The following is a 70,589-nucleotide window of genomic DNA, read 5'->3' on the forward strand; positions in this document are numbered from 1 at the left end:
TGATGAAGCTTGCAGGGTTCAGTACCTCCAATAAGGTTAAGAACCACTGAGATAGAGTTCAAACTAAGTTCCAGGCAGGCATTGGTTGCATTCATTTCAATCATCTGTGGGTGGAGTTACTCCATTCAGTCATAGATTTTGCTCAGTTGTATAGACATCACCTAAGTATGGAACTTTGGTCACATGATAACAGGTGTTAACAACATTCAGCACCTTAAGATCTCTGCTGGTCTAAGACATCATGATGACATCCCAGCTGTGGGACCACTACATCAGTGAATCAACAAAGGACCCTGGACAACAGACTGAATGAACACCAAAATCAGGATCAGCTGTCTGTGAAAATCAGACCAAAACCACTCACAGCATCCACTGGGAAGGGCTTCAAACTTCTTCAACTGGAGTCAGTTGAGTCCGGAGACAGATCAAGGACACTTTACATTACAGCCTGTATAGTACAGCATCATTATTGTTGATAGTTAACCGTTGCACACCAAGTCCATATTTTTCAAATGCGTTTTTTTTAAATCCGTCATCTGATAAAAGCCGTTACACATGGGAACTCTTTGCAAAAATTTGCAATAGGAGAATAAATGATGAGGGTGCAATTGATAGTGATAAAGGGGCTAATAAATGAACAACATGAGCAACAATCTAGCTGCCTAGAACACAATCACTACTGTCTTATCTTTGGTACATCCATTGTTTTGTGGCCATCACCTGCCACAATCTCTGTCAATTCTGCATCTCTGCATTCTTTTCTTTGTTTGTCGTAAAGGGGTTTGTGCTGGGAGACGAATGAACGAAGGGAATGAGTTTATCAGATGCCATTTTGGATGACGACGTTTGCATTTCAAACCTGTTCTGAAAACAATAATGACAAACGAAAGTTGTTACATTTAGTTACGGGGTAACTGCAGGGTATTGGGGCTGTACTCTAAAGCACAAATAGTAGATAACAGGTATTAGGGTGCACAGGAATGCAGAGTACCAGGCAGATTAAATCACCTCCTCAGAGCAGAGCTAATATAGCAGCAATGTTTTCTAGTACTTAAGAGCAAGACCCCTGTGAATGTAAAATGGCATTTATCCCAATCTGACATGGCATTTACCTCAAACAAACCCTGAAGCAGAGTGTCATCACATCAGTCAGAAAGAACACCATAATAAACCTTTTAGAGCCAGTTCACAGTGTGCCCTTCTTTGGCCCAAATCTGGCACAGTTTAGACACAGTTTGCATCCTGACCTCTCATCCATTCAGATCATCAACAGTGATGTTTCTATGCCGAAGACTTCAGAGGCCATTTGCCTGCAGGCGGCTGCAGTAGGAGGTCCATCTGTCCATTGGAGCGCTTTCTAATTTATGTTAGTTGTTGTTGTCATCGTTGACCCCCCACACACACACACACACACACACACACACACACACACACACACACACACACACACACACACACACACACACACACACACACAGACACAGACACATAAAACTGACAGCAGAGGAGCTCTGGAACTAAAAGAGCAATCCATCATCTGTAAAGCTCCAGTTTGACACCACACACAGACTTTTGAGATGAGAGTGCAATTGTGAGCCTGAGGTGATTCTTGACAAATACATGGAAATGCAATATATACATATTCATAAATGCCTTCTCCAAACATTTTTTCCATGCCTTTCAATAAATATTTTCTCTACTTTATAGTGCAATTTGATGTTCTAAGGCTCTGCTTATAACACTTAAAGGACACATATTATGTTAATTTCCAGGTTCATGTATTTGGGGTTTGTACAACATGTTTATATGCTTTAATCCTCAAGAAAACTCTATATTTTCTCATACTGCCTGTCTGAATATACTTCCTGTCAGCTGATGTCATTCATTTTGACACACTTAGAATGGTCTCTATAATGTACAGTTGACCCCCAAGGTTACAAGGTTTTTTTATTTGACATTGTACAACAAGGTTGCGCAACAAAATTCAGATTGTAGTCCTGTTCTGCTACACAACAAAACACGGAAAAATATATCGTGGAGGTTGGAGGATGAATTAAAAGAGTGTCACAGCCAGAGGAAAGAAGCTGTTCTGAAGTCTGGTGGTTCATCAGCTGATACTTCTGTATCTCTCTCCAGATAGCAGCAGGTGAACAGGTTGTGTCTGGGTGGGTTTAGTCTTTTAATATCCTTTGAGCTCTTCTCAGGCTCCTCTTCTCACCAATATCACTGATGCTCAGTAGACCAGTGATGTTCCTGGTGGTTTCTATCATCTGCTGTAGAGCCCTCCTGTCCTGGACCATGAACATCCCATGTTAGTTTGTAATGTTTCCAGTCAGGATGCTTTCTATTGCTCCTCTGTAAAAGTTAACAAGAACTTGGCACAGGAATTTAGCCTTCTTAAGTTGCCTTCAGAAATACAGCTGTTTATGAGCTTTCTTCACCAGGATGGAGATGTGTGAGGACCATGTCAGCTTGTTTGTGATGCTGATTCTCAGGAACTTAAAGCTGTTAACTTGCTCCACCTCAGCTCCATTGATGTAGACAGGGGTGTCCTTTTTTCTCAAATCAACAATCAGCTCCTTGGTTTTACTGATGTTGAGCAGCAGGTTGTTCTCTGAGCTCCACTCTGAAGGTTGTTGATTTCCTCTCTATAGGAAGTCTCATTGTTGTTCGTAATCCGGCCAATGACAGTAGTGTCATCTGCAAACTCACAACAGAGTTCTCTTGATGTTTGGGGGAGCAGTCGTGGATGTACAGCGTGAACAGGAGGGGGCTGAGCACACAGCCCTGGGGGGCTCCGGTGTTCATCACTAGAGTGGAGGCTGCCAAATCCGAACTGCCTGGTCTGTTTGTTGGGAAGTCTAATAACCAGTTGCAGAGTGAGGCACTCAAGCCCAGAGTGCTAAGTTTGCCAATCAGTTTCATGGGAGAGATTAAGTTGAAGGCTGAGCTGAAATCAGCAAGATGAGTGAGGGCCGAGTGGAGAGCAGTGGAGACAGCATCCTCTGTGGATCTGTTGGCTCTGTATGCAAACTGGTGAGGGTCCAGGTTGGCTGGGATGTTGTTTTTGATGCTGGAGAACCAGTTTCTCAAAGCACTGCCACAGGGCGATAGTCATTTAGAAAAGACACTGCAGACTTTTCAGCAGGTCTTGAAGCAGGTGAAACACTCTCCTTAGACAGTGATGATTAAAATGCCAGTGATGACATCAGTTAGCTGGTTGGTACATTTTCTTAGTACACAACCAGGGATGTTATCAGGCCCAGCAGCTTTACTCATATTCACTCTCATCACATCCTCTGAGGATACTGACAGTGTCACACTCTTCAACTCAGCCACTCCTCAGCACCAGTCCAACTCCCTTCAGCTGTCCCTTATCAGTAATCAAGCACTCCCTCATCAGCACTTCTTAAACCCTTGTCTCTCACTCACTCACTGCCAGGTCATTGTTTGTTTTCTACCTACCCGCCCGTTTTGCTCGTCCTGTTCCCGGTTTCCCAGAAAAGGACAAAGTCCAACCCCTCTCCAGGAGCTTGGTTCCAGAGCCAACGCTGTGTGTGGAGGTGAGTCCAACTATTTCTAGCTGGTATCGCTCCACCTCCTGCACCAGCTCCGGCTCTTTCCCCGCTAGCGAGGTGACGTTCCACATCCCTAGAGCTAGTCTATGTCGCCGGCGATCGGCATGCCCGGGCCTCCCGCCCGACCCACCGCCCGGTCTGCATAGCACCCGACCCCGATGCGTGTCCCTGCGGGTGGTGGGTCCACAGGGTGGCTGCTCCATGGTGTTTATTCGGGCTGAGCCCGACCGGGCCCCATGGGCAAAGGCCCGGCCACCAGACGCTCGCCTACGAGCTCCCCTCCTGGGTCTGGCTCCGGGAGGGTGCCCCGGTTTCCCTGGTCCGGGCGAGGTGACTATAGTCCGTGGGCTGCTTATCATTAGGGTCGTTTTGAACCGCTCTTAGACGGATCGGTGCAGCTGCAGCAGTAAAGCAGGCGCTGCACCGGACCGTCTTGGTGAAGAGGGAGCTGAGCCGGAAGGCAAAGCTCTCAATTTACCACTCGGTCTACGTTCCTACCCTCACCTATGGTCACGAACTCTGGGTCGTGACCGAAAGGACAAGATCGCGGCTACAAGCGGCTGAAATGAGTTTCCGCCGTAGGGTGGCCGGGCTCAGCCTTAGAGATAGGGTAAGGAGCTCGGTCATCAGGAGGGAGCTTGGAGTCGAGCCGCTACTCCTTCGCGTCGAAAGGAGTCAGCTGAGGTGGTTCGGGCATCTAATTAGGATGCCTCCTGGACGCCTCCCACTGGAGGTTTTCCAGGCACGTCCAACTGGGAAGAGACCCCGGGGAAGACCCAGAACACGCTGGAGAGATTACATCTCCCAGCTGGCCTGGGAACGCCTCGGGATCCCCAGAATGAGCTGGAACATGTTGCCGGTGAGAGGGAGGTCTGGGTCGGCCTGCTTGACCTGCTGCCACCGCGACCCGACCCCGGATAAGCGGTGGAAAATGGATGGATGGATGGATCTTTGATAGATTCTATGGATTCAGGGTTTCCACTCTTTAGCTCAAAGGGGGAGGAGTTAAGACCCTGAATATTCCAACAATTTATATATAATTAACGCAATAAAAAGAAAACGAAGCAATCAAAATTAACCTGTACAGTGAGATAAATATGAAAACTCTTACAACTATTTATATATTCACAATGCGGAATAATTATTGATCTGAATTTCCCGGAGACATGTACCATTTTCACTAACATTACTAAGAACTGACTACTATTATAACAATATATTTCCATGTTGTTCTGTTACTCAAGTGTGAAGGTGTTCTGAGTTTGTATATCTTCTCTGGACAGAAGCCGGGTTCACAGGGTGTGCAGCACCTCTCTGACGTCTCCCAGCTCAGAGGTAGCAGGGAGAGGGAATGGGACAGCAGGCTGGACTACAACTGCAGCATAGGACTGTTTACTGTGGTGAAGGCTGAACTGTAGTGTCTCCTCATAGCATGAGCGTTGATCCTGAGGTGGTGATGGGGAGGAGGGGGTCTGGGATAGTCTCTAAAGGGGATGGAAAGTTTGCGTCTTTGAGGGTCTTTGCATATATCCCCATCCTTTCTTTGTGTAGATGGAGTCCATCACGGAGGTCCCAGGTTTCAACGGTTGGGTGGAGGGCCAGGTGGACATTGGATAAGGCATCGTCTTCTGATCTCCATATTAATGTCATGGATGACATGAGGGGTGTCTGTCCTAGGCACAGGGTGGAGAACACAATGCGGGTGTCTGGGAATTCCTTACTGGCCTACTCCGCCATCTTCCTCTCTGCCTCAGCAGTGTCCCTACGGAGGCTGTGCAGGTCATTTGTTCCTGTGTGGATCACCAGATACTGAGGCCTAATGAGGGTCTCCTTTTTTAACAGCTTAATTGCCTGGCCTGTGGTGCTGCAGCGTTTAGACAGCACTTTTTTTCTGTCAAGGAATTTCCCATCAGACTCATCGAGCAGGACCGCTAGTGGGGTTTGTTCTTCAGGCTGAGTGAAGGCAAGCTGTGATGGGTAGAGCTGGTTGTTGACAGCTGGTTGTGTGGATGTATCAGGAGGAGCCAAGGCATTGTTGGGCTGGGGCCGAGACAATGCAGGGGTCTGGGACACTGGCAGAGACAGTCTGTGTCTCTTTACTTGTCATTGTCCTTTCTACAGTATATTCTCAGCATCCTCCTTCACTTTGGCTCACTGAGCACAGATCACACTGTTCTCCTGTTTGAGTGCCTCTACACCTCCTCTGAGGAGGCCTCACTGTCTCTCTTGAGCTGCTGGAGCTCCTCTTTAAGCTGCTTCACAGTGCTGTCTGGGGGGCCAGACAGTCTGACCTGGGTCAGCTATTTGAATTCAGCAAAGTCCAGCTCCAACAGGGCCACACTCTGGTTGATGGAGCTGGAAGGTGTGCGGGGGGCAGAGATGGTCATGGTGGTGGGCTTCACTATCTTGCTGTCATCATCTTCACTGTTGGAGGGGAAATTGATTCTCTTGGTGTCCACCTCAGCTTCAAACAGGGGGAATGCCTCTTCGAATGACTCCAGGTTGGCTTCATTCCCTTGGACCATGACCTTTCCTTTGGTGTAGCATGTGATGGTAAGCAGAGGCTCATCCTTGTCAAGGTGTTTATCTTTACAGAATGTTATTCTGCCTCCTGAGCCGATGCCCTCACTGGATACATATGCATAAATGCTGCAGAGTATCTTTTCAGACGTAGATGGAATCAAAGGTTGTCCTTCTTTTTGCTGAGCATAGTCAGTGAAGAGGACCTGTTGGTCTACTCTACTTTTACATGTAGTAGGGTATCTATATCCCTGCTGTCATGTTCGTATCTGCCTGCTGGTCAGTTTTCATGGCTTTTGTTTGGAGGTAGTGTAGGCTAACTATGTTTACTTGAAGTCTTTGTCATTTACATTGCCAAGAATAAAAAAATAAATAAAAATAAATACAGTCTATGGATTTGACACAGAATGACCCAGCTTCGGGCACACAGGCAGCCTCCATGTTTGCATGACTTTGACATGGGAGCTTCAGGAGACATCACTTTACTCCCGTACTGTACTACTGTACTCTCACTTACTAGGCAGGCCTCCAGGAACTCACAGATACATAGTTACCCATCTAACTTCCGTTGCAGTCTTTACTAAAACCAGGGTACCTTTAGATAGAGTATTGGCTTGATAAGGAGTTTTTGTGGTGAACAATTGATACATTTGATTTAAGATCAACAGGCTCTTACCTGGACCCCCAGAAGGTTCTAGAGGGAACCATACACGGGGACTCAAAATGAAACTCATTTAGCTTGAAGCGTAACATTCAGTTTTGGTTACAGCTGTTCCAGAAAGCACTCCAGGTCTTCAATGGGGACAAGCAGAACAACCTAAACATGTTTGAACATTTGTCATTCCAACATACAGGTAACAGACATGGTAGAAGGGTTGCATTATAATTAGCTCTAGAAGAAAGAAGATTGCCAAGAATTCAGTAGAAAGCACATCAAATATGTGTATGCACTACCCAATGATACAGTAATGTGATGCTGCCACCTACTGGAGGCAGCTCATCAATGTGTGATGGGCAGTCTTCTTGATTTATCTACATGGCTACACTACAGTGGTGTTGTAAAGGCTGGATATGGAGATTAACATTAATCTGCCACAGGTGTCCAACATGTCCTTGAGCATGATAATGAACCCAAAAACTGCTCACGATTTCCAGGCCAGGACCTTGCATGGCAGCTCAACCACCAACACACATCAATGTGTGTGTGTGTTTGTTATTTGAGTTTTTCCACCCGTGCCCATCCGACAGCCTGAGTCTGCCACAGTCACCAGGACAGGAGGAACAAGCTCTTGTGAGTATTGTTGCTCTAGCTCTCTTGCGTTTTTAAACAGAGCATTCAAATCCCAGATTTTTGTTACACTTCATGTTTCTGTGAAACAAATATACAGAAACACCAGCTCACATAAAGGTACATTTTCGGTGTTCTGAAGTACTACCATGAGCCTTCCACTTAGCACTTATTGTATTCATACTAGTTTGCTGCACTTATTGTATTAGTTTGTTTCTTCACTGTACTTCTGGTTCATGCTCTTAGATGCTCGTTTAAAAAAAAGGAGACGCACTTATGACTTCTGGTGACTAGCAGTTCTCTTGATGTTGAATACACTTACTGTAAGTCGCTTTGGAGAAAAGCGTCTGCTAACTGACTGTAATGTAATGTAATGTGTTTGAGTGTAAACCTCAGGAAATACCATGATCACAGAAAATCTTAGTCAAGTTGAGTAATAATATTTTATTTTGGGTATGTAACATTTGGTCATTTGTGAATTATTTGTGTAAAATGGTTTAAATAAAAACCTCAAATACTGCACAGCCTTTAAAGAGACAGCTATTTTTTTAAACAAAACAATAATCATGTGTGAAAATGTAAATAAAAAAAAAAGGAAAAACCCACCAGAATCTCTCCTCAAGTAATCACAATGAAAAGGTATCTGGGCCTCGTCTAATCAAGGCCACCAAGCACACAGCCAAGCCATGTCTACAGAGTTGAACATCAGTCTCTTCATTACTACCTGGAGAGAAAGCACAAAGTTGGAACATAATAACATGGCTTGCATAGGGCTCTGCATGAATCGAATATTAAAGTCCTGTTCCTGGTCAATCCAAACAACCTGCATCCTCTGCCATATACACACACAGAGCAGTAGAGCTCCAAACCCCAACCAAAAAAGGAATGTGTGGCTTCCTCAATATTCTGCTGGTTAGGAAATAAAGTTGTCAATTGTGAGAAGTACCGTCCATAAGTTTCTTCAACCACTAAAACACTCGATCAAACTCAGTCTGACTGGTGGTGGCTGGGTTTCTGTTCTGATTGGGCTGCTGCTGTGGCATGTGGCCTCTCCGTCTGGGTGGGGCCAGATATTCAAACATGGAGGTGTTGTGGGTGGAGAGCATGTTCTTCAGGTCTGAGGGCATGGGGTCGGACCAGAAGAAGTCGTGGTTGAGTGCGTCGTCACTGTCTATGCGTTGTGCCGGGTCCAGGACCAGGAGTTTATCGATCAGATCCAGGGCGTACGGGTCTTTGACATAAGCTTTGAGACGATCCTTTACTTTCCTCTTTTGGCCTTTGGGCAGCTCCATTTTCTGGTAAAGCTCATACTTCTTATCCACGCCAGGCCACACCTGATGGAAAGCCAAAATGATTCATGATGCAGTTGACAGAGAAGACAAGCACGTCACCAAATAATGCAACTTCAGTCTAAACTGATCTTACCTCAGCAGTGATGGAACCACAGAGCTGGCTGATGAGAGTGAGTTGATGCTGCTCAGTGTTGCCTTGCATTATGGGACTTCTGGTCCACATTTCGGCCATAATGCAGCCTGCTCCCCACAGGTCGATGGGGGGGCCGTAGTCTCGCTCACCTATCAGAAAAAAAATAATTACAATATAGAAAAAAAGTGCTTTATTTATTTATTTCAATGAATTTGTGATGCACCTTGTAAACTCAGCATCAATGCGTGCTGGAATTCATTGCTGAATGCCTTTCTGATGTTTGATGACAATGATCGAGTTAGAATAAATGAATTGACACAGTAGCACTATGAATAGCTGCAGCCGTGTGATTGGGTGCTGCTGCAGGACCAACCAACACAAATCAGTGAATTGAACTGCATCCATCCATGGATAGCAATAAGATGAAGGAGAGAAATGAGCACATTTCTGCCTGTGTGTGTCGTTTGGAGTTATGGTGGTCTCTTACCCAGTAGCAGCTCTGGAGGTCTGTACCAGAGTGTGACCACGCGGTTGGTGTAGCGGTTCCCCTGGCTGTTTTTAGCCAGGCTGAAGGCTCGAGCTAAACCAAAGTCCGCCAGCTTCAGGACACCATCTCTGGTGATGAGCACGTTGGCTGCCTTCATATCTCTGTGAAGGATCTGATCCAAGAGACGGTAAAATAATGATGAAGACCACAAGGTATCGAAACAGTGAGAGTAATAAATGACAAATGAGGTGGTATTTCCTGGGTTTAAACCTTTTCTACTCTGAGCCTATTTTTAGGCCTTTGCTCGAAAATGGCATACCCATACTGACTGTAATTCTGTAACTACAAGGTCTATTTGAATCATTTTGATGTTATAATACAGATAACACTTGTGAGATTTGTTCAGATGTGTAAATATTGTGTATATGTTAAGAGCAAATGAAGATGGCACACAGCTCAAATTGAAAACTTTCAGGTTTGCCTGAAAGAAAAGCACTTTTATAGATATTATTTCTTTGAAATAATGTAGCTGAAAGCCTTAAAACTCTCCCAAATCATAGCACAACATGTCAGGCGTCCCTAAATTTGGCTTTGATAAAGTGAAGCAGGACAAAGTTAGAGAGGTTTTAGTACCGAGAGGTTAGGCAGGGTCAAGCAGAATTGTCACATGTTCCATTGTAATTTTATATATTATATAACTATATATTTAACTTGTTTTATCACTAATGGTGTTCATTACATCCAAATACAGCAGTTTGGCATCATTTTGAGAGCCAGAATCCTCTCAGACCCTGTTTCTGGCTCTCATCCATGGGATTTTCTCGTCTGAATTCCAGTTGCTGTGAGTCTATGGACGAAAGTACATTATAACGCCATCATGATGTGTTCAAACATCTGGACTTTTCTCACCAAAGCTACATTTTACAAGATTACATTTGAAGGAGATGTTTTCACAACAACATAAATAGATATTAGAGATGAATTATGAGCTGCTTAACTTCCTAACACTAGCTCTAAGAAGCTTATAATACATATTTAAAATGCCTAATAAGATCTTTTATCCAATGAAAATACAATCTTTTATTTCCTAACCATTTGAATTGTGTATCTCAATGCACTCAGTGGTGGGCCGTCAGGGCCTGCAAGGCCTTCTCTGCTGGCCTAAACAGAATCACAAAGTTATATCTATTTTATAATTTAATAATTTTTCTTAGATACACTACATGCATTATAATTTATAAAAATATTTTCCCCATTATCTTATTTTCTCATTGCACAGCTACTGTCTTCCTCAGTTGCTCTGCTTCCAGTGCAGCTTGGTTTAAGTAGAGCTTTTATCCAATCAGATCTCACCTCTGTGTCTCTAGGTAAGAAGAGAGGCCCGAGGCCTGCAGACTCACACGTGAATCCATGTGCAGTTTAAGTGAATGGGGACGATATTGTTGATCGTCATAGTGTTCAACCAATCAGATCTTTAGTTTGACACGTTGGGCGTATTCTTTGACTTGCCAGAGCCTGCTAGCCGGCCTATAGCTACGTCAGCATTAGTGCAGCTCAGTTTCCATGTGCAGCTCTGCAGTGAGGTGCAGTGTGTGCTGTGATTGGTCAGTGGGCGAGCACGTGACTAACGTGAAACAAAACTTAACAGCAGAGGCTTAGTCGGAGTAGTGAGAGTTCAAATTGAAAGATATGGAAGAAATGACGACATTTTTTGCATTTTGCTTGGTGTAGATTATTATCTTTTTTACCTAGGAGGAGAAACAGATCTGTGAGTTGGGATTTAACTGGGATGAAACTCTGTCAACAAAGAAAGGATGGAGTTTGGTAAGTCAACTGCATTTGTTTTTTACATCTAATATCTGAATGGCCCTTGAGTGTGTAGCAGAATGCGTGTTGTTGCTGTTGTTTTCCCGTTAAGCTAGTTAGCGTAGCCTCCCAGAACACTTGCGGAGCCCCAGCTGTTTTTTGTTGTGGTTTCTTTTGTTCCGGTTCAGAGGTCACACAGACCATTGTCTCCTACTCAGTGATTCTCAACTGGTGGGTCACAGACCTTTTCCTGACAAAAAAAAAAATAAAAATCTTGTGCATTTATTGTGGAAGATATTTTTTATGCAGCGCAATTATTCCAGCATTGTTCAGCGGTGCAGGAAAAACACCGACTAATGCATTGTGAATCACATCATGTGATGCAGCTCAGCCAATCAAATATGGGCATTCTGACAAGTTTCCTGACTCGAGTGAGACGTACACACACCGTGACACACGGGGCTGAGGCAAGGAAAGACTTAGCAGAGCAGGACGATAATTAGGTTCATTGTGAAAGTAAAATCATAAGATGGTTTCCAAAATAGAAGACTGGGTCGCTGCTTGTCATTAAGGGGTAATGGTGGGTCACGCAGCCAGACCATTTGTGAACCACTGTCCTACCTGAGCGCAGAAAACATTATAGTTCCCCCAATTTCGGCTTCTGCAATTTCCTAATGCACTAGCATTATTCAAACGTATTGTTCGGTTTGTAAGCCTCGTACCGAACGGTTTAATGCGAATACGTGTATAGTTACAACCCTAGAAACGAATAGCTGTGGTGCCATCATGAGGTTATTAGGTGGTATTTCAGCTGCAGGACAGCCCAGGTATAAAATGCACGGCCCGCCACTGAATGCACTATTAACACTATAGATGATTTAAACAAAGTAAAAGGAAATATTTGGTAGCAATCATTTTATTTCATTGAATCCTGTGAAATTCCCTCCGACAATAATCGGGGTATCTAAATTTCACAACTTGGCATCACTAATGTAAAATACAAATGAAACCTTTTGGTGACAGTAGCTTTTTCAGTCCACTAGAGGGTACCGAGTTGTTCCTGGGGCGGTCTGGGCTAAAGTCAGCAGTGTTGGACTCTGTAGACCAGGGGTATTCAATTAAAATTCCAAAAGGTCCAGATTGAGAAAATCTCCTCGTGCAAAGGTCCGGAACATTACAATAATATCTAACTTGCGTTATCTATTTAGCTGGGCAAGTTAATGCGTTATGATCGTGTTAACGCATTAATTAATTAACGCCGACAATTATTCTATCGTGCGTTAACGCAGTTTCTTTTTTTTAATTATTAAGCGGACATTTTTAACACCAGAACCGGCCGGTCGGCCGGCATCGAGCGGTGAACAGCTGTTTGTGTGGCATCTCTTCCGTCTCTTCCTGTTTCCTTCACCTACACTCTCCTGGGTCCTAAGTCTTCTTCTTTAAATTTGATTGGCGGATCGCAACCAACTTGAATAGGTGCATACCGCCACCGTACCGGAATGTGCAGTTTCAGGGCAAAAGTTTCATCACTGCTCTGCTAATAAAATAATATAAAATATACATATAAATAACTAAATAAATAAACCTAAACAACACCTACTAACAACTAAATCCTACGGTCTAATCACGTTTTTTTTTAAGAAATCGCAACAGTCTCCTGCAGCATGGGTCCTAAATCCCTCCATGTACAGCCTCTTGTCACCTGTCAGCAGGCAGCAAGCGGTGAACAGCTGTTTGTGTGGCGTCTCTTCCTGTTTCCTTCACCTACATTCCCCTGGGTCCTAAGTCCCTCCATGTACAGCTTCTTATCACCCTCTATGTACCAACGTACATTTATAACAAATACCACACATATTACGGTAATCAGCATTGCATACGTGTCTGACCAAAATACCAAAAAAGAAATGATTCATTTAAATAATTTTTTAGAGTTTTTAAAGTGTTTTTTTTGGAATATGTATAATAAGCATATCATTTAGTTATCGCTACTGAGAATTTAACAAACATAAAAAAAAGGAAAAAACATGACGAAGATAGGTTTCAGATTTCAAATTGCATCTCTTACACACATGAAGATAAAGTTGTGAACACCGGCTGAATATCTATAATCAGAATCATTATAACTGTATTATAACTGCTACTGTGTAAAGGGAATACTGCTGTTAAAAAGCACCTTATTTGTTTAACCCATGTGTTGTCTTAACTTTCTGTATACACCAAAAAGGACAAGTCCTAAGGGTCAAAAATGACCCGCCTTCACTAAATCCCTAAAATAAAACAGCTTGATTGCATTTTAAACTTCAAATCTATTTTGCATTAAGAAACAACCTGTCATTCATCACAAACTTTGTGAATATCTAAGTTTTTCCTCTTCACAGTGCAGAAAGACTGTTTAATCTGGAATCCACTTCTCCCAGACCTCTCTTATGGCCGCAAATTTGTCTGTCACACGCCTTGCAGGTCTTGACTCAAGATTATCAAATCGTATTGTTTTTGAGAAAGTATGAAAGACTTTCAGTGACATCATTGCACGGAAAATCGCCCTTCCACTCTCTGCATCCCAAAGACTAGGTGCAGCCTCGCCTCGGGACCTATACACACCTGCTAAGATTAGCAGCCCGATGTAGGCACGCAGGTCAATCTCAGCCATTATTTCCAGTTGTCTGGGGGTACTGTCATCTGCAGCACCCTTATAGCCGCTGACTGCATTCCCCATTAGTAAACAATGCTTTCAAGAAATGTTTATATTTTGTCTGTGAACTTCAGCCAGGTGTGGGGTCGTGGAGGGGACATGCTGCATATTCGCGAGAGAGTTCAATCAGTAGCACACGTAATCTCAATTTCTTGTGTGTGTGTGTTGTTGTGGTGGTGTGTTTTTTTATGGTTTCTGTAGTATGAAAATTATTTTATAACTGCCGGGTCAAAAATGACCCCTAAGACAAGATTCGTACCCTGTTGGTGTACAGCTTTTATGGAAATATGAACAAAGGTAATGTTTAACTTTTTCTCATGTTGGGGTCATTCTAGGAAAAGTTATTGAATTTCAAGTTGAAAAAAGACCATTAAGGGAGTTTCCTATGCTGTTAAACATAGTGGTGGGTCATTTTTGGCCCCCAAGACAACACAAGGGTTTTAAAGTGCACTTTTGTTCATATAGCAGTACTTTTAAAATAAAAGTGCGCAATACACTACTTTTGAATTCATTATTGAATGTTGCACATAACAATGCAATCGCAAAAAATCATGCGATTAAAAATTGTAATCGTTGTCCAGCACTACTATAGATAGACAGATACATATACACAAGAAGCCTAGTAGTAGTAACGTCTGTGTAGTCAACACCTGTCAAATCAAAGAAAGTACATATCAATTATATTTTAACAATTATTATTCTCAGTTTTCAAATTTAACTGGATGGATTACAAATAATACATAGAAATATATAAATGTTCTTCTCATTTCAAGTAAAATAATGGCTGGATTAAAGAATAACTGACATAACAGAAAGCTTTTTAAATTTTTTTAGCATCTTAAAATAAAGTAATTCATTTTAGAAAAATTTATTTCACCGAATTGTCCTGCAGCTTTAAATTCACTTCATTCAGGTGTGAAGTGATGTCAATATTTATATTTTTCTCATCTTCTAACAAGATAAATCAGTGTTCAGGGACTTTCTCTGTAGTTATTAAACCACTTTCAGCTCTATTCTCTCTGGTAACATCATCATTGTTGGACAGTGAATTACTGTGTCAGGATTCTGATCATATTGGGCTCTTAGGTTTATTTTCTGTGTCTTCATTCAGATGTGAGTGGGTACGTTTGCTCAAAAGAGTTGTGCTTTGTCTGGTAGTGACGCTTCATATTACCGCTTTTAATAATCGTCACGGTCTCTGAACATGTGAGACACACTGGTTATAAACTGTCTGTGGAAAGAATTAACCTATAAGAGTCTGTTCATTCTTGGTTAAAGACTCTGGTCTCTCTGACCACTTTTCTCTCTTTGGAGAACGTCATGTGAAATAACTTCTCTGACTCACGTATTATTCTCCTGCTCTTCCTTCTCTTTCCTCGTCTCTCCCCCGTGTGTCACGGTGTGTAAATCACTCACTCGAGTCAGGAAACTTGTCAGAATACTCATATTTGATTGGCTGAGCTGCATCACGTGATGTGATTTGATTTGAATCGATTGGTCGGTGTGTTTCCTGCACCGCTGAACAAGTGCCGTAAAGGCTGAAAAAGATGCGCCGGTTAAAATAGAAGCTCTCCATCAAAATAAAAATCGGTTTTAGGTTCTGGGTCCAGATCTGGACCGCGGTCCGCCTATTAGTGACCCCTGCTGTAGACTGTAATACAAACAGTTCTGTTTGTCAGGTGCATGATCCAACATCAGTGACATGTTTGTATGACAGTGTTGGTCCGCCTGTCTGCTTCACTGACGAAAACATTTTGCTGCAGTGAAAATGACTGAAGTGAGATGAGCCGAGTAGATAAAACAGATGTTGTCAAACTGTTTTATTTGTAGCTAAAAAAAAAAAAGTTATAAATCGCAATGTTTGATATCGCAAAAAGTGTTTTATTTATTACGGATATTAGGTAAATTATATGGTATCAGTGTAAATTGAACTACAGTATATTGCCACAGACGAGTGTTCTTCTGCACCAGTGGGATCAGTTCAGTGTGAGCCTTCCTCATCACCAGAGACCTGCCAAGGTGTTTAACATACATTTCGGTTTCAGATCCCAAATCTGTCAAAAGAACCAGGGGGTGTTCATCTTCATCAATGCCTCACCTTGTTTCTGTGGATGTAGTACAATCCATTGAGCAGCATCTGCATGACCTTCTTGATCTCGGCAAGGGTGAACTTTACATTGGCATTGCTCAACAGCCCGGCCAGGTCATGCTCACAGAAGTCAAACACCAGGTAGATGCTGCCTTTGTATCTGTTGAACTGAGTAGCTTTAAGAACAACGACAGGGAAAAAATAATGAAAAACAACCAACAAACTCATTTTATGCAACATAGGCTTGCTGCTCCCGCCGTTAGAGAAAGACATATTTAGGTATGGCAAACGAGTAGCCTAAAAATACAAGCACACAAACCTAAATGAGGACAGAAATTGATTAATTTATAGACTGGAGAGTTTTGACACCAACCTTTGGTTCGGCAGATCTCAATCAGGTTGACCACATTCTCATGTTTGAGCAACTGCAGGATCTTGATCTCTCTGAGAGCTGTGATTGGGAACTGAAACAAAGCAGTCAGAGAAAACTCGTATAATGACTGAAGAAACACTGATGCACTGATATGAATTCAGCATGTTGTCAATACTTAGTTTTCTGAGCAAAGACAAGCAGCACTATGAGCACAGCAGCGTTCAATCCACACTCAAAAAAGTGAACGCCAGGGAGTTTAAAAGACACGGTTAACGGCCAGGTCAGTCAGACTTGTGTTTGGGGACTTTTGCTGGTCGAGTTTAACATTTTTCCCCATGTCCTTTTGCTACATTTCCAATTTCAAAACACAGTACATAACATAAAGACAATCACACAGAACATGCACAGAATCCCTAAAACCATAAGCGACAAAACTAAAGACATCCTACAAATTCATTCAAAAAAAACAATAAGCACTAGAATAGTAGCAATAAAAGCATTCATAATCTGAAAAAACAACATATCAAAACATAAGTGCCTATAAGAAACATGCTCCGGGCTACGCTCTACTATACCACTACGAGCACCACGACGAGCAGGTGGAACCAAAGCTGCACCCTATCAGTGTTGTAACAAGTCAGGGGCGACTGTGGCTAAGCAGAGCTGTCCTTCAATCAGAGGGTCAGTGGTTCAATCCCCGGCTCTGCGAGTCGCATGTCGATGTGTCCTTGAGCAAGACACTTAACCCCAAAATTGCTCCCATAGCTGTGCCTACGGTGTAGAAATGTGATAGAATCTGAATAAGCTATCTTAACTGTCTGCGGCATGATTTCATTGCCATTGCATGCGAGACAACTCCTACCTGCCTTCTGATTGTTGCTTAGCAACAAACAGAATCGAGTTATTCGAGACTATTATTGGTGCTACTACTGCTATTATTACTACTCATTATATGAATCATTGATGCCATATGCATTGACTGTGTTGTAACTGTTGTGTTGTTCATTCTGTACACATGACATCTATCACACTGCATCCTGATAGAGGATCCTCCTCTGTTGCTCTCCCTAAGGTTTCTTCTTTTTTCATATTCCATTAAAACAAGGAAAAATACTCCCATAAACTGAGGCTCTGCCTTTCATTTACCCGTTGCCATGGTGAATTGTAGTATTAGAGCTCCACTGATTACGGTATTTTTCATTCACCACGCAAGAGCTTAACTCACAGTGAACATAACCAGAAAGAGCATTTTGGTCATATGGAAAAACACTTATGCTGACTCCACATCAACAATGGACATCATTATACTGAGTGGTATATTACCCCTTCTTTCTCATTTTCCATCAACACTTTCTTCAGTGCGACCTTCTTCCCAGTCTGTCTGTGCTTTGCTTTGAACACCTCCCTGTGAAGAGAATGGTACAACAGAACTAATCAAATACTTTTACTTTGCTTTCAAACTTGATTTTGAAGAAGAGAGAAAGAAAACCAAGTTGTAACTATAAACCACATTAGGATAATATGTTTAACATATAATGCCAACAGTCATTTCACTTGGATCTTTCATATACGAGTAAATACCTAAATATTCACTTACAATTGTAGGCAAGTGTTTCTTTTAAGGTGACAGACTACAACGTCCCTCTATTAGCTACTATACAATCCATCAGGCTAGGTTCTTTGACTTTGTAAGCTACATTTTCAAAGTCTCTTGAACATATAACAGATATCCGTCCTAAAAATGATTTTTGAACAGCTGCCCACACGGAGAGAAACAGAATTGTTCATGTTTGGGCCCAACTACCTGAACGCTACTTGTCCTCTAACAAGTTAGCTAAGCACAGCTAACGTGAGTCCTTCTTATAGCCTATGCGTTAGTCACACACACACAGACAGGAAATATATATTTTTGTGAGACTCACCCAAAGGTTCCTTGTCCTATTTTTGCCATTTTTTCGTATTTGGAGAACTCGTCACAGAAAGGAAATTCAACTCCATCGTAGTATTTCGACATTATGGCGGCCTCCCGGTCGGGCCTGAAGAGACATTTCATTAAGTAATGGAGCATTATTGTTAGAACACAAGCAGCATAGAACACGGCCCACTGTAATTACATTGTTTAAAACAAAAATGTTTTAAAAGTGACAATGTAAATCGCTATATTCTTACTTTTCAGCCCCGCCGGCGTTGCTTGTCTTGTCTCGCTGCATCCCTGCTAGTCTGCGACCCTGCTGTGTATGCTGCGTTCAAGTGAAACTCAGGCTCCTAGACTTCAGCAGTGTAATGAACTGTTTCTTTAATTTATACATAATACTAAAAATACAGATATAGAAATACAAACACCCCACTCGTATTGTGTAGACAGAATGTAATTCAATAAGAGATAAAATAATGAAAGTATTATTTCTAGTCCAATTTCTTTGTAAACTTATCATCAGGGCAGTGACGGTACTTGAAGGCAGCAACATGGGACGACTTTAGTGGCGTGAACTGAGAGAGCGACACCTGGCGACCCGGAAGAGTACTACCGCCTGCAAAATATACATATTTGCCGTGGCACTACTTAATAGAAAATAATTGTGTCATGTGACAGTGTGGGCAAACGTTCGTCCCACCAATCAAAAGGTAGGCAGATCGTGTTCGTTTGTTTTTGGTTGTTTGTTTATGTCTTTGGTGGATATTACTGTGGCTGTAAATATAACAAGCATACATGTAAAGCAAGCATCCACATGCATCATTATTCAATGCAAGTTAAACTTCCATTTTATTTCATAATGACCTGACAGTTTTCCCAAATATACTTGCTCAGCAAAAATAAATGTTAACGTTGGCTATGTACATTCCATTTATAAAATGTTTTGTATGATATTCAATAGTTAGGCAATATAGAAGATTAGTTAGTTACTTAGTTAGTTAGTTATTGTGTCATGCACATACAGGTTCCCAGTCCACGTGGACTTATCACACACCAAAATACAAATAAGGTACACCGCTTTTCAAGGGCCTAATTAAATACAAATACTAAATACAAATTTGACCCATTTGATCATCTTTTTTTTGTAAAAACTGGTTTGTAAAATGATGGGGGCGTGTCGTGACGTCATTGTGTGTGTGTGTGTGTGTGTGTGTGCGTGTGCGTGTCGGAAAGGAACCTGCCATATTTGGCTGCAACTTCCTGTAACAGCTCGACGCACCATGATGGTGTGCATGTCGAGCGTGTGGCAGCGGGTCTTCGTGTTTGCCGCGCGGCTCCGAAAGCAGGGCTGGGCGTGTAGTTTGGCGGGCCTTTCACACAGGTACTACAGCACCAAGACGGCACCGCAGATACCAGGCATGGAGTACCAGGTACGCCCTTTGACCTATCTTTGCACCGGCTGCTAGCGAGCTAGCCACCAGCGGTAGTTTGAGAAGTTTGTGGTAGAACTCGAGTGACTGCACGGTTGTGACATGGATAGAAACATTGCTGCCTATCTGAGACTAACGTTACATCCGTTTGGCTGGTGGGCTGCTGGTTACTGAGGGACTGTACTATGAAACGTTCCAGTGTGGGCAGAACACTGGCAGCTGTAACGTTACTGTGTGGAAGTGCCACACTCACTGGCGTCAAACGTCAACGTTGAACCAGAGTGCTGACACGTGCTCCAAATCTCTGATGCCATATAGAGTTTGACTTGGGCCACTTTCACATCATGTGTAAACTTTTTTATTTTTTAATACATTTTATTATGTTAGTTGTGTTTTGTTTGAACTTAACATATCTGAAACTACTCAAGAGTTAAATAAACATGAAAGTGTTAACACAGTCACAAGAAAGACACATTTATCTTGTAACATCATGTACAAAGCAACCTGTTGCGTTAATCATTGCACTACTGTTTACAAGTTGTTTCATATATATGTGTATTGCGTGTGTGTGTATATATATGTGTATATATATATATGTGTATATATTTAGACACGCACACACACACATCTTTATAGCTATAGATAGCAGTTAAATGCCCGTTAGCTTGTTTCAGCTGTATGTCTATATCTGTGTAAGGAGGACATTGTGAGACAATGAAAAACTGGAGTCAAATTCTTTGCATGTGTACACCTACCAACACCTTTTTTAAAGCTCACTAATCACCCCGTTTGTTTAATCCGTTCTAAAACCAAAGTGTCCCAGGTCACTGTTTTATCGGGGGTTACGTACCACCCTGTTTCTTGGCTGGGACCAGGTACCAGCCAGGCACCATGTTTTACTCTCAGCAATACGTCGAAGGCTGTGACAGTGCGTCCAAGCTGCGGTCTTGTGCTGTGGTTCTAAAGATTTTACTCTTTGCTTTCGCTGCAGGACGCCATTTGCACTTTGAACACACTACAGACCAATGCCAGTGCTCTGGAGCAGGTACGGAGAGAGCGGAGCCACCCTCAGCTGCAGCTCCTGGCCATGAGAGGCTTCCTGGAACGAGCCGGCCTCACAGTGAGTCACTTCTATCAGCTCAAACACTACTCAAGGAACATTGACCACTTCAAGGATTACAAAGAATGTGTGATAGAGTATTTACTTCCATCTGTCTTATCTGATGTTTTTGTGCCTGTTTTAAAGGTGGAGGAGCTAGAGCATCTCAATATCATTCATGTGACGGGAACAAAGGGCAAGGTGAGCTGAGCAGACACCCAGCCTGCTGGAGTGTTTCATATGTAGCATTTCGACGGCACAGTGAGTAATGCTTTGACCAGACAAGTCGCATACACAAGTATTTACATTGTTTGTCTACATTTAGATCCTAGATCATTCCTAAGTTCACATTAAGTAAGCTCTGACACTCATGTACACTGTTGTGACAGCTATATGAGGGTGGCCTCTGAGTGTTTGCGTTTATCTTTCAGGGGTCAACATGTGCGTTCACTGAGCAGATTTTAAGAAGTTATGGCTTCCGCACAGGATTTTACAGGTAACACTGTGAATAAGCATATTGGATATGTATGTCAGGTATGACTTCATCTGTATTAGCGGTTCTAAAGATACCACAGGACCTATTGTGTTTGGATTCAGATGAATATGGGTCTGTTACATAGGGCTGCAAGTGTAATAAAACAAATTCATGTGAAATCAGGAAAATACAACGATTAACATTCATATTGATGCACCTTGCCATTGTATTTATTTACTTATCAGTCAGTCAAAAGTGACTAGACACTCCTTTTGATTTTTCTTTCTTGGTTGTAGTTCCCCACATCTGGTACAAGTCAGAGAGAGGATCCGAATCAACGGACAGCCCATTGGAAAAGAGCTCTTCACTAAATACTTTTGGCATGTTTATGGACGACTGGATGAAACTAAGGTAGGCTATATAACAAGGCAGAGATGTACAGTTTAAAAACGCAGTCCCTTCTCGTTTTAAATGTATGTGCTGTCTGTTTAACTGAAGATGGACTAGCTGGAAGGAAACCTGACCTCCAGATGGCTACTCATTTGCTTGGGTTAAATCGGTGTCACACTTGTAATTGAGTCCATAGTAAATGAAACCCCTCATGTCAGGATGAGCATGACCATCATGTGACGGCACACTTTGGTCACACTACCAGAAGTCAATATGCAGTTTGATTCTTTAAATATTTTAGACAAATTTGGTCATTCTTTTAACAAAACACTTCCTGTGTGCCGTAGAGAAGAAATGGCACTTAGAGACTATAAATGCATTTCCTGCAGGAAATGTGTGTGAATGCTGACAGCTGAGATGAATTTCTAAGCACTGCTGGAAATACAGAAATCTTAAAGTGCAAATGCATTGCACTGGGCAGTCCTGGAAAGCAGGCAGAGTTAAAAGCTTTCAATGTGACTGTCTGATGTCCATAGGGAGGTTATTACATAAGAAGGGGGTATGATGGGAAAATATGTCTTTTTTTCTCACCCTGGACACAGACAGGAGCCCAGAATTCTGGGAGTTAAGAGTCCTGATTGAAGTATAAGGTTTAAGGAGATCAGACAGTTAGGCAAGGGTGTGTCCATTCACAATTTAAAGTCTCATCAGACATGGATAGGTAGCCAATGAAGGCCTACCTCGAGACACCACGGCCACTGAAGGAGTTGGCGATGACAGAGAAACAATCCTGCTGCAGGACTTGATACAAATGTATTTTTTTTCGCTTTTTAAAGAAGAATTTAAAAATATAAATGACAGTTGTCAGGGCATGAAACAATAATCTTTTGATCTCCGTTAGTGCTGAAACTAATTATTAAATCAAATCAAGTAGTTGTTTGCATAGAAACTTTGCAAACAAGGTCAGCAGTAATTAAAAGTAAGAGGCGACTGTGGCTAAGTGCAGAGCAGGGCCGTCCTTCAATCAGAGGATCGGCGGTTGGATCCCCGGCTAGTCGCATGTTGATGTGTCCTTGAGCAAGACACTTAACCCCAAAATTGCTACTGTAGCTGTGCCTACGGTGTATGAATATAATCTGAATTGTAAGTTGCTTTGGATAAAGGCGTCTGCTAAATGTCTGTAATGTTCCCTCTCTTTGACCTCTTCAGGACGCGCATGGAGGGACGATGCCTGCATACTTCCGTTTCCTCACCATCTTGGCCTTCCATGTGTTTCTTCAGGAGAAGGTATGCTAGCAGGCCTCTGCTGCCTTCATCAGCAGGCAGCTCAATCATACAGAAGTTATAGACGTATCATTTGGCACCGAAGGTAAACACTTGTGAACCTGGTGATAAATGGCAAAGTTCCAGCCTTTAGTTTTGAATATGCTAAGTTTCTACTAACTTGTCTTCAGAGATGAGCTGTTCTGGCTATTTCTTTGAGCTTGTGTGCAACATGAAAGTTTATAGATGGTCCACAATGGAAAGTTCATTCTGACAGTTTTAAGATGTCTTGTGTTTGATGGACAGACTAGTGGACTGACGTCCCCATCCTCAAGCCCACTAGCAGGGCAAAATGTTTTTACTTCAATGACTAACTTCCTTGGAATCTAAATAACTTTTTTCTTTGTCCAGGTTGATTTGGCTGTAATTGAAGTAGGGATTGGTGGTGCATATGACTGCACCAACATTATAAGGTAAGACTCAATATTTATAAAGCGATTGTTATTTACTTGTTCTTTCAAACTGGAAATATTGCTGAACTAGAATTTGATATATCTATTTCTGTCCTTAACTTGTCCTTAAATGACTACAGTTTCAGAACAGACTTCAGATCAGACACTTCTGAACAGAGACTGTCTGTAAAAGAGCACTGATATTTACATAGTTATTTATTAGAGAATGAAGCTTTAACTTTGACTGTGTATGACTGTAATGTACACAGACACACAACAGCTGTAATATCTCTAACGGTTTGGACCCAATAAAGGGATGCTGTCGCATCTCAATAAAAGGTGCTTGATCAACAGGAGAGCTGAGAACACTTACAGGTAGCAGTGTTACTACACAACCTGCCTTAGTGGAGGGATTTACTCTACATGTCTTTTCTGACTGAGAGCCGGATGAGTGCTCAATAAATCGACAGGTTCTACTCTCTGTTCTGGCATACGCGTATATTCATGTTCTAAAACCAGTTCTAGTTCAAAAGTTGAGGCTGCTGTTAAAGGATACGCAAAGAGAGTTTGTTGGGGACTATTTTCAACAGCGGATGAATCCACATGTGTTGCTCTTGTGAGTATTTGAGTCAGCAGGACGGTGTATGTGGGACTGAGTCTAAATAAAGTACAGTGTGTGTGTTGATGGTTATGAAGGAACATGTCACCAGAGCAACAGTGAGGCTCATTGATGTATTTTAATGGAGCTCTATGGACAGAGGAAGAAGAGACGCAGCTTTGCACAAGTATTTATCCCCCTTGCTGTTTTCCATATTTTGTTGCGTTACAACCTGGAATTAGAATGGATTTTTTTATTTGGATTTCATGTAATGGACCTTCACAAAATAGTCACTTTCTTAAAAATTCAAAACTGTACGTGCACATGTTATGAAGTCCCTAAATAAAATGATAATGGTGCTACCAATTAGAAGTCATAATTAGTTAAATAAGGTCCACCTGCGATCAAGTGTCGCATGATCTGTGATACTTAGAAGGAGCACCATTCCATTAATTATTACAAAATGGAAAGAATATGGCACCACAACCAACCGCCCTAGAGAGGACCAATACTCAGGGAGCAAGGGACCAAAGGGCTGGAGAGCTCCACAGTGTCTGTTTCTTCTTCTTCTTCTTTTTTCTTTTTTTTACCACTTTTCAGTTGTTTTGTTATAGTTTAATCCACATGGTTCTTAATTTCAAATTTAGCCCCTTAATTATTTACAAGATAAACTTTGATTGTGATATAAAGGATAACATTTTAGATTTTGACACTATATATTATTGTTATAGTTTGTCTTTTTATTGAAGTGCGTATCAGCCATAAATCCCTGCTACTGTCCCATATTGACAGTGAGGTCAATTGTAAGGTATCATTTCAAAATATTTTCTCAATAGACTTTCACTTTTGAGGACAGAATTATAGATATTTACTACATGGGAATAGTTTACTAATGCACATGTAGTGTGAGTGATGGTAAAGTCTGATGCCACAGCTGTTTTGAGCATTTGCAGACATGCCTCTATCTATGTTGAGGATCCAGGACAAACAGTTTACAGGTTACATCCGGTTACCCAGTGAGTCCTCCTCCCTCCAACAGACCGGAGCCATGTTGTACTATTTGGCCAAAGCTCCACTGACCACTGGACGGGTGCAGTGCTGTGTTTTTACTAAAACAATAAGTTTTGTAAAATATTTAGAGAATTTCATAGTGCTTTATCCCTGCAAATGTTGTTAGACGATTGGGCATAGTAAGCCTCATATCTTGTTCAATTTAAACATGAAGACAGCATGGAAGTGTGATGCACAGGGTGAGAGGGAAAGCCCATCAGCTACAGGAAAGAATTATCTTTCTTTCTTTCCAAAAATGTATTAACTTCTACATTAAATTTGAGCAGGGATTTGTTTGTGGGTTATGCTCTCAAAAGAATTGGTGAAGCCATCAAAACTATCACAGCACTGCCAAACGAAACACCCAGCCCTAGTTGGAAAACCGAAAAAAGAACAAGCAAGTGTTAAAAGCTAAATCGAACGTAGCAGCATTACGTGCATCTTTCCTTGTGGAAACCACATGGGTAAAACCAAAAGGCCTTTCATTCCAATTAGTCCTACGACCATCTGCTGACAGTTAAGAGCAGCAGCAGCAGTCGGTAAAGTCTCCCAGATCTCCATCTGATAACACTGTTGCCAGGAGAAATGATGACATGACAGAAGATGATGTCAATGATTGAGGTATTCCTCTTGATATGCACGGAAAGTTGACTCATAAGACATGGACAATAAAGCTATTGTCATATTTTCCAAGATGACTTTCATAAGGATCTTTTATGTGCATCGTCCTTGCCAACTCACATTTGACCTGCGAGAGCAGATTGAGAGATTCCAGACTCAAAGCTGTCTGCTGTATCTGCCACTCTGCAGGGCTCAACAAGGATTGCCCAATTGCCCGGGGCAAGTAAAATGTCAGGTCGGGCTAGTAAATCTAGCAAATCCCTCGCCCAATCCAGCAAGGGATGAAAAAATGATGAAACACTTTTTCTCCGTAGCTGATGATGTCCGTAGCTACAAGTTGTATAGGGGCAAGTAGATTTCTGCCGTGCTATGAATGAACTTAGCTTGTCACCACAGGGGAAACTGCCTCTGATGTGACATTTTCAAGAAGAAATCGTTGTTTCCCCAGTTTGTCACAGCATCTGGAAGCTGGTGCGTGATCACCTGAAAGGAGCTTTCAGTTCGGCAACCTTCCTCCCATCCCTTTGGCTGTGCATCAAAACTGAGAACCGCGTCCTCTCTGCATTGGTGAAAACATTGGTGAAGCTTTAACGTTTCAGGTCTCCAGGACTGAGAAGGTTGAGAATCCCTACTGCTGGGTATGCCGTGATGTCAGTGTTGGGTGTGGTTACAGGTGCAAAAGAACAGCCAGCAGAGGGCAGCCTGCTGTTCAGTTATTCACAAAGGTGTTTCTTTTGTGTTTGAATAAGAAGAATTACAGGGTGGTTGGTGTGAGCAGTAATAGCCACCAGGGCTGAACAGACAAAGAAAAGAAAGTCAAACATTGTGACATATGTCTCACGAATAATATTAGAGAGCCGCTCATCAGATCTTTAAGTGCAGAGTGATATGATTATATTTACCAAACTGTTCTGGTCTCTGGGTTTGTGAGGAGCCGTGACTTGAGTGTGTGACTCGACATGTCATGTGAGGTGTGTTGCTGAGGACCAGAGGAAGCTCAGTGTTCAGTGTCGACTTGTTCTGAGCGATTCTCCAGAAAGCAGCAACAGCACAGGTCAGACATGCAGCCCGTTGTCAACACACAGCGTTCAGCAGACACTCTTAGGACAGTTAGTTGACAGTAAAGTGTGCTTGGCACAAAATGATGAGGCTGACTGTAATACTGATGATACTGAAGAGCTTGCCAGTTACTGCTTAAAGTCACATTGAAGGATACTGTTGCTTGTTTGTGTGCAGTGAAAGCTCCTCTCGCTATACGTTATACTGGCGCTTGGCTTCGTAGCGTATCTCCGAGCATGAACGGAGGCGTATATGGTCTGCGTGCCTTTCGTTGCATTCTTCTCTGAAACGCCAGAGAGTGTACAAACAAAATGAACTGTGAAGAACGAGTTAAACCGACAAGTAGCCACAACCTCCTCCATGCTGAGGAGGAATTGTAATTATCAGTGAACTCGTATCTCACATTCATGGGCTACTTTATCACCTTTATACAATCCCTGTCAAGAAACAAGTCGAGTAGTAAATGCATTATAAAGAAACAAAGGCTGAATATCTGTAAACTATTTGATTTGGCTGCAAAATATTTACTCAAATGTAGATTTTTAACACCTGTTTGTAAAGCATTTAAAAATGAATTTGCCTTTTTCGTATGACATGTAAATAGTGCTTTTGTCAGTGAACCAAAGCCAATTAATTTAACGTCTCTGCAGTGAACTATTTGTAACTTTAACGTGTTGCAATATGTTTAAAATTGCAATAATATGGTATTGTGACTTACATATTGTGCTAATCTGGTATTGTGGGGCATCTGATCCCAACCCTATTTATCACTACCTGTAGTTACTGATTTACTCCCACCATGAAGTTTTGTTTACAACTTTATCAGTGATGTAATAAAATTGGACCAATGTCCTTCCTCCTCTGTGGTTGTGTGTCCACAGGAGGCCGTGGGTGTGTGGTATCTCCTCTCTGGGTATAGACCACACTCAGATTCTTGGAGACACCATTGAAAAGATCGCCTGGCAAAAAGGAGGCATCTTCAAGGTCAGTAATCAGTAATCATCAGAAATGTGTCATTGTGATTGCACTTGGATGAGTAATATGACAAAAACATAGTCTTATATCTTAGTCTTCATCAGCAGATGGAGTTCGTTATGTTGTCAATTTAGTTTTGTGAGTTGATTTTGGTGCAGCCAGGATTTTGAACAACTCCATGAAAACTGAGCAAACTCCATCCACTGATGAAGACCGTGTATTTGGAAGTGCTGGGAAATGCTAGTAAGTGGACCCTGAGTTAAGCTGGGGTATTTTAAGGTCAAGAATAAAGCTAAACCGTGAGTTACGATGTCTTCATACTTGAATTCAGACCTGCTGAGGAGACATTGACGTTCTTAAGAATAAAACAACTCATTGTTGTTCAGTAGTGTTCTACTTCTCCGCTGCTCTGTGAGCTCATTTGCTGTTAATCATGTGCATGTGTTTTCAGCAAGGGGTTCCTGCCTTTACAGTCAAACAGCCAGAAGATGCAATGGTTATGCTCAGGAGCAGGGCCAAAGAGATGAGAGTAAGTGACCAGTCGCACTGATGCAGAGTTTCTCTGCTCCAGCTGCTCGGTTTCCTGTAATACGGTCTAACCTGTTGTTGTAGTGTCCTCTGTGGGTGTGTCCAGAGCTGGAGGACTACCAGGCAGATTGTGGACCTTTGCGTCTGGGCCTGGCAGGACAGCACCAGCGGTCCAACGCCTCCCTAGCCCTCCAGCTGAGTCACACTTGGCTGCAGAAGAGATGTCTACCAGGTGGGACGGGTGGTCTGTATGTCACATCATAAGAGAAGCTACCTCTCAATTTATAGGTATTTAGGAGATTCTTCTCAAATCAGATCAGCCTCCAAAGTTCATTTTCCCCCTCTTGGTGAGGTGAAGCTAAAAAACACCCACATTTAATCATGCGTTTCTTTTTCTGTAAATGTCCTGTCATAGAGTGTAACTAACACCTACATCTGACTGAAAGAATACAAGCCAGCAGCAATGTTGTGTATTCCATGTCTGAAAAGGGCTTGAGGCTGTCTCAGTTTCCACATCACCCTGTCCTGGCTCAACAGATAAGAGCTTTCCCTCCACCAGTGTTGAGAACACAGCGGGACGTCAGGTTGCTTCCTTCAAGCTCAGCCCCATCATGATAAAAGGTGAGTCCTGCAGAACAACCAATCACTGTAGAGCAGAATTGGATCAGGACCAAGGCCATTCCTTTGCTGCGTTTTCCACCTTTGACTAAGCTACCATGTCACAATTCTAATCAATTGCGACATAACTCTTTCTGCAAAATTAGCAGCTGTGAAAGTAATAATAATATAGAAGTATAGTAATGGTAATAATAACCTTAATCAATAATAATTCATTGACTTGAAAAACATCCACATGGTTCACATGGTCCCGCTTCGATGTCTGATTCAATATTGATTTGATTTGGGATATTTCAGTTATAATACAAACATTGCTTGGAAATGAAAGAGATTTTCGAAGAACTACTATCCGATTAGGCGTCAAGATGTAGAAATGGCGTGTCTTTCTGTTTGAAATACACAGTGAAAATCTTCAGTGGTAGTTGTGATATTAGTGACTGTTTGGTCTCAGGGCTGGCAGACACGGAGTGGCCTGGAAGGAACCAGACTCTGAAACACGGAGCAGTCACCTACTTCTTGGATGGAGCTCACACCATGCGCAGCATGCAGGCCTGTGTCCACTGGTTCAGAGAGACTGCAGCCAAGCATGAAAGGAACTCAAGGTGAGGGTCACTCATGACACTCGGTGTACCTGCATCTACCCAGCAACCTGATGTGAAGCTGCACTGGTCACTGCTGATAGGATGCGTCTCTTCACACTCGGTTATTACAGGAGGTGCTCATAACATACTTGCTGTAACGCATTGCATTGTGATTTGTATATCACTCGGGTGATGGCTGCTTCATCTCTCTGTCACACACCTGTTACTACTTGCAGAAATGAAGCACTCCAAGCCTACTGGTTTAGTGGAGTGGCTCACAAGACCACATGTTAAAACATCATGACATGAAGCTGTAGCACAGCTGGCTCATCCTCCATGTTTCCAGAAGTGGAAATCAGACTACCTAATTGTTTCTGATACTAGAGCAGCAGACATTTTGTCAAACAGCTAAACAGTACTGATGTAAAGCCATGACATGTTTGTGTTGTAGTGGACCTGTGGCCAGAGTTTTGCTGTTCAATGCCACAGGAGAGAGAGACTCAGCAGTCTTGCTGAAACTACTGGTGGTGAGTACAACTGCTTTCAGCAACACAGGGAATGAGGCCATTGTCTTAACAGCTATTATAGGTGCTAAAATAGATATTCACAGCATTAATATCTCATCAAATGGAAGGAAGTCTCTCTCCCTGATTAGGGTCTAGGGATGGGGGGGAGTAACGGTGATAAATAAACCCAGGGAAAAAGAATCCTGGGCAACGGATGAGTAAACAAAAAGGATTCTCACAATGCAACAACTGAAAACTACTTTCTTAAAAAAAGAAAGCGACACTAACACCACAACAGTAAACACTCTAATGGGTCAGGCTAACAACAGTACACACGGCTTGAACGGAGGAACCAACACACACACACAGCCTGTACGCTGCTACTTGGCCCACATGGTTGTCTCTCTGGATCTCCCAGAACCTTAACCACCATGGCACTAATCGGCGATTGAGCCCAGCCGAGTTCGCTCACACGCTGCAGCTGCTAGGCAGGAACAAGGGTGGCACCTGAATGGACACTGGGGGGGTGGGTTCGAGAGAGAGACAACAACACGGCACGTAACACTCCCTCCCATAGCACCAAACCATAGTTTGGCCACAACCAACCTCCATTAATACATCCTATATGAATTTAACATGAAGACAAATCTCTCCCACGGGACAGAGCATTCTCTGCCCCCTTCTGGTGCTTTATTTCTGTATTAACACCGTGCACCAGCAGGGCCTAACGCATCAATCGCTGGTTATGATTGCACATCTGGGCCAGGACGACAAGAGGGTCACAGTCACCGGGCGATGAACTTCAAAATGCTGAAGGGAGAGAAGCTGGTGGTGCTTCAACTTCACAGAGAAGTAGCACACAGTTAGGAACACACCTGCCTCGCCCTGTTGTTTTTATTCAACAATAATTTGAAGGATAAAAGTTGTATTTTCTACCTTTCATGCATACATTGGTTTCTTAGCTAGGAATACAAACCAGGGCCATAATGCACCCCAGGATTTCACACAAATACAATGAACATTAAAAAAATCATTTCTACAGTTTTTACTGAATGAGTAAAATGTAACTGTTTTTAAGAATGAAGAATGTATGGCAAATACTTGTTTCTGATTGGCTCTTCCTGCTCTGTGCATACATCATGTGACCATTAGACAGCAGATCTTTTTTACTACGCACAAGTCTAATACATCCGGGCTTAAAGGCTCTGCAGAGTCAACTCCAACAATGGATGTTTTAATCAGGACCATTAGTTCTAATCTGTGTAACCTGATATGAAGATGAAAACCGGACCCTGACTGAAGCAAGCTACATATGGTCAGTACTGGCACACAGTCATCAGACATTTATGTCTTTTACTTTCCTTTTTTCTTTTCAGCCTTGTCATTTTGATTTTGCTGTGTTCTGCCCAAACATCACTGAAGCCATCGCTTCTTGCAATGCAGGTGAGATCATGGAGCCGGTTGTTTCTGGCTCTTGACACAAACTGAACTCTGAAATGATTAGGACCATATCTGTGTTTAGCCCATTAACTACAAATCACATGTACTCGTCATGACTCCTACTTTCCCATAGCATAGTGTTGAGATTGATTCCCACTTCTGGACAGCCAGTGGTTCATTTAAAGGGTTGAGCATTTTGGGAAATATGCATGTTTGCTTTATTTCCTGAGACTGAGATGAGAAGATTGATATGTCTCTCAGGTCTGTGCACTAATTACAGAGCTGGAGTCAGGACAGGGTTGACCAAGTTAAGCATAAAGATTGGAAGCAGCTAGCCTGGCTGTGTCCAAAGATCCAAACATGCTAACATGCTGCATCTCGTTTGTTAAATCCATTCTGTTGGAAGGATTTCCTGATGAAGAACCAGCTTTGGCGGCCGTCGGTGAGCACAGGTTTTGGTCTCCTTACAGGCACAATGGAACCAACACTGGCAACCTCAGTGTGATGACAAACTTCAGCAGTCACTGCACCCGACTATTGTTCGGCAAGAAACTATTTTGAAATAAGAATAAAGAAAGCCAATAAGCACATTTCCCAAAATGTTGAACTATTGCTCTAGATCTCTATTGCTAAAGAGAGATTTGAAAATGGTCCCAGTCCTATCTGTAAAACTGTGTTTCAACTATGTACAATATTGAAGTGCTTTTGTGTTCCAAATAAAGCCAGAAACACTATGACCTTAGTCATCCTGTCTCTCCCACACCTCTCAGACCAGCAGAACTTCAACGTCTCGGTGGAGAACATGTTGACTCGCTGCCTGGACAACGAGAGAAGCTGGCATCTCCACAACGGCATGGGCAATACCAAAGGTACTCAGCTGCTCATTGAGGACAGCCTGGTCCCTGAAAAGAAGGCCGACACCCTGGTCTTTCCCTGCATCCTCAGCGCCCTCCAGTGGATCACCCAGGGCAGGGATTCGGTGCTGGCAGACTCAGCCAAGAGAGACTTGCCAGTTAAACCCAGCGTCATGGCCAAAGCTGCTCCGCTCTGCGATGCGGCCGAGATCCACATCCTCATAACCGGAAGCCTCCACCTAGTAGGAGGAGTCCTCAAACACCTCGACACAGCTTCCTCTAAGTAAACGGACCATGTGAAATTCAAACAGTTTAGATGACAGCATGCACTGCTGACATGCACGTTTACCTTTGTGGAAGAAAAATGATTTCTGTCTGTATAGATGAGTTTTTTTTACGTACTAGCTCATGGACAGTGACTTCAGGCATGTAGCTGAAAGGGATTAGCTCCACCCAGGTATTGTAGCTGACGCTAGGAGCCCCCAAATTCAGACCAAGGCAGCTTCAGTCCTCACTACAGCCCAGCTTCACCCAGAGCCTTACAGACGACCGCACAAACGTGTGGAGCTCACATCTCTAGTCTTACTTGAAGCCAAATATGTTTACATGCAAAGGGTACCTTCATGTCCACCACAATGTGAGCTGAGTTGGCTAAACCGGAACGATGTCTGTGCTTCAGTCATCCCCGGTGTGGTCACGTTTTATAATATTACATTAATTGCACCAAAAAGTGCTTCATCTAGTTGAGTTTTTTGTTTTTTACTCTTGGCTATTACCTTTCACTCTCTCTTTTTTGTTTTGTTTTTCTGAAAACCATTTGACATGGTTTCTACTCTTATTGTGTTGTTTCATACACATTTCCTTTAGTGGAGGTGTACATATTCTGTATGTATGTGTTCGCACCAGATGATTCATGTAACAAACTCGATTCAGTTTAATCTGTTTTACACTGGAATGATTTAACTGACCCCTCATTTGCATTATCTGACTGTCCTACATACAATTATTGTATAGTTTTGAAATATATTGAAACTGTATAAAATACTGGGTCTAATATGTACTAATTTATTAGGGTCTTAATGTTGTCATGGTGATCCATCCAGTGAAGCTCACAGAGGTCATCAGCTGGACAGGAAGTTCATTCACATCTATCCACTCTGTAACCTCAAATGACTTTTCAATTCACTTTCAAATCAAGACATGAAATAAATGCACTTAAATGGAACTTGTCACTTGTAAGTAGTGAAGATGAAATCTGCTCACATCTTTAAAATGAGTCAATTAAGAAATATAGATATATGGAAATTGTGTCCCTCATTATTTCTTGTTCTCTCCTTTGTGAACCTAATATGTTTTATGATTAAAGACACAATTCTTGGGTGTGAATGATGACATGTAGTGTTAAAGAGCTTTGAGTGGTTGGAAGAGTAGAAAAGCGCTGTACAAGTACAGTCCATTTACCATCGACTATAAAAGTCTTTCCAAAATGTAGCCCATCAACTTTAGGGGAAGGACCTGTTTACTACCCTTCAGAGGGACTCCAGAAGCCCAACCCCTGCACAGGGCATCAGCATCAGTGGTGGTAGAGGGAGTCTGGCAGCACTCATGCTCCTGTACAGATCCACTAGTACACTGAAGATCACAATAGTTATATCTGTATAGGAATTTATTGACAAAGACGTTCTCTGGGAGGCAATAATGTGTTACTGAATATTACATGTGAAGCTGCTGTTACGTTTGTTAACCTCTACAAGGGGGACTTCTGAGTCCGACTGGCCCACTAAAATCCAGCTGGAGATAAAGTAGCACCCACACAGCAGCTCTGCTGGTGACGTGGACACTGAACATTCAGAAAAAAAGTTGAAATATAGCACGAATGTTTTATGCTTGAATGAGTTGGAGTATGGATAAAACAAAAAGCAGTGGAATCCTGACGTACATGGAGCATGTGGCTACAAGGCCCGCTGAAGCCTCTGATCCTCAGGGAGACCAGAGATGATGGCAGGCATCCACTTTGCTCCATGGAACAAACGGAATTGTCTGATTTATATCATGGTTCACAGCAGTGTGACAATGTTGATCATAGGCTCTGAAACAGAAAAGGCAGAGGAGAGGTGGAGTGAGGAGCCACTGACACAGACTGTATTTTGGCCATTCAATGACCATGCTGAGATTTTTGCTCTTTTTATTGTTTTTTTATTATGGGCATTATCCCTTCATAGCACGTGCCTTTGTGATCTATAACGGATGTACAGCGTCCCCTGATGAAATGTGTTTTTTCCAATAACCTCATTTGGAAGACACAAATGCAAACGCTCTACTCAGCGTAATTATGGAAAAAGTGGAAACAACAAGCAAAACTGGAAAGCCACATGGCCCGATCGGTGCAACGTGTGACGTAAGACGTAAGACACGTCGTACCGACGTAAGACACGTACCGACGTACCGACGTAAGACACGTACCGACGTAAGACACGTCGGTGACGTGGGACTACGGAGCGCCCTGCGGCCCGCAGCGGTGAGTTTAAAGAGTCCCTGTTGGAGGCAGCGCGCTAACTTAACGAACACATTACCGGCGAGGTTTGAACCGGAGGAGATGCCAGAACACAGGTACGGCTACGATTCTTTTATACTCTTTGTTCATGTAGAACATTATCACGATACCCTCGAGCTCTCTCCAACACTCTTCAGTCCATATAAAAACGAGCCAACACTACTAGCTGCTCACATTGCTCCATTTCAAGAAATACCGCTTATGTCTCAAACCACTGTGAGTCTGTAACGTTAGTCGTGTGTATAGTGTGTGAGTCTCCATTGTGGCCAGCTTTAGTTTAAAACTGAAGCTAATAATAGCTGTTAGTCAATGCCGCGCTTTCCTGTGAGCCAGGCCTCCGTCCATGTCTACTTCTTCCCCCTCCTGCTTTAATGAAGTGTAACGCAATATGAGAATTACAGTGTGACTGGATGCATCGCTTGAAATAGAAGTGACAACACATTAGCGTTTTAGTTTGCATTTAGAATTTGCGCGGTCACACCGCCGGCAGCCGCATCAATATGGCGGGCACAGAGAGGTTGTTCTCTGGAGGGAAGCTAGCGTGAGCTCGAGAGCGAGTCTCTGAGATGTCGCAGTAAAACGACAGCATTCTATTGTTGTCTCGTTTGGTGTAACATTTTGATGAACTGCTAGTTTCTCCTTCCACCCAGGATGCCGCTGCAGGATCTGCCCTGCCTGAGCCTCCAGGGCTCCATGTTGTCTCAGGCCAAGAGGACCCACAAACGCAGGTCTAAAGGCGGCCTCAGTGAGGGCCTGGACATGGAATGCACCCCGACAGAGCTCATCCAGCAGTGGTCACCACTCCACAAGCACCAGCGGCTCACCAGCAAGGGCAAAGAGAATGATGGCAACCAGTTTGTCCTTGCCAGGAGATCGAGGAGGAAGAGAGAATCCACATCATGTAGGACAGCTCGTTGTTACCCCATTGAGCAGCTCTGCAGTGTTCACTCTGTAGCTGTGATGAATTCCTACTGTGATCTTATTCCTTTAAATTTCCCAGCAGACATTGCATGGGACCACCTGCCTGACGAGCTGCTCCTAAGGATCCTCTTCTACATTCCTCTGCAGGGCCTCCTTCGGATGTCGACAGTTTGCCAGCGCTGGCGTCGCTTAGCGTGAGTCTCTAATCACCATGTTGCACTAATGATTTTCACTGGAGTCAAATGCGTTCCTACCCAGCTTCTGCCCTGATTACCTGCTTCCATTATTGTTAAATATGTACACAGTTTGACCATGTGACTTCCATTCTTCATGCGGTTGCAGTCCCCCAAATGATTGACTAAGCTCAGACCCTTAATATACATTTGTGTTGATTCTTTTCTGGTAGTCGGTTGGTTAAGGAACTTGTCACCAACGGGTAATGTTAGGTCTTTTGGGTCCTAAGAACCTAAAATATTCCTGATCCAGAGAAAACAATCCCACAACATGACCCACACAGATGTGACTGGTAAAACCACAGTCGGATAGCAGATGTGAATTCATCTGGATGCATGACAAGGTGTAGTTTTAATCTGCCAATGATTGTGACAACACAGTGTAATACTTTCCCATCCTGGTAGATAAGTTTCCACCTTTTGACTAGGTTTTCCTGATGTCCATGAACGCCACATATTGGTGTTTAACAATAAGCTATTAACTGTCTGTTCCAGGTTGGATGAGTCTCTGTGGCACAGCGTGGATCTGGAGGGGTTGACCCACATGGGTCCAGCTCTGCAGCAGGTGCTGAAGACCAGAGTCCGCATGCTGCGCTGCCCTCGCTCCTTTGTGGAAGAGCTGCACTTCACAGGGTGAGTCCAGCAGCAGGGGCTGCTCGCTCCATAGTTCATTCTGGGCTGCACCACTCGGGCTGCTAAAGGGTTCATTTCTGCCAGGTTCAATTTCTTGTTGAAAGAATAACTTCAGTGATATTCTAAATATTTTTTTATTGTTCACAAATCTCATGTGAAGACCCAAAGCAACAGTGAGTGTATCTGCTAACAAGTAGAGTGTGTGGATGTCTCTTCTTCCTCTGTCCATAGAGCTCCATTAAAACACATCAATGACTTTATTTAGACTCAGTCCCACATACACCGTCCTGCTGACTCAAACACTCACTAGAGCAACACATGTGGATTCATCCGCTGCTGAAAATAGTCCCCAACAAACTCTTTTTCCTCCTGTCTGATAAAAGCTACAGTTACCAACTATATTGTGAAGTTATTGAGCCATTTATTTAAAAAATGGATATGTATGTAGTAGTTTTTTTTTTTTAAAGATTTACATCCTCAGTTTGGATAAATGGGCTAGGAGACAGCAGGAAGGGAAGTATTGTTAACTATTTAAAACAATGTGAACCACTTGAGGCTGCTGTTACATGGGCTACTTTGTCTTCTCAGATGAAACATTTCACAGCCCTCTAAAAGATGAAAATGGCACATCTTTAGTGAAAAAGATGAAAAACTTGATAGTATTGTTGTCTTTTCCGTTGTGCAGCCCTCTGCAGATAGTTGTGATGGATCTGTCCAGCTCCATCATCCCCACCTCGTCTCTGGAGAGCTTCATCTGTCACTGCAGGCAGCTGGAGTATCTGAGCCTGGAGGGTCTGCAGCTCTCAGACGCCATCATCGGGTACGCTTTCAGCTGCAGCTCCACTGTGTCACACTTCATCAGAGGTGTGACACGTGTTGCTGATTCTATCCCCTCAACAGCCTGATCACAGTCAACGAGCATACATAACGCTTCTATTACATTAAAACATGATGAATACATATTTAGGTTCTAATCCATTCAATTTACTGTGATATATAAATGAGAGAAACAGAAAATCTTCCACTGATGAGCTGGAACCAGCGAATTCCAATGACTAAACTTCTCTAAATGTAGGACATATTTATGGAGTGTGTTGCAGCTGGAGAATGCTGATCAGATGGTGTTTGTTACAGTTTGCTACTTTTTTTGTTTGTATTGTTGCTAGATAACCACCGAGTGATTGCTAACGTTTACACAAACCACAAAGTGTACATGACTTAATAGTTCACGGTACAGTTTAGAGTTGGTGCGGCACTACTTGGCTTCAGGTCTTGGTAACTGCGGTTGGTAAAGTCATACAGCTGCTTTCTGTCCACCAGAAGTCCCCACAATGAGAACATATGTGAACTACGTCGGGCACTTGTTCAGGGTGCTCCTGCTAAGAGCGGACAAACTAAAGCAGCGCTCAAAAGACCTCGCTGTCATTGAAGCGTGCATGTGCAACATGGACGAAGGAGCTTTGAAGGCACTGCGCTCATCAGGTGTACAAATGGCAGCCTAAACAGCAGCTACATGTAAATGTCGTCATTATTTGGGGTTACTATTGTTTTTAGTGAGTCTTCTCTCATGATATATATTGCTATATATCATTTGTTTGTCCTGTCTCTCCCCCAGCTCTCTGTCTAAGAATCCAAACCTGCTGCAGCTCAACCTGAGCGGCTGCTCGGGCTTCTCTGCTCCGCCTCTGGCTGACATGCTGGAGTCCTGCACCAGGTCAGCCTCAGTCTGTCATGTGTCAAAGTCCTGTTGTCCAAATAACAGCAGCCGCTTTCATTCATCCTCCAGCTCTGCAGTTTACTAATGCGCTGTGCTTTTTGTGTTTTCCTCTGCAGTATGGAGCAGTTGAACATCGCATGGTGTGACTTCAGCAATGAGCATGTGAAGAGTGTTGTTGAGAGTGTGAGCTCTAGTGTTACTCACCTCAACCTCAGCGGATACAGAGAGAACCTCACGCTAGACGGTAGGTGGGAGTGCTGGTGCTGAACCAGTTCATTACATGTCCAGTAGTGAGAACATGATTGTGTCCAGGCTCTTCTGTTCATCCTCTGCTCTCTCAGGCGTTTGTTTTCTAAAGTATTCATAAGGTTTGACTTCATGGCAAGCTGCTCCGATCTACTTTCTGTTCATAATAGCAACACTCTGCACACTACATGATGTCTCACTACATCACTGTCTTCATCGATATCCACCAGGTTTGTCGTGAGATCTTCGGTCTCATAACTAGGTTTGGGCACCGAAAACGCAACGCATATTTCGGTGCCTGAGCCGATTGAAATACTTTTTTTTACACTACTCTGATGACTCCGTCCTGGCAGCCTCGGTCTTCCGCTCCTCACTCACAGTATTATTACAACCGGACGCGCTTAGAAACAAACCCCTCCATCATTCTGGCGAAACTTCGACCATGATTTATTAAAAAAAAAAAAAACGAGAACGAGATCTGTGCTGGTGCTCATAAGCACAACATCCACAGGCACGCGAAACTTTCTTCTTCGTCTTCTCTGAGGTGTAGTGGCGGTTGGCAAACGATGAATTGGCGCATTACCGCCACCAACTGGTAAAATAAAATAAGTCATGAGACGTGTCGTATTTTGCCAGAGGAGGCAAATATGCTCATATTTCTGCAAACTAATTGCTGAAGTTTGAAGCTGTAGTGCGTGTACAGAGTGTGTGTGTTTTGTATTATTTATCTATGTTTAAGTAAACTGTTAACAGTTAATATATTGTTCATAGTTTGAAGTTAAAAAGTTTGAAGCTGTAGTTTGAAGCCAAGTGTTTTGTATTATTTATATTTATAGTATACTTTAAACAGTTAATATATTGTTCAATTTGAAGAAAAAAGTATCGGTTCAGGCACCGTTTTAGCACCGGTATCGGAAAAACCCAAACGATACCCATCCCTACTCATAACCTCGTGTGTGGCTTTAGAAATTCATATTTAGAAGTGACGGCAGGGGGAATGTTGGTGGAGCCAAGAATCAATGCGAGACAGGCGCTCTGGAGAGGCAGGATGTGGGGTGTTTACAATAAGAGATGCACAATATATTGGTGGCGGATATATTTTTGGCCAATAATCAAGCTATTTAAATGATCAGTTAAATAATGTGGAACATGGCTGAGGGCTGGTGTCTGTGCCTCTCTGGTCTGGTCCAGCCTGCTACATTCATACCTGTTTGAAACCATATTGCTCAGTTAATGATGAATTACAGTACAAAAGCCTATCGCATAGATGGATACAATAAGAGTGACCAGCTGGAGGACGGGCCACGGACTGTTGTAATGATCTATCTGAATTCAATTGTCACTGAGAGCTCCATCGGTAGGTCACATCTTGCATAAAAAGCCGGCTCGTAATGGCTCAGTGAGTAGTTCAGATAACTGATCCGTACGACTGTCTTTGTTCACCTCTTGATTAGTCACATTCCTAGGCTGGTTAGCCCCGAGGCCGAGTGTCCATGTGTCAGAAGTTCACAGATGCTCAACTAGAAGCGTTTAGAGGGGCCACAGATGAAGTCAGAAAAAATAAGCTGGGTGCATCAGTTGTTCTCTTGGCAGCTGTATGTGGAGCTTCAGTGTGCAGATGAACTAGCTCATGGACGGATTGTCAGTTTCAGAAAAATATAACAATTGAGAGAGAGCGCTTTTAAGTTGAAGCCTACTGGGACTTTAAAGTGTTGTTCGTACTCGAGCACAGCGCCGCAGCGTGAGAGCTCCCAACACCAACAGCTCTATGTGCTGTTCATTACATTCTTCTCTGCAACACCAGAGGGCGTACAAACAACATGTACTGTGAAGACAAGAGTGTAACCGACTAAACGCCATAAACCAACCACCAATTATCTGTAAACTCATATTCATGGACTACTTTGTTTCTTTATACAAGCCCTGTAAAGAAACAAGTCGCGTATTAAATCAATTCTAAAGAAACTAAGATATCCTGTAAACAATTTGATTTGGCTGCAAAATATCAACTCAAATGTAGATTTTTAGACTTCTGTTTCTAAACCTCTACAAACTAATAGACTCTTTAAAATCCTCCGACATGTTGGCAGGACTTTAATCAGTGATCTGAGGTGCACGATGCACAGGCCCCGATGTCATTTACAAGAGCGAGTATGAACCACACTTCACAGTCCCGGCACTTAGCAGGTAGAAAGTGATGCTCCTTATAGAGACGCAGTGTGTAGCAGTTTACTCATTCACAATGCTTTGGGCTGCTCGTTTAAGAACCACATCAGCGGTACACTTAAGAGTCGCTACAGCCGCCAGTGACTGTCATGAATAATGACAGCTGTTCTGGTGTTGGAGATTCTCCAACAAGTGGTGAAAGTGACACCTTGAACCAGACCAGTAGCCGTCCGCATCCACGTGTAGCGGGGCCCAGCTGTGACATACGCCTTCATATTGAGCACTTTTTAACGGCGTATAAACTTTCAATGTTTTCATACAGATGTGAAGGTGCTGGTGACGAGATGCCCCCTTATTCAAACACTAGACTTAAGGTAAGCTTGTCATTTTCTACATGTTAGCTGTACCGCTCTATCACACTTCAAATGGAGAGGTTCTGGACCAAACAGTTGATCAATTTTCACATGGAAAATGATTTCAACGTTCTCCTATATTCGTTACACTGAGAATGAACTACGAGGCTCTCTATCAGAGGAGAACATGGCCATCTGGAAGGGCTGAGTTATGTTCAGCATCATATTTTGGTTATGTTGTGGAAACACTGAACACACCTCCATGTCACAGGACTCTGCTCTCCTCCCTATGGTTTTAAATGGTTGAATCCTGGTGAGGTGGTTAGCATGTTGGGTTCAGTCGCTACAGTTGAAGTGCTTGCTAGCTTGTTTTGGTGGCTAAGGTTTGTGATTGGACTGTGACTGGGAGCAATGGTTCAGAGAGTTTGATAATGATGACCGGCTAAATACTGGCTGACCGTCCTTTATTCTGACTGTTGTGGCACTGGTTCATGACTGTGATGTCATGCCTTCACTAATGTACATTGTTTTATGTCAGCTAGTGTCAGTTTCACCACATGCCTGTGTCTCTGTTACAGTGACGGCACTCAGCTGCTGTAGCGCTGTGTCTCTGTTACAGTGACGGCACTCAGCTGCTGTAGCGCTGTGTCTCTATTACAGTGACGGCACTCAGCTGCTGTAGCGCTGTGTCTCTGTTACAGTGACGGCACTCAGCTGCTGTAGCGCTGTGTCTCAGTTACAGTGACGGCACTCAGCTGCTGATGTAGCGCTGTGTCTCTGTTACAGTGACGGCACTCAGCTGCTGTAGCGCTGTGTCTCTGTTACAGTGACGGCACTCAGCTGCTGTGTCTCAGTTACAGTGACGGCACTCAGCTGCTGTAGCGCTGTGTCTCAGTTACAGTGACGGCACTCAGCTGCTGATGTAGCGCTGTGTCTCTGTTACAGTGACGGCACTCTGCTGATGTAGCGCTGTGTCTCTGTTACAGTGACGGCACTCTGCTGATGTAGCGCTGTGTCTCTGTTACAGTGACGGCACTCAGCTGCTGTAGCGCTGTGTCTCTGTTACAGTGACGGCACTCTGCTGATGTAGCGCTGTGTCTCTGTTACAGTGACGGCACTCTGCTGATGTAGCGCTGTGTCTCTGTTACAGTGACGGCACTCTGCTGATGTAGCGCTGTGTCTCTGTTACAGTGACGGCACTCTGCTGATGTAGCGCTGTGTCTCTGTTACAGTGACGGCACTCTGCTGATGTAGCGCTGTGTCTCTATTCCAGTGACGGCACTCTGCTGATGTAGCGCTGTGTCTCTATTCCAGTGACAGCACTCTGCTGATGGCAGACAGCTTCCCTGTCCTCAAACAGCTGAAGGGTCTGCTGCATCTCTCCCTGAGTCGCTGCTATCACATCCACCTCGCTGCTCTCACGTGAGTTCCCCCGCCGCTGTTCCTGCTTCTGTTTCTGTTGAGTGACTAAACCTGACCGGACTGGTCTTTTTCCAGAGACTTGGATAAGACGTTCCCCATGCTGAGCCTGCTAGACGTGTTCGGCATCGTAAACGGCAGCCACCTGGCCTCTCTGAAGAAGGAGATGCCTCGCGTCGGCATAAACTCCAGGCCGTTCTCCAGCATCGCCCGGCCCACGCCCGCCTCCGGGCCCATCGGCTACTTCATGTGGAACAGGAAGTGCCGACTGAGGTTCAAACTGTAACCACCACACCTGCGTCTGTTTTAAGCCGAGTTAGTTCCTGCTGCAGAGTGTTTGATCCTGCAGTGTTCCAACGCGCACACACGGAGTCCAGCCCAGCGTGCGCTAATGGAGCCGTGTTTGACGGTTTGTTGCTGCTACGGGAGATGTTTTTAGTGTTGGCTGGCATTAAGGGTACTGAAGCTCACATACTGGGCCCTTCAGTACTGAACATGCACGCTTGTAGAGAAACGGAATACTTCATATAAGGAGGTCAGATTTGGAAGTTGAGTCCACTTCTTGTTGGAATGTGTTTAACATTTTAATGGATTTTTGAATCTGTTTTAGCTTCTAATAATGTGTTAATTTAAAATACTTTGTAAGGGAAACATGGTATAAAAGACTCAATTAGCAGATGTAAGATGTCAATGAATATTTGGGACAGTTGATTCCTCAAACATTTGAATAATACTGATGACAGAAATGTCTTCTCAGCTGTAATAATGAGTGAACAGATGATTTTAGAGTATAAAATGATGTATCTGAATCCATATTCCTGTTGGACAGAGTGTACATTTATGCAGGCTTTTATGATGTCATGTCACTGTACATGTGCTCTATATCACCATAGATATGCTTTATAAATATATCATTCAAATGAAAGATGCAATGCAACTTGTGAACTGAGTTTTAAGAAGTAAACCACTGAATACCCAAACTGCTCTGTGTCTGAGCTTGTTCTCATGGGTAAACGGTATGGACCGCACGCCGGGCCGCGGTTGTGGAGCTGTTTCCCTGCGACCGTGTTCGTTGAGTTGTAGATCCACTCGAGTCTCTCCAAAAGTTTTCAAATGCTATGGTGTCCTCAGGTTAGCGTAGCGTAGCTCCAAACACCAAGAGCTCAGTTAAAATGAAACACATTCCCAGACATAAAATGTGCAACGCTATTTCAAGCTGTCAGCAAGAAATACCGTTCATACAAATCCTTTTCCTGGCTGAGTCAGGGCTGCCAGCTGTGGTTGACTGACCATTTCTTACAATGTCCAGCTTTCCTGAAATGTCCTTTCTTGAGAAAGGCATTGTCAGTAACTCCGCCACTAAATCTGTTTCTCCTCCTTCAGCCATTGAGTGTTAAAAAAAAACACAGCTAGGTTAAAAAAAAAATAAATAAACTACAAGCAAAACCCTAAAAATGTTATTTCTTTCAATTTGAACTCTTACTCCTCCAACTAAGCTCTGCTGGCAAGTTAAGTTTCAGTTCACAATAGTCACGTGCTCGCCCACTGACCAATCACCTCACTGCAGAGCTGCACATGGACACTGAGCTGCACGTAATGCTGACGTCATTATAGGCCAGCTAGAAGGCTCTGACACGTCAAAGAATACGCCCAACGTGTCAAACTAAAGATCTGATTGGTTGAACACTATGACAATCAACAATATCGTCCCCATTTACTTTAATCTGCACTGGCTGCAGGTGAGACTCTGCAGGCCTCTGCCTCTGTTCTTACCTAGAGACACAGAGGTGAGATCTGATTGGATAAAAGCTCTACTTAAAACAAGCTGCACTGGAAGCAGAGCAACTGAGGAAGACAGTAGCTGTGCAATGAGAAAATAAGATAATGGGAAAAATATTTTTATAAATTATAATACATGTAGTGTATTTAAGAAAAATTATTAGATTATAAAATAGATATAACTTTGTGATTCTGTTTAGGCCAGCAGAGAAGGCCTTGCAGGCCCTGACGGCCCACCACTGCTAAACGCTAATATTCAGTTTTATTTCTAAAGCCCAAAATCACAATTTCTCCTCAGAGGGCTTTACAATCTGTACACATGTGACATCCTCTGTCCCAGGACCCTCACATCGGGACAGGAAGAACTCCCCCCAAAAACCCTTTAACGGGGAGAAAAGAGGGAGAGACCTTAGAGAGAGCAGCAGAGGAGGATCCTCTATCAGGATGGAGTGAGATAGATGTCATGTGTACAGAATGAACATAACAGTTACAACACATTCAATGCATATGACATCAATGATTCATATGAGTAGTAATAATGGCAGAATAGAGAAATGACTACTAATAACGGCAGCAGTGGATATAATAGATTAATGATAATAAAAGCAGTAAGAAACGTGACTATTAATGGTAAGAGTGGGTGTTAGCCTAGCTAAGATGCTAACCGACACTCAGCCACGGCAGCGAGCGTTTTTCCTCCGTAGTCCGAAGGAAAGCTACACGGTGCGAACATGGGGTTTTATTTACAATTTGTATAAATCAATTCATTAAATACATTTTTGAGGCAACGAATTAACTAGATTTTAAATATTTAGTTTTTATGAAAATTTAAATTGAGTAAAATAATTGCTAAATGGACTGTACTTGTGTTTCTCTTTTCTAGTCTTCCGACCACTCAAAGTACTTGCATGTCATCATTCACCCATTCATACACTGATGACTTGCCCAAGGACACATGGTCATGGACTAGTGGAGCCGGGAATTGAACCGCCTCTGATTGTAGGACGACCCTGCTTTAACCTTTATGGGCATATTTAGTAGCATCATGCATGATTATGAGTACATTCCTTTGTCTGCAGTGGAAATGAAAGAGTTGCTTCACTCAAATTTAAAACCAGGTTTTACAGCTTGTCTTTGGATTATTTCTCACAGCCCTTCTCTACCAGTGAGCCACAGTCACCCCTATGGCAGTGGAGCCTCTAATACGAGAATATATGCCATCAATTTAACTGTGTCTAAATCTAAAATAAACTTCATGTTTTAATTGTAAAAATCTGGAGCGTCAGGGCCCACAGAGGCTGCGTGGACATCGGAGCATGTCCGTTAGCGGGTTGGACTCCCCACACCTGCCCCCTTCCCTCCGGTTCTGCTCCCCTACTTGTCTCTTAGCCACCTGGCTCTATCCCACAGCCCGTAATCAGCCTCCACAAGCCCCTCTGTGCTCTGCTCCTCTGTCAGAGGGAGATCGGCCCCGCAGGAGCTAGCTTACCCAAAATGTTTGGGCCAATTTTTATAAAACTGGTAATTTTTGGTAAAAAAGATTCCAAGATTGAATCTGACGATGCATAAGCAAATTGAAACCAGGATTTCTTGCCCGGGTAGCCTTCCTTAGGAATACGGGAACAAACGCGTGAGTTTGAAGCGCCGGTTAGCATCATAGCTAGGCTAACCACCTTAAAATAATTGTGTTGAGCCTGGTTGAAGTGCTGGCTGTTTCTCAAAAAATCTCATTCACATGCTCTGTGTATATATAGTATACATATACTATATATACAGAACACGCATACCTATATTTGTATGCATAAACACAAAACTGATAATAGATAAACTCCTAAAGACTAAACTCCTGTGATTAATTACACAAATACTATACAAGAAGCACGAGCGTTTCACTGTTAGCGCCGTTAGCATTTAGTCACCCGGCTCAGCCATTGCCATGTTGAGAGCCGTTGAGAGGCAATCGAAATGCTCCCACACTCCTATTTAGAACCTTTAAAAGAGTGGATCTGCAGTAACATGTCTCCTGTAACTGATATATATATGACACTATGAGATAGTTAATACTGAGGCATCGCTGTGTAAGCAGCATTTTAGTTTAGTATGGTGGTTTCCAACCTAAGGGTCGGGACCCTCCGCAGGGTCACAACATACTATAAATCTGAGGGGTCATGAGATGATCAATAATGGGTGAGGAAAGACAACGTTCTGCTTGACAAACTTTTTCCTTATCTGTGCTTTTTGTGAAATATTGGCTAGTTGGATCTTAAAGGATTTTTATTTATCAAGACAAAACTCACATACACAGAATGAGAACAGGTCTTTTGACTTGTCAGAGCAGGAAAAGCACAAGTGTTACTAATAACATTGTTCAAATGAAAAGTCCCAGTAAACCATGGCAGTGTGACAGTGAGCCATGAATACCAGGAGCTAAATGGAATTCAGCCATCATTGTATTATTTACACCCGCGCTTCTCAGTCAAAATGTATTCAGTCACAGTTATAGAATATACAGCAGTAGGTCATGTGTGTTCCAGAGTAGATCAACTGTAGCAATAACAGACTGATGTGGCCAGCAGTTGGACATCACAATGTTGGGCATATTTAACAGCATTGTGCATGACTATGACTACATTCATTAGAACAGGTGTCTGCAGTGGAAATTAAAATGACTAAACATCGGGTTTTACAGCTTTTCCCAGTCGCTTTGGTACATCGCTCAGATCACAACTGAAATCACAAAAATAACAAATGTATAGATCCTTTGTGTGAAGTTAGATAACTTTATGAAATGCCTCCCGACATCTTAATGTACAACACATCCCTCGTTTCACAATGTATATAGTTATGGATTGAAGAGGATAATGGAAGGGTTTCAACATATGCCGTTTATTTACGTATCGTGCTCTCTGTAACTGCAACGCTATTTCTTCTTAACTATCCTCTAAAGAAAGGATTGAAAGACCTCAGAACTACTTGTTCAACCTCCACATCATCCTGTCTCTTGAAAAGCATTCCTCATTCTTTTGAATAATATATTATGTTGATCAAAATGTATTATTCTGGTTCCCTGATGACTGAGTCTTACCTCCTAATGCATTTAGGCAACAGTTCATTGCTCATATGTCATTACAAACAAAATGGATGCTTCATCCATTTTGTATGTAATGACATAACCTGTCAAGCATATTTGATACACATTTCTTGCATAAATGTGTCCTGAGCTGATGAATTGCTCTCATGTGAATGTGGACTTTCACTGATATGGGAATGTGTGAGGCATTCGATCAACCAGTTCTCTAAAACAGCTCAGAGGTTTATCGCCTGAACTGTGATTGAGAGACAAGTATTGACACAACACCACGTTGGGATTAGTGACCGGAGGAGCCAGGAAGCGAGAACAGGAGTAGTGAGGCTGCGTGGAGGAAGGTGGACGGGCCGAAGGGGTTTCCTACGTTTACATCTTGTTCCTTTACGATACAGAAAAGAAAGCGACAGTTTCACAGCACAATGATGGTCCGTCAACAAATTACAGCAGACAGCGAAGGCATGAATGGGAATCCTGGCCAATCTCTGGCAATTAATCTCCCACATACAGTAATGTGTAACGGTGTGCTGTTGAAGGGGATATGTCGGTCAGAGTAGGTGCAGCCTTTTACCCACAAGTCATCAGAAACTATCAGACTTAGAGACAACATGGCCAGGCCTTTAGACCATCTGGATTGTTACCGATGACACTTCTGTCACCGACACTCATTGAGATACAGATTGACTGTTGAGCGATAAAAGGATTTTGAGCAGGATGCAGGTTTTTGTGGTGCCGTTTGTACACGTTTTTCCGAGACATACACTTGCAAATGTTTAGGATGATTTGAGAAATGTACCAAAATGACTGCGAAACACCGTCAAAGATCCTTCCGTCTCCACCATGATACAGTGGAGGTGAATGAAACTTCATATAAATCAATAGTAAATCTGTTTCAGTACTCCGGATAATTACCAAAGCTCAGTGACATTGTTCTATTTCACCAACTAGAGCAGATCTTGTGTTGCAATAGTAAGAAATCTACTGTAAATGAAGAAGAGGCAGTAATGAGTTTAAATAAGCACACAAGCATTTATTTTTCATACCACTTTATCTGATTGACAAAACAAAACACATGGGAACATACCGACACATGACATTGATGAGGAACCCTCCGTTGGCACGCTGCAGATCACAATTTCCTGATGCTTTTGTAAACTAGTCCTCAGAAGGAACCCTCCTGGTTCACGTGGTCTAAGGTGCACCAACGTCTCACTGATCAAGTGGGATCACAAGCATATACAAGAGACCTGCTAGATTCATATTCAATATTTGAAATCATTACAACTACACCACCCTGTTGGTCTAACTGTCTTTAGAATGTACCATTGTTCAAGCATTTAGTGTCCATGGGTTCAACATCATTTCATTTTATAAGAGATCAAGTTTGTCGGCATGTCGACAGCAACCACACGCTGCCGTTTCAGAAGCATTTGTGATCTTGTGAGGTTACAACTGCAAGACTCACTCTGGACCTAAACAGCAGAATGCTCCTTTAAGCATGGGGGGGTTTTATTGCACTTCCTTCCTCCCCAAGCCCAAATGGTTCAAACAGCTGGAACAAAATATGAGCTATGATACAAAAATATCTTTAGTCAACAGTTCACCATATAAACCTTTAAACAAGCACCAATTAGACTTTTGAAGATCTGGTGATAATCTATACTTTTCCTATTGTCAATAAGTGTAATGAGCAGACCCAAAGCAACAGTGAGTGTATCTGCTAACAAGTAGAGTGTGTGGATGTCTCTTCTTCCTCTGTCCATAGAGCTCCATTAAAACACATCAATGACTTTATTTAGACTCAGTCCCACATACACCGTCCTGCTGACTCAAACACTCACTAGAGCAACACATGTGGATTCATCCGCTGCTGAAAATAGTCCCCAACAAACTCTTTTTCCTCCGGTCTGAGTAACGGTTGCATTTTTAATAAAAGGTGCTCAATACGAAATTCAGAGCATTTCTATGATTGAGGGAAATCCATCACGAGATAAACCTCATTTCATATCACACATGTTTTCTGGTAATTCAGTCGCTATATGAAGTAACCGCATGGTTTCGTATACTCTTCTGTGAATTTAATACTTGACAAATGAAAATGACTGAGTATATATTTTAAATTTAATGAAATACTTGAGACATTTGAGTAAGTGTGTACTTGTTAATATCAAATTAGATATAATTGTGTATCACAATATCTCGAAATATGAATTAATCGCAATACTATTCCATTAAAAGTGGATAAATAATAATTAGTTATCACCCAACGCTGACGGTTCTAACAGCAACAGTGTTTACCAGGAAGGTTGGTGGGCGCTGCGCTTCTGTGACTGCCGGTCAGGACGGAGGCATCAGCTGTAACCACTATGAGAGCAGAGCGGCCATGAGCTCACCAGTGGGCACGCTCACGTGCACCAACATGCACGGGGCCGGCTATGTGAACAAAGATATCACACAGAGGGAGAGAGACCACTCTCTGCTCAGGGAGACATTACGACACTAGATCTTTACACAGATGATGGTTATTGATGACATATTAATGCTCTGAATGTTGGATAGGGAACCTTTAAATTACATTTTGTATTTGTGAGCCATTTTATGTCCTATAAGAGTTATGTCCTCAGTAGGAACTCCTGGACTTGGGGCTGAGTGACAGATAGAGAGTGGGACTCATTGGGAGTTGCTGACAATAAGAATTCCTTCTTATCCTTAACGATGGCTACACAGATCACAAAACATCATCTGAAATAGATACAAATGTAAACAATTGTTTTCTATTAACAGAATGATGTTATACCTAATAATCATACCTGATATGTTCTGTTATCTTGATGCAGTGAAAGTCAGTCAATGGTAACATACTTTACATGATGCTTGACACAGTATCCACAAAATGGATTATCATAACCTGTCATAACCCGAGAATAGAGAGGAAAAAAGAGACTGATTTGAAAATACAGTTTGTAGAAATGCACACATTTAATAAAACATTAGTAACAATGATACCTTTCTGTCAGCTATAACAATATTCACCACTTGTGGAGGCTAACGGCTCTAGAGGGGTACTTCCCTTTGAACAGTGGGCTTGAGAGAAACCAGTCGAGTGTCGTGTGCTCTGAACTCGTCTCAGTGTTCAAGAACAACTGTCCGGAGCTGATCCTCCTCACTCATGCTGATTGTAGCGATGGCACCGTCGTTGAACTCGAATGAAGTCCCGCCGTCAACCACCATGCAGGCGTCCCAGCACCGAGAGCGGACAGACACCCTGAAGCACAGATGCATCACAACACTCAGACGGTACACCATCACAGCTTGTGATTTGGCTGTTGTGAGACCGAGGAACATCCACCGACCTGCTGGCGAAGCCTCTCTGCCGACTGCTCGAGAACACTCGGTTGACGATGGGCTCCCTGATGCTGTAGAACAAACGTCTGTCGTCCGGACTGAACACCAGAGACTCGTTGTATTCATCAGTAACTGCACAGACACACAGACGCCATCGTCACATAAAACAAAGCGCCAAAATATGTACCAGTCAAAAATAAATAAAGGAGGATTATCATCACCCATTTCAATGATGTCACGATTAAGCGGTATATCAAGACCCGTTTGAGACTTTCCTGAAAAAAGACACGGGGGTCAGAAGTCTGGTGCTGGGAGACAAACCTGGATTCATTTAGATTCTAACATCACAACCTGCAGACGTACGTACCGATCTTTAGAACCTCCTCCACAGCTTGTTCAGCAAGTTTGTTGATGTTGTATGACCTGACCAAAAGAAAGAACATATTCAACACAGGATGTACTGTGGCAAGTCAGCACATATTGGGAGACACTATGAGTTCAGTCAATGCTTCTGTTCGACCCCGTTGGTCTCGTGAGCAGGTGCAGCTGTGACTGTGCACATGTGTTGTGCACATGTGTTGAGGACAGCTGTAGTGAGGCTGGGCGAGGTGCACGCGCTACAAAATGATGTCATCACGGTGTGAAAGCTGACGGTCACAAATAGTTCACTGATCAAAGCTCTAATAACAGGTCTGAGGACATTCAAAGACATTAGAAGGCATTGTGGAGGTTGCTTTATGGCGGTTGCCTTTCAGGGTGCTCGTAGCTCACGTGCCTCTATGGAGGCTCCGACACGCTGCCACGTTCCAGTATTAAAGGGTTAGTGCCTACCTAATGCTCTTTGAGGTGTCCACAGCTCCCTTCAAAGAGTCGCTTACTAAAAAGACGGATGCTGAATTAAAAGGAGTAGGTCAAGACTTTAATGAGAAGATGGATGCCTGTGAGAGTGGTATCCATCTTCTCTTCTCATCCATGCAAGAAAGTCATTAAACATGTTTTCCAAAATGGCAAAGTATTCCTTTACGTTTAAGTAGATTTACAATTTGAGGAAGACAACAGAAACAGAAATGTTTAGATGTTACTAAAGGCCCTGTAATGTTTATAGTGAGGACTGCTGCTGAATTTACAGAACGTACAATAATAAATTGGCCTCATATTGAGAACAGACATTTCCAGCAAGCCAGCATGACGCATTTATCCTATCCGACATTTACAGTCCTGATAGTGAAACCTGGTCTTTGGTATCAGCTGGTACAGAGCTCTGATCAGAGACCAGTGTTTAATCAGTGAGCAGTACGCCTCACTGTGAGGAAGAGACGTTATGTGTAGGGAACATCAGGCTTCACTGGAACATTGTTTTACTGATTCTGTCAAACTAAATGTAACAAATAAATACTTACATTACTGACTTGTTACCTCTTATGAAAATAATAAATCATACACCAGCAACTTGGTAAAAAATATCTGCTGAACCGGTCTCTTAGTCATGTCCAGACTTCTAATAAACAGCGGATGAGGATGAAGCACTAGTGAAACATTTACCAGGCTTTGGATCCTGTTCCCGTACAAATGCTGAGTCCTGAACTCTTCTGCTTTTCCCACGGGCCGTCATCCACAGAGATCTCATAGTAGGACGCCCTATGGAGCAAGAGGTTAACATGGAGTTTGAAGGCGTTTAACTTCACCCTGTGGTAGACGGAGATTATCCTGGTGAGTGCTGACAGACGAGCAGGCTGATGAGATTAATGTTTAGGAACAGGTATTAGCATCAGTGAGGATGACGGAGGTACCTGGAGGACAGAGACTCTCCGATGAAGATCTCATTCAGGCTTCTGATTGGTAGGAGACTAGTCTTGGAGAAGCTGTCATGTAGCATTCCTGTCCCTGAGAAATGTCACCAAATTAGTAGAAGAACCGCGAGAGAATACAAACATCAACTTACGGATACATTACCGTTCAAAAGTGAATAACCTGCTGCCACAAAGCTGGACTGTGTGAGAGGACGACTATGTCTGAATGGAGAAGGTCTCTGTACTAACAGATGTTATCGAGTTTAGTAGACAGAGAACAAAGCCCTGTGCATCAGTTCAACTGAGAGACGCAAAGATCCTCTGCTGATTCCTTTCTTCTTCTTCAGCTGTTGCTCAGTCATTGGGAAAAGAAACTGGAAGCTTAGATTTAAACAGGAACAGCTTCCTGTTTCAGAGTCAGGAGTTTCACAATAAAAGCAGCCTAGAACTTTAGTAAAGCTCTTCTTCAGACTTCACCATAGAAACAGAAGGTTAGTGAAGGGTTAGCACTGTTGGAACATCAGATGAACTAACCACAGTTTAAACCTCCTCACTCAATATTTAAACTAATTTAACATCAACAGGATTCTCCTGTCATGTGACACTGAGGACTCCACTGAATGGAAGTTTGAGTCGTTTCATTCTTCTTCAAGAGCATCAATATAACAGCTGATTATTAACTTCTGAACGAGCTTCCTAATTAGAGCTCAATATGAGCCCATTAATGACAATCTAGCTCCAAGTCAGTTCATCTCGTGCACATGAGAGTGACCCAGGAGAGCAGACAGAGGGAGTCCTACTCTGCTGGCTGTCCATGGTGGTGATGCGGTGAGCTTGGCTGTGCTGCTCCAGGCTCAGCTGCTGTTCGTGCAGGTCTACGGAGGTGGGATTGATTCCTGTGCCCTCCAAGTGCACACGGATCCTCTGACGCCACAGCCACCTAACACAGCAGAGAGGAGGGGAGGCCAGAGCCCATTAGGCTCCCACTAAACCAGTGGGTTTAGTGGGCATTTCTTTCAAGGGAACAGTCAAGTTGAAAACATGCTGATACACATGTGAAAGCACCTTTATTGCACCACAGAGGGCGTTCACTTGTACAACAAACCTAACATTTATTGAAGGGCTACTCCAGTGATTAGTATTGCACTTCTGGAAAGTTAGCCTTACAAGACACAGATTAAATCAAAACAGCACACAGATATCCAGGCGTGCAGTCCGTAGTATGGCTCAGGCAGCAGAAATGCTGGATCTTACATCTTCCACAATGAAACTCATAGCATATTTTCATTAGACTGCCTTGTACGAGTCTTTAAAACTCAAAGTCCCCGTCTGTAACGCAGTCTTCCATTCAAATCTGAGAACGGTTATTCTCCTCAGTTTGCTTTTGTCCCCGTCTTACCTCCTATCATTTCTTGGGTCGTATATGTGTTCACTTTTTAAATAATGAAAAACTCTCCAATCATTTTTCTCAGGTCCACCTGAGCCACCGCAGACATCCACAACTGTTTTCAGTCTCAAACTTGAGGGTACAAATCTGTTGAGAACCCCTTTAAGTTTGTCATTTGGTGTCTCTGTTGCTTGATACAACATAAAAGAAATATAGACGACATATGACTACTCATTTCGTTTCTTTATGGCAATCAAGTTTATAGAAATATATTAATAAGTTCTGAAACAAAACTATAATACATTTACCCACAAAGGACGGGAATGTACCATTTAAACGTTGCTTTACGTGACAGGTGGATTGTAAATGACCTGGCATCATATCTTAGATTATCCTCTTTATTTTCTCATGTTTGAGGCTGACACAATCTAAATGTGTTAATGCCACACTATGGTGTTTGATGCACACCCACTGAGGGTTGTCTTCACAACTGCAAGGTGAAAATACTTATTTTTAGGAACATTAGCAATAGGAATCTGTCTCAGCACTGTGCCAGTACGTCTGTTAGGAGTACACCTGACCAGTGGTGTACAGTAACGAAGTAGAAATACTTCGTTACTGTACTTAAGTCGTTTTTTTGGATATCTGTACTTTACTATTTATATTTCTGTTGACTTTTACTTCACTACATTTTGCAAAGAAAACTGATACTTTCACTCCGATACATTTCCCCTGAAACCTTCGTTACTCGCTACAAAATCAAATCTATCTTTAGAAACAAAATGAATCATGAGACCAACGTCGGGGACTGTGGTGGAACACAGACTGCAACAAGCAGGTTTGGTGAATCAGTGGTCCTAGCTTGCAAGTTAAATCATTGGTTAATCACGTTAATGCGCAATTGCAAACAAGTGCTCTCAAAGCCGCGGTGTTTAGATTCCCAGTGATGCCCAGGATGCTATATGCTATAGCTAGCGAGCGGCTACATGAGTAGAATTCCACTCTACGATGACTGATTTCATGATGGAAGCAGAAATGGAAGCACCTGCTACTCCCGAAACAAACTACGGTGGTGACGAAGACCAACACCCGTGGATCGCTAGCGAGTTAGTGAGCTGAGGAAGTGTTGACAGTTGTGAGATTGTGTTGATTTGAGTCATCTTAGCTATAATCATTGCAGCACTAGTTAGCTAACTTAACGTTAGCTAGCCACCACATCATAGGATTGACAGGAGCCGCGAGAGCGCAGCATTAGGGTTAGCATTAGAGTTAGCATTAGAGTTAGCATTAGGGAAATCCTTCCCAGCTGTGTGTGAAGCTGAACACACCTCTACCTGCCTCAGCGGCCTGTGAAAGGCTGTTTAGCATCGCAGGACTAGTCTTCAGCCCAAGAAGAGCGAGACGGAATTCTCGCAATTTTGAAAACCAACTTCTTTTGAAGATGAACAGGACATTTTTCAGGTTCAAGTAATGACTGGGTTGTTACTTTCGGTGCTGCTTTAGTATTGATCATGTTTTGATATTTGAGTCATTTTGTGGATGATCAGATGGAGTTATGATGGTAGCAGTCGCCCAATTGCAGATTCAGCTTGAGCAAAACCTTTGCCTATTGTGTTCAAATCAGGCCCATAGGAGTTTACAAGGCAGGTGTCCTTTCTCTAAACACTGACCTGATGCATCAAGTGGATATTTTTTGCTGAACACAACATTATGCATTTGCCCTCTACATCCTCTAGTCGGAATGAGCATACTTATAAACGCACTGTTACAACTCCTTCATAGTGTCATATTGCTTTTCGGAGAATTATGATACAAGTTCATAGTAGATGCAAAAGTATACTTATGTACAATATATCATGTTGAACATTGTTGCTCCTGGATGGATCACAGCCAACCCAATTATTGTCAACACAGCTCCATGTCCTTGGTGATGGTGCCACAGCACTTAAAAGAATAAACTTCATAATTCTGAGCCTTTGCTTTTTTTATTAACAGCATTTACTTGTACTTTTACTTTCAATACTTAAGTACATTTAATATCAGAAAATTACTTTTGATACTTAAGTACAATAAATATCAGATACTTTAAGACTTTTACTCAAGTAGTATTCTAATAGGTGACATTTACTTTTACTGGAGTCGTTTTCCAGTAAGGTATCTTTACTTTTACTCAAGTATGGCTTTTGGGTACTTTATACACCACTGCACCTGACCGTGACATCACAAATGAATCCAGGAACTAATCTCAACTGATATCTTTGATAAGAAAATCACCAAATCAGTTCTTACAGGAGAGTGTCACTAAAAGCTGCAACGACACCAGCTTCAATATAAACCCTGAGCAGCAGGTTTAGAGTAAATCTCTGATTCATGACCTCTAGTACCTTTAGACTTCTACAGACACAGTAACTGGATTTAAGCGATCCCACAGAGTCTGAAGATACAGCAGTGGGGTTATAAAACCATGTGACTTTTCCAGACAACACACGATTAAACTGCTCTTGAACTCTAAGCTAAGGACAGAGCAATGAGCACAAGTTGTTGAGATTTCCTGCATGACCCGTGACATTACTATTAAATATATACTTTTGCTAGTAAAGTAGCTTACTAAGTAACTCACTTGTAAGTTGTCACTAATGAGCTGGGAAAAGCTGGTTGAAGTGACAGGGCAGCATTCTCACTAGAAGAAAGTCACAGTACAACAGCGCTGAGATTGTTTTTGGGTAAATACGCACCTGAACTCACCACGACAGAGTTTCTCCAGAGCCTCTGGGAAGGCCCGAGTGTAGTGCACAGGCAGGCACAGATGACCTTCTGACCTACAGTGGAAAGGGAGAAATATAAGGAGTGTGTTCAAAAAGGAACAACGTGGAGTAATGACATTATATGTTGGACTCTCGAGCGCTTCAAAGAGCCACAGTACATCAGGTCGGATTGTTCTTTCCACATTTAACAATCCAAGCCCTGCTCAAAGTTCTGTTCAGTGCTTTACCTCTCAGGGTCTGTGTTCACGCCGACAACTGGTTTGTCCTTGCTTAAAACCTTACTGGCAACAAGTAGCATTGTCCCATCACCTAACAAAACAAACTGCAGTTAGAGAACTTGTATTGTGTATTTGCATGTGTTGTCTGAAGCCTTTGTTCATGTGACTTTTTGCCCCCTGGGTTGAATAAGTTATAGTCCCCCCCCCCATTCTATACATCGAAGATTCTTTTATTCAGCATTCACTTATTCAACAGACGTATAGATATTAACCGTAAAAGACTGCATCTACACAGTTTGACTTCCCTGGAATGAATGGCATGCATTCCTGCATACTGTAATGAATCAATGTTACAGTATGAGGCTGAATCACAAAAAAACAAATGCTCAAATGTCAAATTCCTACCTCCAGCAGAGATAATGGCATCTGCCCACCGCACTACTTCTTCATCATATTCTCCTCTCTTCACGACTCGTACCTCGATGCCTTCTCTCCTGCAATCGCATATTTATAAAACCATAGTTTAAGAGCAGTGGCCCTGCTGCAAACAACTAAAGCTTTCTTGTCGTCTTCTTGAGAGTGTGGCTGTGATCATCTCCCCGTGACAAAGCCACATCTTACCGCAGGCTCTTCACGATGTGTTCCACGTTGTTAGTGTGGATGGTGTGTCTCTCCAGCAGGCCGCTGTAGCTGGAGCCCTTCATAGCGAGCTGCAAGACAGACACAGCTGAAGCGGTGAGAGTCGGTTCAGTGTGGGAGGTCACGAGCATGTCTGGAAGCGAAAGCCAATCTTACCAGTTGTTTTAAGTCCTCTTCAGACAGTCCTGCATAGAGATACCGCTGCTGTTCGAACTCATATCGCGTCGTCTTTGTAACAACTGCTACTTTTCCCGGTTTGAATCCAGCTTTCGGCTGCGACGAGGCGGTGCGTACTGAAGTGTGGAAGGGGCGAAGTGAGCTTCCTTTCAGCAGGCTGACAGCTCGAGTCCCAAGGCGCACCAAGTTCACCACAGAGCGACAACTCATTCTGATAAATGCACACACCACCATAAACTCAAGTACATGTCCAGTTGCACGTGTTGAATGGGAGCTCTATAGGTCCGTAGACATACTGAGTCAGTCCTAGGACCACATTAAGTTAATGTCCATTCACTATCACGGAAGGTCACCGGGGTCTACCGAGCTCTTCCCTAGCGGTTAGGTGACCGGTTTGTAACTTATATTACTATCCAAGTCGAGTGTCTCCTCAGGCAAGTAACAACACAGCGAGAACAGCGAGAACAGCTCGGTATTTAAGAGAGGCTAGTTACCCTACCATCCGTATTTGGTGAGGGTAACAGATAGCGTTACGTTACCAGCTGAGCAGAACAAGCTAACCGTAGTTAGCACTCAGCTAGTGGTCCTTCATATCAAAGTTCCGACTGGGTTGACTCTCACCACAAACCACACTGGAGCTGTGGCACGCTCCTCGGATCCAGACGACTTTTATACACGAGCTAAAGTACACGGACAGGGGAAGAATAAACGCCAACAGCTGGCACTGGCCACACCGTACGTACGTTACGCTAGATGTACGTACGCTACGTAACGTAAAGAGACGGAGCGGTGACGTTTTGATGTAAGCGCAGCGTGCGCCTCGTGTTCCTGATGCGTTCACAGCCACATAGAAAACTGGAGAGGTCACACAAGGCTACCGGAAAATACTGTTGATTCCAGTTTGTGGTGCTCAATAAGTCCAAACCAGTGACCAGGATTTTAGAAGGACTGAGGTCACGAGTCCCCCAGACAACTATATAAGGTCTTGAATGGGATGTAGAAAATAATTATTATACGATACAGGACAGGAACAGACTATAACTGACAATAGGAAAGTGAACTCAGTGCAGATCTCTGCCAGCTGTGTATGCAATGACCACTGCTGTATTGTGATCAGGACTGCTGATCAATCACTGGTGCCAGTCTGCCCTCCATCCAGGACTTCTTCTCCTCCAGAGTCAGGAAACATCACTGCAGACCCATCACACCCTGAACACAACCTGTTCCAGCTTCCCCCCTCTGGGAGGCTACAGAACACTGAACACTGGAACAACCAGACACAAGAAGAGTTCCTTCCTGCAGGCCGTCACTCTGATGAACCCTAACAGCAGTCATTCACTGTCAGTAACCCTCTAACACCTAAATATTTACTGCACCTACAGATTATAAATGATATCCTTTTTAACATGTAATTATCATCACCATCAAAAATAAGCAGCATGCTGTACTGTATATTCATGTCCACATACCTGTATATAAAGCAACCTGTTACATGAATCATTTATTCCAGCACCCGTTGAACTCTGCACCATTTCACTGACTCGCTTGCTCTTTTAATACATATATTACAAGAACATTTAGTACAGTTTCTATCTGTGCATATATATGTAAATATTTTAACTTGTTTGGTTTTTGTCCTTTTTTAAGCTTTATGTTTATTTGTGTGGAGAACATTCAGAGCAACAGAAAACCGGAGTCAAATGCACACATACTAGGCCAGTAAAGCTGTTTCTGATTCTATATTATTGATTTTTTTCAACTTTTAAATAAGACATGTTTCTGCCCTCAATATGTGGTCATGAGATCTGAAATCAAATTTGGGTTTTTATCATAAATTCTTCAAATGAACACAGAGCTCATCTTCAGTCCATCATAGGACTGAAAGCTAAACTGAAGGCCTAAAGCACTGACACAAGTACATTTCTGAGATTGTTTGTATGAACAATCAGACTTGTTTCATTCATAAGTGTGACAGTGAGCAGTGTTTGACCTGATTGGAGGGATATATATATAGTTTAATACCATTCTAATTCATTGTATATACATACAGTATATGTTATTTTTTTATTCTATTTTATCTTATTCTTTATTATTCTATTTCTTCAAATTCAATATCTGTTCTGTTATTTTATTGTACTGTATATATTGTGCATTTCCATACGTAATATTTTACATTTTATTTTGCTCCGTAAATTGCTGCTGCTACAAACTAATTTCCCCCTGGGGATGAATAAAGTTTATATCTATATCTATATCTATATTCTTCACTAATTATATTCAACTCCACCAGGGAATATTTTTCCATACAGCGAGGTCACTTATTACTGCAAGAGCTCTACTTATTCGGCTAATTGTGGTGTGTCATTTACTCTGCGGAATTACGTCGAACTATAACACGTCCCAAGTGAAATGATGTGTATCAATTAAACCGGGATATTGTTTTATGATGCCAAATACAATTCTGTGTGTCTGTTTAATGTACAGCCTTCGTTAGAGCAAGAAAAAGCCAACGGATAGTGAGGAGGAGGAGATGAGGAAGATTTCTAGCTTTAGATGGATCGTTCCAAAGTAATACTATGATGATTTTCATGACAACGCTCAACAAAGTTTTTCATCACTCTGGGCTTCACTTGAAACTGTGTCACAGGGCTAACAGTGTTATTATGGGAGGCCCTTTTCTAATTTGTCCTCCTTCCCTCCATCCCCCCCTCTCTCTGTCTCTCCTCTGGATGTCTCCCCTCCCTTACAAAGGTACATGAGAGCTCTCTTTCCCACACACTCCAAGTGCTTCATGTTAGAGCTCTATCTCCCAGTCACTGCCTCACAGCTGGAGCTCTCTGAGAACTGAAGAACAAGCAGCGGTTTAAACAGGTATGTGACATCGTATCAGCTCTCTGTCTGTTCCGCTGTAACTTGTATGGGATACTATTTGTTTTAATTGCTGTGGGATTAAACACAGTTTACATGCAGCGATGAAGCTGGTTCATCTAATTTTGATCACATTTCTTGAGTTGACTTGCAATAGAAAGGAGAAAGAAAATATGAGTCTAGGAAGGTAAAGAGGGTTAGAACATGGATATGAAAGGATCAGTTTACCTCATCACTAAAAGCATAGTTTGGTTTTATTTGGAAAGATTTTCACATATCTGCATCCGCCCCAATACAATGAAGGGGAATGGAATTTAATTCATAGTGCTGACAACTTTGACAAATGAGATTTGAAAAACTCGACAGTGAAATCTTCAAAATCTATGCAAATAAGACACCATGACTAGAAACAATTGGAGGCAAGAGAGAAAATATTGAGATATATGGGAAAGAATTTATAGCAGAAGGAATGCTGTGTAAATGAATGACTGCTACACCTCCAGTGAATTTATAAAGTCCTCTTCCTATTGTCATTTAATGTTATCAACGTTTACTCAGTGAAATCAATTTTGACTCTATTTTAAAGGCTGTTGCACATGAATTTAAAGCTGGGTTCTGGTTTTGTCAACATTACATTACAGTCATTTAGCAGACGCTTTTATCCAAAGCAACTTACAATAAGTGTCTTGCTCAAGGACACATCGACATGCGACTAGCAGAGCCGGCTGGTTTGAACCGCCGACCCTCTGATTGAAAGATGGCCCTGCTATCCACTTAGCCACAGTCGCCCCTTCATATAAATAACATATACAAAGTGGCAACTTGAATGCAGCCCAGAACTTACAGTAATGTTAAGGCAAACTTGAAAAGATCCAAACCAATCATGTAAATCCCAAATGTCCTTGATAAACACTGTAGACACCTCTGCTCGGTGTAGATTTACCAGCCTGCTATCTACACTAATGCACATGTTGTGGTTTCCTACAGCAGGATGCAGCGACTCAGGGAAGGCGTTCACATACGTACAATGAAGGCAAAGAGGAAAGTGGAGGAGATCTCCAAAGAGGACGTCCAGGCTTTCCTCAAGAAGAATGCCTTTGTGCTCTTTACTGTCGGGGCAGTTATTGTTGGTGTGTATGCCTCTGCAAGCTAAATGCTCATTCAGTCTGTATCTCCTCTGCATTACCAACACTCCACATAGAGATCCACCTACAGTATATAATGCTGTCACTCTCTCTGCAGGTATTGTTCTGGGATTCACGCTGCGCCCATATAAGATGACCTATCGAGAGGTGAAGTACTTCTCCTTCCCTGGAGAGCTGTTAATGAGAATGCTTCAGATGCTTGTTCTCCCCTTACTGGTATCCAGTCTGATAACAGGTACGACGTCTGTCAGTGGATACAGGACTTGTTAACATTCACTTTGTTCTGGATTCTCAGAGTTATGAGTCTGTTTCTCCTCAGAGGTCTTCTATGTTCATGTGATTGGTCAGCTGTCACTTTAGCACCATGTCTTCATCAGACACTACACTGATAATACATTTTGGTATGTGTTGTACAAATTGAGGGAAGAGATATGCCATTCATTGAAAAAGGAGTTGCAACTGGGGAAACGGGTTAGAGATCTTTTTTATCATGACAACAAATTTTTCATCCTAGTATTTGTCTTATTGTGAAATGATCAACAGCATCTCAGATAGGTGTAATAACATATAAGACACTGGGCTTGCTGGGAGAGAATGAGGTGGTTCACAGGGAGGTCATGTTCACAACCCACTGAGGAGGCCAGCCTCACCCCCAGCCTGGTGATGAAGAGATCCCCACTGAATCACTTACAGAGAACACTTGGTTAACTAGAGAAGGTGCTTCATCCTTGTGGCCGCTATGCACTCGGCCTATTCTCATGGTTTGCAGCAGTGGACCTCAACTTGTTTTAAGGCAGTCTGCCACTGAAACTTAAAAGGAACTTATTTCGTTTCCACCCACAAATTAGAAAATGATAAAGTTACAGTAGGCCTCTCGCTTTTTCTTGTGTCAACAAAAGGTTGGTTTCCATATTGCTAACATTTTCCATGTTGTGAAAGCTTTTCCTTTAATTAAGCCTACAGTCTGTCATTTAGACGTCAGTCCAGACTTTAGAAGCTCCCTTTCAGTATCTCACTTAGTTGCAATAGAGAAAAGGCAGTCAGAGGTGGGATTCAGAGCTGTACATATTACACTTCATCTTTGGGAAGGCAATAAAACACTGCACCATAGTTGCACTGTGCACCAACACTGACCTAGAATTTGAAAATGAACTTGTGTTGGTTTCAACAAAACGTAATATTTGGGTTCAGCTCACAGTAATTCAGGTTTATTGATCTGCTGTTTCTACTGACATGCACCGTGGGAATTGTAGTTAACTTCTGTCCTGTGATCTGGACGGAGTGTTTTAACTAAACAGGCTTCAAGTGACCTCATAGCAGGTCCCCAGTAGAGGATTTTGTTTTTGTTAACACGTTCACTGAGAATAACTGTTTTTTCTCTGATTGTCTGGGAAATATGTGCTATCTGCACTCACAGTGCATCACAGCTGAGTGCCACAATTATTTTCCCTTCTTTAAGATAGTGCAGAGTAGCTCTTTTAAACCGTTTAATGCTATTCACGAAGTGCACATTCACAAAATGGCAAACGTTTTATCTTTTCTGTCATAAACAGGAAAACCTTCAACAAAAAATGTGAATGCCCTTCTTTTGAATTACAACTACCATTTGCCACTTGAAAGCATAATCCACTCCAAAGGGTTCCTTTAAAGATAACATCCGCCGGACCCACTGTTATATAATTCATTCATAATCTGCCCACTGCTTCAAAACAAACAAACTGGACAGAGAAAACTTCACCACCAGAACTAGTGCTGACAGGGCACTGCTTTGTAAAGAATATTAGTACATGTCTTAATACTCTGATACTGACTGCATTTCCAACCTCTGTCCATTAGGAATGGCAGCTTTAGACAGCAAAGCCTCAGGAAAGATGGGCATGAGAGCCCTGATTTACTACATGACCACGACCTTTATCGCAGTCTTCATTGGTATCATAGTCGTCCTCATCATCCACCCAGGAAAAGGATCAAAAGCTGAGTTTGGAAAGCAGCAGAAGATAGAGCAAGTCAGTCCTGCTGATGCCTTCTTAGATCTGATCAGGTAACCTGCATATATGATAGTATTCACAAAGTTTGAATGGAACTGGCCAACACCATCTCTTACTCACTGTGTGATTTCTCATTACAGAAATATGTTTCCACCGAACTTGGTCCAAGCCTGCACACAGCAGGTGAGCTTCACAACGAATATTGATACTCAATTTGCAGTAGCTTTTATCTATGAAGACCGAAAATAGGTAATCTTTTGACAAGCGGCCTCTAGCCCCTAGAGTGTTCATTTCAATCAGGAGAGTCTTCATTTAGAGTGAACAATAATTCATTACATAGAGCACAATGAGATGAATAGCGAAGAGTCTCTGGCCATTAGACCCCATTGGGACGTAGAATAGTGAAGGGGGTCATCATGAGGTATTTAGTTCAGGAATGCTTCCCCCTGGAGTCCAGACACTGGTGGTGGTAAATGGATTTGCATTTGTATATTTCTACACATCAGGACTAGACTAATTCCCATTCATGCACATTCATACACAAATGGCACAGCCTTCAGGGGCAAATTGGGGTTATGTGTCTTGCCCAAGGACACATCGACATGGACTAGAGGAGCCGGGATCGGACTGCCCTGGTGGTGGTGAAGATCACTGGACTGGTCACTAGATATGACTGAAGGTGAAGGGGGTGGAGGGGGGTCGTATCGGTTCTGACAGCAGCAGAGAGGAGAACAGCTTCAAAATCTGACAGCAACAATATGATTGGCTTAGGGAGGTCGTGGAAGAATCTGGTTGGTATAGGGTTAATGTTAGAGTTAGAGTGAACGCCCATAATCACTACTATAAACATTGGGTGAGCCAGGAGGGCACAGTAATTTAACTCAAAGTATATCGACCAGATTCTGAATGTTAACTAGTGCAGTGGTATGTTTCAAAGTCCACTAGTATAAGTCCTTTAACTCTCTCATTCTCCAGTTCAAAACCAAATATGGAAAGCGAACAGTCCATGTGACTGTCACAGTGAATGACACCCTCTTCAACTCGACCAATGGCACACAAGAGGTCATGGAGATCACCCGGGAGGAAGTGATCCCAGTGTCGGGTCAGGTGAATGGGGTCAATGCTCTCGGGCTGGTGGTCTTCTCCATGTGCTTTGGTCTAATAATTGGCAGCATGAAGGAGCAGGGCCAGATCCTGAGGGATTTCTTCGACAGCCTCAATGAAGCTATCATGCGCCTGGTTGCCATCATCATGTGGTAAGACTTTGCTTTCAGTGGGAGGTGTTGAACGTCACACTTATTTTCAATAACTCGCTGTTCCTCTTGTCCTCTCAGGTATGCTCCTATTGGTATCCTGTTCCTGATTGCAGGAAAGATTGTGGAAATGGATGATCTGACACAGATGGGCGGCCAGCTGGCTATGTATACCATCACAGTTATCATTGGCTTACTGATACATGGAGTTCTTATTCTTCCCACTCTTTATTTTGTTATCACTCGGCAAAACCCTTTTATCTTCATTGCTGGTCTCCTGCAAGCCTTGATAACAGCCCTGGGGACCTCCTCCAGGTGAGTCGTGTCCGACACTACCACACTTCAATAAATGAATCACAACTATTCCCTAAAACGAACTACACTTGGCCTTTGAACGACCCAAAACCTGTTTTGTCTGATAAACGTGTCCGTATGCTTCAATCTAAGTCTGTCCAATTGTCAAACCTTTTTGCCATCAGAATTGTGAGGGCTGCATCCAGGTGTGGAAATATGTACAGTTTGAACATTTAGTTTTTTTGATCTTAGTATGGGTTCAAATAGGTACGGATGTAACGTCATGTGACTCAGTGATGTCAGTAAAAGTAACTCAACTTTTGGTTTTACACAGGACACAAACGGCGGCCCCCTGAGTGAAAGTCCTGTATTTGTTTGACCCATCCACCACATCCTCCCTCCAGCCCTTGGAGCACTTTCTCACTCTTAACACTATGTCCATTGCTATGAGCATCTAAACTTGATGCGGATGGGTTTACATTGGGTTAGTTGAAATCCTGATGCGTCTCATACAGATGCTAAGTCTCTTGAGTCTGTATTTGATGACGTGAGAGTAAGGCCTGTACTGTGAAGCAGGATTTAAGCAGGATTTAAGTTTAGCGAGGTAACTTCAGGATTAACTCTGGGTTTACAGTCCTACGACGGAGGTTCACTTCTTACCGGGATAGATCGTCATGGTAACTGATGCTGAGCACATAACCTGCTCCGGAGCAGGTTATGTGCTCATGAATAGTTATAATATTACACAATTATGAAGCAGTTAAAGTCATAATCCAGACTGATAGTAACACAGTTTAAACTGACACATGCAGAAAAGACATCTGATAATAAATCACTGGCTGTGTGAATGTGTAAAATAACAGATTTATAATTTCACTGCTTCATCTAGAGCACGATAGATCCGACTATAATTACGTGTGTGTATTCTGTTAAGTTAATGTGTTGCTTATATGTGTTCTTATGGCGCGTGTGACAATATTTTAGCCTTGTTCTTCCAGCTGTAACCCCGGCGGTGTGAAACAGACTTGAGAACAAACAGAAAAAAAATCTGTATATATTCTCATATCATATATTCATATCCTACATTCACTTATGTGTATTAGCTTCTTGAGCCGTGTGTTGCAGTCACAGACTGGATGCATTGCCTTTTGTTACTTTGCTCCGGTTACCTTAATGTATGCTGTGGTGATCATAAGTTATGGAAGGAAACCTTCTTACTGCATTGAATTATGTTTTTATATCATTTTTTAGTCTGTTTCACACCGCTGGGGTTGCAGTTGAAAGAATAAGAACACATGTAAGCAACACATTAATTTGATGGAATTATATATTACATGTAATTATAGTCAGATCTATCGTGCTCTATATGAAGCAGTGAAATTTTAAATTTGTTATTTCACACATTTCTTTTGCATTTGTCTGTTTAAACTGTGTTGTTTTTAGTCTGGATTATGATTTTAACTTGCTGTAAACCCTTTTCTGTGAAGTTGATAAGCAGCTTTGTAGGACCGTTTAGCGGGATCACGGTAGTTAGGGTTAGTTAAACCAGATAACCAAAAGATATCTGGATGCTTGAACTGGCTTCGTAGTACAGGCCTCCAGTTGGTAAAAGACAGAGGGGAGAGTGAAATGAGAGAGACAATATTAAGCATTGGAAGAACGGAGGGAAACACAGGTTGAGCCGTGGGACAAAGAGGCGCTTCGGTTGGGACAGGTTGGGACAGGACAGGGCCAAATTTGTCTCCTTTCTTTTACCTTGGTTTGTTGGCTAGTTTGTTTTTCTGAAGTTACGGGTTTCAATAGCCCTGTACTGTAAAACAGTGCATGCCTTGGGGGCCAAAGGCAGCATTAGTTGCTGAAGTTAATATTATTCACCTTGTGTTTCTCTAATTGTGTGAATGCTGTGAATGGCTTGAAACAGATATGCGATTGGGGAATGAAGCTAGATGTCAGGAGAGGGGAACACACACACAGGAGTACAGAGAGAGAGAGAACATTACTTTGAAAGATCACTTTTTGACAGCCAGACTGTTATGTTTGTTTTTAGTTCCATGCAGCTGTTGGATTGTGTGTTAATACAGAGAGGTGCAGGAATGAGTCCTAAAACCTCAGAAATGAGTGAGCATGTGCACTTTGGGTTCCCTCATCTGGAAATCAGTGTTTTCTCAATGTGTTTTTGGTTGGATGCCTGAAATAAGGAATGTGCTTAATACAGAAGAGATTTTAACGTTTCGTTCTACAATATAAAATATGTCAGTAAATACCTCTCTAGTGTATTTAGAAGCTTTTATGTGTCTTAAAAAGGTGGTTCAAATTCTAAACGTAATAATGAATATCTTGCATTTAAGGCTACATATATTAGGAGACTGTCTGTCTATGTTCATTGATTACTGTTAATGATTCCTCACAATCATTATTAACAATGTTTTACCAAGTGATCATGAGTTTGATGGCAGACAAGCATATTAGAGGTCTTCAGTACATGTACAAGCTAATATTTAACACCAAATCTTTAAACGGAGCGAACTATACTGACTGACTCGTCTTTAGTGGAGCTCCTCACTGCTGACTGGATATGAAGCCCTCTGAGGCAAATTTGTGATTTGTGATTTCGGGCTCTACAAAAATAAATTTAATTGAAATTGAATTTTCCTATCTTTATTCAAGAGTGTGGGCTTTCAATTTGAAAGCATGACTTATTGATTTCATATCAGATTGTATAATGCTCTCCCTCTAAACCCTGTCCTCATACTCAAACAGCCCCTGCTTGCACTTGGATTTCTGCTCAGACTGCTTGTGAGGAGAGGGGCTGAAGCTGGAACGCAAGAAATCTGTGCAAGCAACAATATATCTGAGTGCAAGCATACAGTTTAAACAGAAATCCAAGCGCAAGCAGGGGGTGTTTGTGTGTGAGGACAGGGTTTAGAGGGAGAACATTTCAAAATATTAAATTAAATCAATAAGAACTCACTCTTGAGTAAAGATAGGAAAGAAAGCTGCATAACTGAAATCACTGTTGTCAGCTCAGTCATGATACACATACATTACTTCCTAAAAGCTTACTGAAATGCCATGAAAGCCACAGAGACAGTGACAGCCATAACTCTGCTGCAAATTAGTCGGCCACTGAGCTATTAACAGTTCTTATAGGCAGTGGTGGAAAGTAAATAAGTAGCCTACATTTATTTAAAGCTATTGAATGAAATAAAAACCCAGCCTATGTTGCCAACTATTTTACAGTGAAATTAGCTCGCAGCACTAAATCCAAAAGTCCTTAAATCTAGAAAGAATGTCTGCAAGCCTGATAGTCCCTTTACGCCTCCCTCCAAAATGATCATTATGAACATAAACAACAAACATTGCTACTGTTAGTAATGTTAGACAGGTAGGGAAGGAAGACAGGTAGGTAGACAGCAGGGTAGGTGGACAGGAAAGTAGGTAAGCACACAGGTGGGTAGGTAGATATGTGTACAGGTAAGCACACAGGTGGGTAGGTAGATACGTATACAGGTAAGCACACAGGTGGGTAGGTAGATACGTATACAGGTAAGCACACAGGTGGGTAGGTAGATATGTAGATAGGTAAGCACACAGGTGGGTAGGTAGATACGTATACAGGTAAGCACACAGGTGGGTAGGTAGATACGTATACAGGTAAGCACACAGGTGGGTAGGTAGATATGTAGATAGGTAAGCACACAGGTGGGTAGGTAGATACGTATACAGGTAAGCACACAGGTGGGTAGGTAGATACGTATACAGGTAAGCACACAGGTGGGTAGGTAGATATGTAGATAGGTAAGCACACAGGTGGGTAGGTAGATACGTATACAGGTAAGCACACAGGTGGGTAGGTAGATATGTATACAGGTAAGCACACAGGTGGGTAGGTAGATATGTATACAGGTAAGCACACAGGTGGGTAGGTAGATACGTATACAGGTAAGCACACAGGTGGGTAGGTAGATACGTATACAGGTAAGCACACAGGTGGGTAGGTAGATACGTATACAGGTAAGCACACAGGTGGGTAGGTAGATATGTATACAGGTAAGCACACAGGTGGGTAGGTAGATATGTATACAGGTAAGCACACAGGTGGGTAGGTAGATATGTAGATAGGTAAGCACACAGGTGGGTAGGTAGATACGTATACAGGTAAGCACACAGGTGGGTAGGTAGATATGTATACAGGTAAGCACACAGGTGGGTAGGTAGATATGTATACAGGTAAGCACACAGGTGGGTAGGTAGATATGTAGATAGGTAAGCACACAGGTGGGTAGGTAGATACGTATACAGGTAAGCACACAGGTGGGTAGGTAGATATGTATACAGGTAAGCACACAGGTGGGTAGGTAGATATGTAGATAGGTAAGCACACAGGTGGGTAGGTAGATACGTATACAGGTAAGCACACAGGTGGGTAGGTAGATACGTATACAGGTAAGCACACAGGTGGGTAGGTAGATACGTATACAGGTAAGCACACAGGTGGGTAGGTAGATACGTATACAGGTAAGCACACAGGTGGGTAGGTAGATACGTATACAGGTAAGCACACAGGTGGGTAGGTAGATACGTATACAGGTAAGCACACAGGTGGGTAGGTAGATATGTAGATAGGTAAGCACACAGGTGGGTAGGTAGATATGTAGATAGGTAAGCACACAGGTGGGTAGTCCATCCAATCTATTTAGATTGTATGGCGGTTCAGTATAGTCAGTTCAGTTTGAAGATTTGCTGTTAAAGATGTGTTCATGTACTGAACACTTCTAGACTGAATGGTGATATGATCACTGACTGGTGTACAGTGGGCTTCATGCTGAAGTGCATTTGAATGAGATGGAATCACTTAGCTTAGAAAAAAAGTGAGCCAAGCAAAAAATGAACTGAATGCAACAATTCAAGCAAAGTGAATCAGAATTTCCACCTGTGAAGGATATTTCCCAACATGTAAGACTGTTTTTTAAACTATTTTTCCATTCTTCCATCTCTCAGCTCAGCCACCCTCCCTGTCACCTTTAAATGTCTGGAGGAGAACAACAAAATTGACAAGCGAATCACACGTTTCGTACTGCCTGTGGGTGCCACCATCAACATGGATGGAACAGCTCTGTATGAGGCACTGGCAGCCATCTTTATTGCCCAGGTCAACAATATAGAGATGAACTTTGGTCAGATCATCACCATCAGGTTAAAAGAAAGAGGAGGATCATAGATTATGCTTCTGCAAAACAAATGAAAAATCCCAGCATTTTTATCTGTGTATGCTTCTCTTCAATCTAGTATTACGGCGACTGCAGCCAGTATCGGAGCTGCTGGCATCCCTCAGGCAGGCCTGGTCACCATGGTGATTGTACTGACCTCTGTTGGACTTCCTACTGATGACATCACTCTCATCATTGCGGTTGATTGGTTTCTGTGAGTGGCTTCCTGGATCATGAACATGTGAACAATAATACATTGTGTGTGACACGTTGCTCTGTGAAGTGCTGTAAC

The 70,589-nt window shown here is 42.6% G+C and overlaps 5 protein-coding genes across 10 annotated transcripts in view; 3 read left to right on the forward strand and 2 right to left on the reverse strand.

The window, feature by feature from the left end:
• Window positions 1–7,810: 7,810 nt before the first annotated feature.
• Window positions 7,811–18,579, reverse strand: cdk9 (cyclin-dependent kinase 9 (CDC2-related kinase)). The gene is made up of 8 exons (XM_076079550.1): window positions 18,428–18,579; window positions 18,181–18,294; window positions 17,582–17,663; window positions 16,259–16,349; window positions 15,895–16,061; window positions 9,299–9,470; window positions 8,812–8,960; window positions 7,811–8,720 (listed from the first exon to the last, which is right to left on the reverse strand). The coding sequence occupies exons 1-8, from the start codon at window positions 18,466–18,468 to the stop codon at window positions 8,355–8,357; spliced, it is 1,182 nt and encodes a 393-aa protein (XP_075935665.1). The 5' UTR covers window positions 18,469–18,579; the 3' UTR covers window positions 7,811–8,354.
• A 236-nt stretch (window positions 18,580–18,815) lies between these two features.
• fpgs (folylpolyglutamate synthase) lies at window positions 18,816–33,506 on the forward strand. Of its 3 annotated transcripts, none has more exons than XM_076079547.1 (16): window positions 18,816–18,883; window positions 19,407–19,603; window positions 20,595–20,723; window positions 20,850–20,903; window positions 21,134–21,198; window positions 21,474–21,588; window positions 22,777–22,854; window positions 23,242–23,303; window positions 27,492–27,594; window positions 28,037–28,114; window positions 28,198–28,345; window positions 28,603–28,734; window positions 29,183–29,333; window positions 29,764–29,839; window positions 31,195–31,261; window positions 32,029–33,506. In XM_076079547.1, exons 2-16 carry the CDS (start codon window positions 19,454–19,456, stop codon window positions 32,397–32,399), a joined length of 1,779 nt encoding a protein of 592 aa, XP_075935662.1. In that variant the 5' UTR covers window positions 18,816–18,883; window positions 19,407–19,453; the 3' UTR covers window positions 32,400–33,506. The 3 variants fall into 3 exon arrangements, with proteins under 3 accessions (XP_075935662.1, XP_075935663.1, XP_075935664.1); XM_076079548.1 differs by having other exon boundaries at window positions 28,651–28,734; XM_076079549.1 differs by lacking the exon at window positions 32,029–33,506 and adding an exon at window positions 31,665–32,001.
• Window positions 33,507–34,569: 1,063 nt separating this feature from the next.
• On the forward strand, window positions 34,570–43,334 carry skp2 (S-phase kinase-associated protein 2, E3 ubiquitin protein ligase). 2 transcript variants are annotated; one of them, XM_076079817.1, is made up of 10 exons: window positions 34,570–34,722; window positions 35,317–35,567; window positions 35,667–35,781; window positions 36,316–36,453; window positions 37,139–37,273; window positions 38,069–38,167; window positions 38,287–38,414; window positions 40,905–40,956; window positions 42,250–42,357; window positions 42,433–43,334. In XM_076079817.1, the coding sequence occupies exons 1-10, from the start codon at window positions 34,709–34,711 to the stop codon at window positions 42,638–42,640; spliced, it is 1,248 nt and encodes a 415-aa protein (XP_075935932.1). In that variant the 5' UTR covers window positions 34,570–34,708; the 3' UTR covers window positions 42,641–43,334. The 2 variants fall into 2 exon arrangements, with proteins under 2 accessions (XP_075935932.1, XP_075935933.1); XM_076079818.1 differs by having other exon boundaries at window positions 35,670–35,781.
• Window positions 43,335–50,173: 6,839 nt separating this feature from the next.
• Window positions 50,174–58,298, reverse strand: nadk2 (NAD kinase 2, mitochondrial). Of its 3 annotated transcripts, XM_076079520.1 has the most exons (13): window positions 57,519–58,298; window positions 57,345–57,433; window positions 57,129–57,217; window positions 56,733–56,814; window positions 56,476–56,559; window positions 53,126–53,293; window positions 52,959–52,964; window positions 52,354–52,410; window positions 52,106–52,201; window positions 50,931–50,986; window positions 50,785–50,838; window positions 50,572–50,695; window positions 50,174–50,483 (listed from the first exon to the last, which is right to left on the reverse strand). In XM_076079520.1, exons 1-13 carry the CDS (start codon window positions 57,771–57,773, stop codon window positions 50,345–50,347), a joined length of 1,299 nt encoding a protein of 432 aa, XP_075935635.1. In that variant the 5' UTR covers window positions 57,774–58,298; the 3' UTR covers window positions 50,174–50,344. The 3 variants fall into 3 exon arrangements, with proteins under 3 accessions (XP_075935635.1, XP_075935633.1, XP_075935634.1); XM_076079518.1 differs by lacking the exon at window positions 52,959–52,964 and having other exon boundaries at window positions 52,106–52,249; window positions 52,354–52,447; window positions 53,154–53,293; XM_076079519.1 differs by lacking the exon at window positions 52,959–52,964 and having other exon boundaries at window positions 52,354–52,447; window positions 53,154–53,293; window positions 57,519–58,297.
• Window positions 58,299–61,398: 3,100 nt separating this feature from the next.
• LOC142935280 (excitatory amino acid transporter 1-like) overlaps window positions 61,399–70,589 on the forward strand; it is an 11,143-nt gene continuing 1,952 nt past the window's right edge. Inside the window, exons 1-8 of the mRNA XM_076079517.1 lie at window positions 61,399–61,537; window positions 61,650–61,787; window positions 63,389–63,593; window positions 63,681–63,723; window positions 64,516–64,796; window positions 64,875–65,108; window positions 70,089–70,283; window positions 70,377–70,511. Coding sequence (XP_075935632.1) covers window positions 61,399–61,537; window positions 61,650–61,787; window positions 63,389–63,593; window positions 63,681–63,723; window positions 64,516–64,796; window positions 64,875–65,108; window positions 70,089–70,283; window positions 70,377–70,511 — 1,370 coding nt within the window. The remainder of the gene's footprint in view (window positions 61,538–61,649; window positions 61,788–63,388; window positions 63,594–63,680; window positions 63,724–64,515; window positions 64,797–64,874; window positions 65,109–70,088; window positions 70,284–70,376; window positions 70,512–70,589) is intronic.

The sequence above is a fragment of the Anarhichas minor genome, unplaced genomic scaffold, assembly GCF_050575085.1.
Source record: "Anarhichas minor isolate MPS153535 unplaced genomic scaffold, ASM5057508v1 ptg000073l, whole genome shotgun sequence".
NCBI lineage: Eukaryota > Metazoa > Chordata > Actinopteri > Perciformes > Anarhichadidae > Anarhichas > Anarhichas minor.

Coding starts and splice junctions, on each gene's coding strand:
- nadk2 (XM_076079518.1), bottom strand. CDS start 57,773: ATGGTGGTGTGTGCATTTATCAGAATGAGTTGTCGCTCTGTGGTGAAC. Junction 52,448..53,153: donor CACCATGGACAGCCAGCAGA/GTAGGACTCCCT, acceptor GACATTTCTCAG/GGACAGGAATGCTACATGAC. Junction 50,696..50,784: donor TCGTGACATCATTGAAATGG/GTGATGATAATC, acceptor GTGTCTGTGCAG/TTACTGATGAATACAACGAG.
- fpgs (XM_076079547.1), top strand. CDS start 19,454: ATGATGGTGTGCATGTCGAGCGTGTGGCAGCGGGTCTTCGTGTTTGCC. Junction 20,724..20,849: donor TGGAACGAGCCGGCCTCACA/GTGAGTCACTTC, acceptor CCTGTTTTAAAG/GTGGAGGAGCTAGAGCATCT. Junction 29,334..29,763: donor AAGCATGAAAGGAACTCAAG/GTGAGGGTCACT, acceptor TTTGTGTTGTAG/TGGACCTGTGGCCAGAGTTT.
- skp2 (XM_076079817.1), top strand. Junction 35,782..36,315: donor CAGCGCTGGCGTCGCTTAGC/GTGAGTCTCTAA, acceptor TGTCTGTTCCAG/GTTGGATGAGTCTCTGTGGC. Junction 36,454..37,138: donor GAAGAGCTGCACTTCACAGG/GTGAGTCCAGCA, acceptor TCCGTTGTGCAG/CCCTCTGCAGATAGTTGTGA.
- cdk9 (XM_076079550.1), bottom strand. CDS start 18,468: ATGCAGCGAGACAAGACAAGCAACGCCGGCGGGGCTGAAAA. Junction 17,664..18,180: donor ATAGGACAAGGAACCTTTGG/GTGAGTCTCACA, acceptor TTCTCTTCACAG/GGAGGTGTTCAAAGCAAAGC. Junction 9,471..15,894: donor ACTACATCCACAGAAACAAG/GTGAGGCATTGA, acceptor CTCTTGGATCAG/ATCCTTCACAGAGATATGAA.